General features: G+C 36.3%; 7 protein-coding genes across 12 annotated transcripts in view; 3 read left to right on the top strand and 4 right to left on the bottom strand.

Annotated features, from left to right (window-relative positions):
* The first annotated feature begins 1,766 nt into the window (after positions 1 to 1,766).
* Positions 1,767 to 5,076, top strand: LOC109149298 (homeobox protein knotted-1-like 2). The gene is made up of 5 exons (XM_019297007.1): positions 1,767 to 2,012; positions 2,205 to 2,306; positions 2,687 to 2,820; positions 4,337 to 4,547; positions 4,805 to 5,076. Exons 1-5 carry the CDS (start codon positions 1,884 to 1,886, stop codon positions 4,931 to 4,933), a joined length of 705 nt encoding a protein of 234 aa, XP_019152552.1. The 5' UTR covers positions 1,767 to 1,883; the 3' UTR covers positions 4,934 to 5,076.
* Positions 5,077 to 11,567: 6,491 nt separating this feature from the next.
* On the bottom strand, positions 11,568 to 24,161 carry LOC109149290 (protein MODIFIER OF SNC1 1). Of its 4 annotated transcripts, XM_019296985.1 has the most exons (12): positions 23,883 to 24,161; positions 23,669 to 23,798; positions 21,940 to 22,016; positions 17,911 to 17,991; positions 17,786 to 17,830; positions 17,235 to 17,610; positions 16,291 to 16,393; positions 16,068 to 16,148; positions 14,689 to 15,955; positions 14,347 to 14,614; positions 13,277 to 14,258; positions 11,568 to 13,186 (listed from the first exon to the last, which is right to left on the bottom strand). In XM_019296985.1, exons 3-12 carry the CDS (start codon positions 21,969 to 21,971, stop codon positions 11,850 to 11,852), a joined length of 4,572 nt encoding a protein of 1,523 aa, XP_019152530.1. In that variant the 5' UTR covers positions 21,972 to 22,016; positions 23,669 to 23,798; positions 23,883 to 24,161; the 3' UTR covers positions 11,568 to 11,849. The 4 variants fall into 4 exon arrangements, with proteins under 4 accessions (XP_019152530.1, XP_019152528.1, XP_019152526.1 ...); XM_019296983.1 differs by having other exon boundaries at positions 11,568 to 14,258; positions 23,666 to 23,798; XM_019296981.1 differs by having other exon boundaries at positions 11,568 to 14,258.
* Positions 24,162 to 24,808: 647 nt separating this feature from the next.
* LOC109149134 (heme-binding protein 2-like) lies at positions 24,809 to 27,281 on the bottom strand. Its single transcript, XM_019296784.1, has 2 exons — positions 27,006 to 27,281; positions 24,809 to 25,416 (listed from the first exon to the last, which is right to left on the bottom strand). Exons 1-2 carry the CDS (start codon positions 27,224 to 27,226, stop codon positions 24,966 to 24,968), a joined length of 672 nt encoding a protein of 223 aa, XP_019152329.1. The 5' UTR covers positions 27,227 to 27,281; the 3' UTR covers positions 24,809 to 24,965.
* Positions 27,282 to 30,459: 3,178 nt separating this feature from the next.
* On the bottom strand, positions 30,460 to 39,534 carry LOC109149325 (E3 ubiquitin-protein ligase RGLG2). The gene is made up of 11 exons (XM_019297042.1): positions 39,174 to 39,534; positions 38,906 to 38,990; positions 38,611 to 38,751; positions 38,355 to 38,468; positions 38,054 to 38,151; positions 37,830 to 37,909; positions 31,817 to 31,922; positions 31,554 to 31,681; positions 31,070 to 31,178; positions 30,816 to 30,872; positions 30,460 to 30,686 (listed from the first exon to the last, which is right to left on the bottom strand). Exons 1-11 carry the CDS (start codon positions 39,444 to 39,446, stop codon positions 30,603 to 30,605), a joined length of 1,275 nt encoding a protein of 424 aa, XP_019152587.1. The 5' UTR covers positions 39,447 to 39,534; the 3' UTR covers positions 30,460 to 30,602.
* Positions 39,535 to 42,673: 3,139 nt separating this feature from the next.
* LOC109149170 lies at positions 42,674 to 43,648 on the top strand. The gene has a single exon (XM_019296830.1). The coding sequence runs from the start codon at positions 42,674 to 42,676 to the stop codon at positions 43,646 to 43,648; it is 975 nt and encodes a 324-aa protein (XP_019152375.1).
* Positions 43,649 to 52,925: 9,277 nt separating this feature from the next.
* LOC109149638 lies at positions 52,926 to 56,477 on the top strand. The gene is made up of 7 exons (XM_019297523.1): positions 52,926 to 53,528; positions 53,669 to 53,755; positions 53,938 to 54,165; positions 54,358 to 54,522; positions 54,694 to 54,747; positions 55,317 to 55,463; positions 55,888 to 56,477. The coding sequence occupies exons 1-7, from the start codon at positions 53,220 to 53,222 to the stop codon at positions 56,263 to 56,265; spliced, it is 1,368 nt and encodes a 455-aa protein (XP_019153068.1). The 5' UTR covers positions 52,926 to 53,219; the 3' UTR covers positions 56,266 to 56,477.
* Positions 56,478 to 57,979: 1,502 nt separating this feature from the next.
* LOC109149637 (jmjC domain-containing protein 4) overlaps positions 57,980 to 61,910 on the bottom strand; it is a 7,474-nt gene continuing 3,543 nt past the window's right edge. For all 3 annotated transcript variants that reach the window (XM_019297520.1, XM_019297522.1, XM_019297521.1), the window contains exon 9: positions 57,980 to 58,603. In XM_019297520.1, coding sequence (XP_019153065.1) covers positions 58,158 to 58,603 — 446 coding nt within the window. In that variant the 3' untranslated portion in view covers positions 57,980 to 58,157. The remainder of the gene's footprint in view (positions 58,604 to 61,910) is intronic.

Genomic DNA, 61,910 nt, shown 5'->3' with positions numbered 1-61,910 from the left:
GCAGGTACTGTATCCTAGGTTGAGTGGATGCAATTTTTAATATCCACTATGCATTAATAATGATCAGCTAGGTTGATTAAGAATAATAAAAGGTATTCTTAAATTCTGGGGAAGTATAAATTATAGATCGTACTAATGCATTCTTCCATTTGGAGAATTAATTAATTAAAATCGAATGGGAGAATGTTTGGCTCACTGGGAAAATTATTTATTTAATTTAGCTCCACTCATGTACATCATCCCATGCATGTTGTGACAAATATATATAATGGACAATATTGTGGACCAGACCAAGAAGATATATGATTTTAAGAGTTTTGTAACTTAGTTTTTTTTTTTAAATAATAATAATAATAAAATTACCTCTTGATTTGTATTTTCGTTTTATATTTAATTATTATATACATTTTGTATGCATTATATTATTTGGTTTAATTCATATATACAGTGAATTGAAGTTAACCAATCTATTAGTATACCAAGTGGTTTGTGGTCCACTAGTATCTAGTTGTTCCCTTGTGTAGGTCTAGAGTTTAAGCCTTGGTATAGGCGTAGATTGTATATATGGATCTCCCCCTTCCTTTGTAATAAAAAAAAAAAACAATTTATGACTATGAATAGTTTAATTTAGGAAACTTTAGAATGAAGTTAATACACAAAATGGTTCTGGTTTTTCTCAATTTTGTCCTAAACGATTTGTGTAGGTCTAGAGTTCAAGCCTTGGTATAGGCGTAAATTGTATATATGGATCTCCCCCTTCCTTTGTAATAATAATAATAAAAAAAACAATTTATGACTATGAATAGTTTAATTTAGGAAACTTTAGAATGAAGTTAATACACAAAATGGTTCTGATTTTTCTCAATTTTGTCCTAAACGACTTTTGTGACCCAATGTAGTCTTTAAATTTTGTGTTTTTACTCAATATAGTCCTCCGTTTGTTATTCCGTTAAATTAGTGTTAAATAAATCGAGCGACAATTTGATAATAACAATTACAACCATTTGATATACTTAATTAACTTAGTTAATAGATATATAATAGGGAACGTCAAATTAATTTATAACTACACTTCATATAGAGGCCCAAAGTTTGAATGACACTACTCCAAGGGTCTATTTGACCCTTTTCCCTATTAGTGTCGGGGCCTCATATACATCAGGATTACACACGCACTGCACATTTACGTACTCATTTAATTTTCAACTGTTGTAAAAACTTCAATTTTTATTAACTTTGAATAAAAGTAACAAATTCTATCCATCTCAAATAAAGTAAAACGTAGACTACTATACCTGGGCTGGCGCAAATCTAAAACATGATTATTACCGTCCATGCATCATTATTCGTAGAATTAAAATATGATTCCGGCCTGTATGTTTTAAGCTAAGGGTAAATTATTGTCACTCAGCTCCTAACCTAGCTAATTAATTAAGCCACCCAGCCAACATACAGTAGGTAGGCTAGGAACTGAGATGAAGACCTAATCAACTATATATATATAAATTGAGGGAGGAGTGATAGCCCTATAATAATACAAATATATATGTTGATGATAGAATATAATGGAGGAAATGTACGGAGTGAGGTCGTCTTTTAGCAGTGACGACGATTATTATTATTATGGTGCAGTAAGTAGTAGTTGTTGTGCAGAGATGGCGGGATTCCTCTCCTCCGGATCATCGGAGTATGGTGCAAAAGGAGTAGTTGAATTGGGGGCCGGGGGTTCATCGCCGCCGTGCACACAGCTGTCATCTTCACCGCCGCCTGAGGTGGGAGGCCGCAGGTGGTGCAGCAGTAATAGTAGGAATTGGGGAGTAGTAGTAGTCCATCAAGAGGAAGAGGAAGAAGAAGTTCATCATCATCAACAACCAGAACCACTGATGACGACGACGGTGACATCAGCTGCGGCTACTACTACTAATAGCAGCAGCAAGTACTGTTTAAAACACAAAATCTCTTCTCACCCTCTTTACCCTAAGCTCCTCCAAGCTTACATCGATTTCTACAAGGTAATTAAACGTACCCTACCTAATTAAGTTTGCTTTGATCTTAATTGAATTGATTCCTTGCTAGCTAGTAGTATTAATTAAATTGGACTTTAATTTAATCGGAATATATCATACTGTACGTATAGTACTTATAGTACACTAAACCCTAATTAACGCCGTGATTGATCTTTAATTAATCCGTTTGGTTTGTAGGTTGGAGCCCCAGCTGAAGAGATGGATGGTATTCTCAATGAAAAAGATGTTAGTAGGGGAACAACAAGTTTCTCCTCCGATCCCGAGCTGGATGAGTTCATGGTTGGCTATACTATCTTGCTAGCTTCTTAATTAATTAATCATAACATTTCTAGCTGTTTCATCTACATCGATCAGTCACGCACCTTAATTAATTAACATTTGTGTGTGTGAGCTAGCTGGATGGATCGATCGATGAGAGAGTGAAATCTCATAAATTGATCGCGCGCTGAGAATGACTAAATTAAAGCTAAGCAATGCAAGCAGGGCAGGCAGTTTTAGAGCATGCGTGATCAAAAATAATCTGACGAATTGAAGACACTACATTTTGAAATTAAATTAATTTATATATACTGCAGGCGGGGAGGCTGCAGGATGGATAGATCTACTACTCTACTCAGCTCAGCTCATATCTAATTTCGTTGGTTTTTAATTTGGTGTAGGAAACTTATTGTGATGTATTAGTGAAATACAAGTGTTGTGTTGAAAGGCCATTCGTTGAAGCAAATGAGTTCATCAGCAATATGCAAACCCAACTCCACAACCTTTGCAGCGCTACAACCCACAACATCATCTCATCAGGTACGTACGTACTCAGATCAGATGGATGTGATGTTTTAATTCCGATCCGCGCTGCCAAATGTATATATATATATATGTTAGTTTCAATTAAGATCAGAATTCTATATACACAATCATTACTCCGATCCATAGTGTGCATTTATTAGGTAATGTTCCGTACATATTATAGTTTGTTAGGACTAACTAGAGTGTTTATTTACCATTATATTGCATTAATTAGATACCAATTAAATTAAAGGACATCCATATAATATTATATGATGCATTTTAGCTAGCTCAGCTCATCATTATATATATTATATTCAGGAACTAACCAATTCAAAACCTAGCTAGCTAAGTAATTAAGTACGTACTCCGTATAAGCTAAGCCTAAGCGCCCGCAGCGTTAGTACATTACAGTTAAGGTTCCAGTTAATTAATTAGCTAACTGTACACATACGCATTATTATATTATAAATAAATTAAGAATCTGATCGAAAATTGAAAAGTTGATGAATCAACTCAACGACCAATAAATTGTAAGTACAAAGTTGTCAGTTGAATAGTGCAATCTTTTATATAATTTGTCAGAAAAACAACAGTAAGTACAGTTTAATTTATTAATTAATATAGTGCGCGCACATATATATATATAGATATATATAGCAGTTGCACACAGATCTCTTATGTATAGTATGGTGTGTATATATATTAAAGTACCAAAGTAGCACCTGAACTCAAAGTTAATCCCATTCTCTAAAGTCCCATCTTGCTGATTAATTGGATAACAAGAGGAATCTTGTATGAGCACATGTGATATGATGCCAGAATGAAAGATGATTAAAGCAGGTAGCTGCGCTAGCTGCTCTGATCTGCTGGATAGATAAGTTTTATTTATAATATATATGCATGTATATATTTTTTAACATTTTCATTTCAAGTTAGCCGGTCTGTCATGTTAATTACTTCAATATTTAGGATCTGATTTGCTTGTCTTCCTTAACCATATATATATATATATATATATATATATATATATATATATATATATATATATTGTGTGACTTAATTCGATCAAGAATAATAAATTAATCGATTTATGAATCCAATTCATTCACTTAGACGAGATTACTCAAAATATTTTATCACTAAATATTAATATAATTATCCCATTCATTTAATTAATGTTAATCAAAGTTGGCCTTTCCTGAGGAATATATATATATATATATATATATATATATATATATATATATATATATATATATATGCATGGAAGGATTCAGGTGCGGGAATGATATGATTTCCCGTGGGGTGGTTGGACGCACCATTAAAATAGCGCACTTTAAATACACAATCACCACGCACCTTAAGCACACAAACAAAGCACCTTAAAACACAAATTACTCACCTTAAGTACATAAACTACGCACGTTAAACACATAACAAAGCACATTAAGCACGGGGGAAGCTAGGTAGCAAGCTTTAAGACATGATACGATGATGATGCATGCATATATGTTGTTGGTTGTAGGCGGGGCTGATAAGACGATGCCAATATCATCATCAAGTAGTATTGGGGATCACGAAATTAAGGAGAGACTAATGCGGGAGTATGGAGAATATATGAGTTCCCTAAAGCAAGAATTTTCGCAGTGGAAGAAGAATGGAAAACTCTCTCAGCATGCAAGAGAGGCATTGCTGAATTGGTGGTCTGCTCATTACAATTGGCCTTACCCAACGGTACTTACAAACATATATATGATATCAATAATACATACTAAGCTGCGCTATTAAAAAAATAACTAAGAGTACAGTAATAATGCTTCTTTTGTGAATTATTAATAGCGCGCCTAGCATAGCTAGCTGCAGTGTGATCAATGCTGTTACGTTAGTTGCAGATATGACATTAGTTGAAATATCTGATCTGCAAATGTCTATATATATATATATATATATATATATATATATATATATATATATATATATATATGATGCAGGAAGCAGAGAAGGTTGTTTTGGCAGCATCAACAGGATTGGATAGAAAACAAATTAACAACTGGTTCATCAACCAAAGGAAACGCCACTGGAAGCCTTCAAAAAATATGCACTTTAACTTGCTTTTCTAGCTGCGCTACACCGGACCTTCTATATGAAAACGTATTTTTATCACATGATGATATGATGTTGCTATCCAAAAATAAGAAAGAAGCTAAGAGCTGAGGATTGTAATAAACTTCAATTCGTATGAAATGATTTAATTTGTTAGGAATACGATGCTAATAAACTCAATATGAAGTGTTACATATACACTAATATTATGATATATATATATATATATATATATATATATATATATATACATACGATTAGAGCCTTCAACAGTTCAATTCTTTTCCTAAATAATACATACATCTCAATGAATTATATACACACACAGTATAAATCATACTTTACCTGCTTTAGTCTTTATGTTATGTGTTTCAATATTAAATGAATTTTGATGAGAGTGACTCCCTCCTTATGGTCTTTTACTATCTTGATAACCTTCTCTTACATAATATTGTCTTTAAAAAAAACTCGGTGGTAATTTTGTAATTTTTGCATGTTGGTCAAAATTAAGGTGAGCGGATCTGTGATTAATGTGCGTGGGGTTTGTGCTTAATGTGCGTGAGGTTGTGCTTAATGTGTGTGGGGTTTGTACTTAATGTGCGTGAGGTTGTGCTTAATGTTGAAACTTAAAATCTGTGAGTTAATATATTAAAGTGCGTGGGGTTTGTGCTTAATGTGCGTGAGGTTGTGCTTAATGTGTGTGGGGTTTGTACTTAATGTGCGTGAGGGTCAATAGTTGTTGAAACTTAAAATCTGAGTTAATATATTAAAGTGCGTGGGGTTTGTGCTTAATGTGCGTGAGGTTGTGCTTAATGTTTGTGGGGTTTGTACTTAATGTGCGTGAGGGTCAATAGTTGTTCAAACGTAAAATCTGTGAGTTAATATTTAAAGTGTGTGGGGTTTGTGCTTAATGTGCGTGAGGCTGTGCTTAATGTGTGTGGGGTTTGTACTTAATGTGCGTGAGGTTGTGCAGACGCTATCATTTGTGTAGACGCTGACGCTATGTGTAGACGCTAACATTCGTGTAGACGCTGTGTAGGTGCTATCTTCTTGCCGACACGTATTTTTTTTTAAAAAATTTTTATTGATTTGAGCCGTTGATCTAAATTTGATTAACAGCTCAGATCTAACCGCACAACCGCACGAGAAGCTATACCCGCACTTGAACCCTTCCCTATATATATATATATATATATATATATATATATATATATATATATATATATATATATATATATATATATTCAAAATTGATCTAATTTGGTGATCACCTCATTATTATGTGAGATTATGGGCATATGGCCGGTAAATTATGCCGTGCATGGTGCACACGGATGCAAAAATGGTGTCGTTTTACTTAAATAAAATAAAAAAAATATTTTCGATTGTCGTTAGTTACGTAAACATATATTCATAATTTTATAATTTCACATTCTGGATTTATAGTTATGAAATTATAGATGTGTAGTTATGCAATTCCGGATTTATAGTTATGAAGTTATGGGTGTGTAATTATGCATGCAATTCTGAATGTATAGTTATGAAGTTATGGATGTGTAGTTATGCAATTCTGAATGTATAGTTATGAAGTTTTGCATGCAATTCTGAATGTATAGTTATGAAGTTATGCATGCAATTCTGAATGTATAGTTATAAAGTTATGGATGTGTAGTTATGCAATTCTGGATTTATAGTTATGAAGTTATGGATGTGTAGTTATGCAATTATGAATGTATAGTTATGAAGTTATGGATGTGTAGTTATGCAATTCTGGATTTATAGTTATGAAGTTATGGATGTGTAGTTATGCAATTCTAGATGGGAATAAGGGTCAAATAGGCCACTCAACAGCACACCAAAGTGCAATTAGGCCATTGAACTAAAAAAGAATGCAATTAAGTCATTGAATAACATAAAAACATGCAATTTAGCCCAAAATGACTTGTTTACCTAGAGTAGCAAGTTACCAATTTTAAAAATAATTTTTAATAAATAAATAATTAAAATATTTATATAATAAAAAAACAGAACTGGAGACGAATCGTCTCCAGCCGGCTTTGTCTCCATGGCCAGAGACGAACCTCCGTCTCCAGCCATGGAGACAAAGACCTTCGTCTCCATGGCTATGGAGACGAATTCATCACCGGCAGGTAGTTTCTGTTTTTTTTTTTTTTTAATATTTTAATTATTTATTTATTAAAAATTATTTTAAAAAATTAATTTTAAAATCGGTAACTTGCTACATCAGGTAAACAAGTCATTTTGGGCTAAATTGCATTTTTTTTTTGTGTTGTTCAATGGCTCAATTGCATTCTTTTTTAGTTCAATGACCTAATTGTATTTTGGTGTGCATTTGGATGGCCTATTTGACTCTTATTTCATTCTGGATGTATAGTTATGAAGTTATGGATGTGTGGTTATGCAATATTTTTTTTTTTAAATCATACATCAAAACGACGTTGTTTTTACAACCGTGTACACCATATGAGTTACACAGCATAACACTCCCATATGGCCATGGCCCATGGGTAACATTAATTGGGCTGCTTACGAACAATATTATGGATCAAATTTGGGCTTCAAACAAGTTCATCGGGCCTTGAAATGAATATGGTCATTGGTCAGCAATTTTCTTTTCTTTGGTACATAAAACTTTTTCCCGTAAGTCAACTGCCGGTTGGAATCATTAGCAGTCACTATATCGTAGACCGCTGCGGTTAAAAACGGCACCCTTTTTTTTTAAATAAAGAAACGGTTTGCTGTTACTATTAACGGAGTTTGAATGTTTGGTGTATTAAACACCTGACACTACAGTATATCTAAACGGACACTGCCTCACGTATTATTTTTATATTATCAAATGAAACTGCAGTTATATCAAAATGATACTGTAGTGGTGGTGAAATGAATTTATAGTGTATATAAAATAAAACTGAATAACATTTCCCATTTTTGAGTGTATATTGTAAAATGAAGCTGTAATTATATTGAAATGATCGTGTAGTTGTGTTTTAATGAAACTATAGTGTATATAAAATAAAATTAAATAACATTTTTACATATTTGAGTCTCTAAATATTGAATGAAACTGTAGTTGTGTTGAACTGAAACTGCAGTGTATTATACAAAATAAAACTTAATAACAGAGTTACTTTTTGCGGAAGGGTGCAGAACGACGAAAAAACTAATACGTTTCTTTTCATTTAACAAAACGACGTCGTTTTGTACGCGGGGCATAATCGATTATGCATTGCGATGCACGATATAATTTGTCAATAATTAGCAGCCCCTCATCGTGCGTGCACCATTAGAAAAAATACATTATTATACAAAATATATTTTTAATATATAAAAATATATTATTCAATAATATATAAAATAATATTTTTTAGTATTTAAATAAAAAAAATTTAAATTTTAAATTATTATACACTTTATATACATAAATAATACTCACTCAAATTGTGCTTAAAGCCTTAAACCACCATAAAAACAGATGGCGCTAAACTGCATGGAGGCAGCGCATTTACTGATTTACTTGAGCTCGCAACTTGGAACCGCTGGAAAATTTTCTTCTTCCGCCGGTTCTAGGTCTATTCAAGCCTAATAGTACCGCTCTCAAATTCAAACTTTCCAGCTGCCTCTCCATCCGCTCCTCTGCTACTGGCTAGAGGATTCCTGTAATTCTCATCCACGCGGTGTGTATATAATCCATTGATATGTTTGTAGTTTCATGTGAAGAAATGGAGAGACGTCTTCTATAATGATGTTAGTTAATGATAAATATTGAGCTATTTACTTCTTTTTTTCCTTCAATTTTACTATTTAATTTTCATGCTTTTATAGTGGTAACTTTGCTCGATCATGGCACTGGAAATGTCCGGAGTCTCAAATGCAATTTGGTTTTTCGGCCTTGACGTTAAAGATGTAATCTATTTTTAAATATGTTTCTCGAATCATTTCTACTTTAGAATTTCACTAGAAATTATGAATTTCAATTTTCTTCACAACACAATATAAACTCACACTTCACAGTACTTGATTTGTTTCTTTGAGATTTTATTGTCATTTCAAGTAACTAGATAGGGAAGCTGGACCGTACTTGCACATTTCCTTTTTCTCCTATTTTTATTTTCTTCGCATCTATTTAGGTACAAGCACCACAGGTTACTTTGATATTGCCATGGATGTGCTCAACAAGAAGGGGTAGGATTCTAGTACAAGGTACTCCTATTGATTGATAGGGACTAGTGAGGCATTCATTGGTCAATTACATATTTGTTTTGTTTGTTTGTTTTTGTTTTTATAATTTTTTGGAGGTGGTTGGGGATGGTGAATTTTCTGCACTTACTTTTCTTGAACACTATACTTTGCTGGTCCAAGTGCCAAAGGCACTCAAGTTTTTATGAGAATTTATGCAGAATGACTAAAGCTCTTTATACTTATATCAAGCAATACCGTCCAATCCTGGCATGCAGCTTCTTTTTGAGTCAAGTAAGGAGAATGGACAAGGTAACTGGTCTAAACGAAACTCTCTCTAACAAAACATTCCATTTTTACTTTATCATAATGTTTTCCAGTAAAAGGTCTTGGTCTAATTCCTGGAGTAGTTGGGTGTTTTGATTCATCTAAAGGAATCAGAGTACCTCATATTGGGCGGAGTGCACTTGAAATAACAAAAGCTTCAGGGATCTTTGATGAAATTGGGAAGCATCACGTTTAGTTTGTTCATTCTTATCGCGCAACACTGGTGCAATTTTCTCTCTTTCATTGTTGAAACTTTAATTTTTGCTTTTGCATGTAAGAAACTTAGCTTAAACCTTCATCACTTCTTTTAGTCAGATGATAATGGAGATTGTGTATCATCAACTAGTAATTATGGCGATAATTTTATAGCATCTGTCAGAAGGGGAAATGTCCATGGTGTCCAGTTTCACCCCGAGAAGAGTGGATGTATGTTGTACATGAACCTTGTATGCCAAGAAAAAATAGAGCTATTTCAAAAATTTTCAAATTTTCTATATCTTTCTAGAGAAAGCGGCCTTCATTAATGGGTAAGCTTTCACAGGAAGTGACAATAGTGTGTACTTCCTATCATTGGCTGTCAAATCATCTTGATCTACATACCTTTCAATATGAATACTTTGAATATCTGGTAATTAGTGTTCCTTTTATCTCAATTTTGGTGGAATCAGAAACACATATTCTAAAATTACATTTATCTAATTTGATCTTTCAGCTGTTGGTCTTTCTACCCAAGTCCAAGAAAACAAAGGTGAATCATACATATGATTTGGAACTCTATTTTTTTTTTTTAACTTTACATTTGATCTAACAAGTTTCATTTGGACGAGCTATTCCTAAGGAAGTCAATTCTATCATTCTTGATGATGGCACAACTTTTAATTTTTCACCAGCAGTTTATGCTAATAAAATTTCCAACTGAGCAAGTTATTGCGTGTCTTGATGTCAAGAGTAATGACAAAGGTGATCTTCTTGTAACTAAAGGTGACCAGTATGATGTGAGGGAAAACACAAAAGAAAAGGCAATAAGACAAAACATATATCTTAATTTACGACAGTTGTTGCAGTTGTTGTTTCTTGTAGTTCCATTCTATTTTCTATCTCTTTATATATTAAATTTGTTTTTATTGTTGGTGGTGGGTTGACTGAGGAGAGACAATGCCAAAGAGGCACTTTTTTTGTGGTCACTTCAGCAGCAATGTTCAGTCTAAGTTATTGAATATTGTTGTTCACATGGGACTTTTAATGCTTATTATTCCTAGCATACTGCTATTAAGTCCTATTTGGATAAAACTGTATCTCTTAATTTTGTTTGATCTCGTGGAGGTGAGAAACCTTGGTAAGCCAGTAGATCTTGCTAGACAATATTACAATGATTGGGCTGATGAGGTATGCCACAGCAATAGCTATTACTGACAGATTGTATTTGACTTTGTTAAGAATCCCAAGGCCACATTGATAAAAATAAGAGAGTTTATAAGGCTATGGGTTAAATTAGCTAATTGGTTGAATTCAATCTTTTAGTGTAATTTAGTCCATGTGCATTATAACCAATTGAGTGACATGAGCTGTCGTTGTCTTATTCCAGGTTAGCTTTTTAAATATCTCTTGGTGATTTACCAAATGTTGCGAGTGTGTCGTATCAGTCTTGTTTCCTATATATGGTGCTTCTGAAACATTTTATAGTGTTGTTTATTTTACCAGTTCAGAAAAGCACATTTTTTGGATCTAAGTTTTGCTGATAAACGGCTGTTGCTTTTATTCCTGTATCCAGAAATTCTACCATTGAACTATGAGGATCTGAAGTATAACCCATCTTTATTCATCTTCCTTAGGATTATGATGGAACTTTGTGTCCAGTTTGGAAGTTGCTTCAAGGTCTGGTGCTGACAAAGTTAAAAATTGGAGTGATGCTGTTTATGCTGCAGAAGAATACTTGAAATCTTTTTTAACCATCTCTACACAAGTGCACTTGCACCATATCATAACAATTAATGCACTATATATTTTGTCAAATGCACTGCAATAATTACAAAAATCCAATCACATTTTTTTCTCGTATTTTTCAACCCTTGATTACTTTATATATAAATATTGTTTTGCACGCCCTTTTTGAAAAATAAGGTGACAGGAAAACACAGTTTATATACACCTTGCATTTTCTAGGGAAAAAAAAAAAAGAAAAGAAAATGGGTCCGAAAACATCTCTAGAAAATGGATCTCATTAGAGTATTTCACTTTTTGTCCAGGATTGAAAAACACTCACATTTTAGTCCAACTATGCAAAAATATTCCTACGAAGGTAAATGACTCCCCTAAGCAAATGCAGCAGATACTGTGGCTCAATCAAGAAACACCAAGTGTCTAGGGATTTCCGTCACATAAATAAATCTATTAACCACATTACCATCAATCATAACTGGAGTCTCCCCTAAGATTCCCTCCTTTCCGCTCATGAAAATTTCCACCTCCCCGTCTAGACTGTCCCCTCTCTCTGTATCTTGGAACATTTTGAGAGCTATATGCTGGCCCACCAAAGTTGCTGGACTTATTGTTGTGTTGTCCTACTGGCTGGTATTCATAATGCAGCATATTATTTCGTCGCCTTTCCCGGTTAACATGGACATTATGCTGCTGATTATCATACCCAGAAGACCAATCTCCACCTGATTCTTGGCCCCTACCTATACGGTTGTTTTGCCCACCCCTTCTGAATCCTGAGGTAAAGCGCTGCTCATTCTGAGTTTCTGCACTCACAGGAACAGATTCATCCAAGCCAACAGGAGGTTGGTTTGGGGAGAAAGGTCTCCCACCTAATGAATGTTGTTTTCCATCTCTTTTGGAACCCTGATTAAAATCTAGCACTGTTTTATTTTCAGATGCAGAAAGATCAAGCTCAGCCTCACCTACTTCACCTTTCTCACATTGTTGTCGAACATGCACCTGACTGTTAACTGGATGCACATGAGACTTGGGTTTCCAATGAGATAAAGCCCGACTTCCAGTGACACGATTTTCTTTAGCAGTTACCATTCTGTCAATCTCCTTAATGTCAGGCACCACTGACTGATTGTAAACTTTTCCAGTCTCAACGATTTTACTATTTTTGTGATCTGGCCCAGCATTGACTGTGCTTTTGTAGTCCCTAGTAGAATTCCATTTCGCTTTGCCTGTTGTTGCACCTTCATCTTTGGCTCCCAAACACATGGGTTGAGCTGCTGAATCAATAGGCATCCCCCAACCATCCAAATTATTTAAGTCACTGGTACACATGGATACAGACTTGGTTGAATCTGACTCTGGTTCTTTAGATTGATTTTGGCCAGATTTCTCATCACTTGTGCCATGGACTGATGGCACTGATGATACATGGTGCACATCCTTCACATGCTGTGGTTCTGTTGAATTGCGTTGGCGCCATGCTCTTCCTTGTCTACTATTATTGGTCTTACCTTCCCCTTCCCTGGAATCTATGACGGATACCACATTCTCAGCAGTTGAAGCCACAGGTTGAAGAGATCTGGTGCCTTCAAATCGCGATTCTGCCTTTCCAATTGTAGCATCTACTGGTGCATGAATGTTGGAAGTGAGGGCTTGGAGTTGACCACTTCCCTGCTGAGCCAACTCTTTTGCAACTGGCTTTGGAACATACCTCTCCATTTCAGCCCTCTTGCTTTTAGAATTACTCTGCACCACACTGTCACCCGTCACAGGAGTTGCAGAATCAGGTAACATTTTCTGACTACCTTCAACATCAGTATCATGTTTAGTCTGTGATCGAACAGGAGCCCACACAACGGCATCACTTACATGCGATTTATCCACAAATCTATTACCGTGTTGATTTCTTGACATCCTGCGAGAGTGCTGAGGTTTCCACTGATTACTTACTCTGCCATGGCCTTCTTTGCTAGAAAAAGGAGAGTGGTGCTCTGAAGATTGCAGCCCATTGTCACTATTCATTGCTGCCTGTACAGAACTGACATCTAAAACTTGCAGGGAAGTTTTGGAGACTTCATTTTCTGTGTTTTTTGCAGTAGTATTGTTAGAATGCATTGTAGGAAGTGAAGCAGGGCTAGATGGCATATTATCAATCTTCTGCTTATTCTTGCTACTCCTACTTCCTTTCCTTCTCTGCTGTAAACAGGCCTCGACCATAGTACTAGAGTTATTGGGTGTGTTTGATTCACCACCTGGACCAACTCTGTGAATATCAATCTCAGTTGATACATCATCATTCACAGGGTAATCAATATGATTCTTTGGAGCCTCATTAACAGCAACTGGAGCTGATGATTCATTCAAATTCTTATGGACTGCAACATTCTGTCTTTGCTTGTAGCCAGTACGTTTATGTCTGTCATTAGATTGGTGGGTTAGCCTGTCATCAGTGGCAGTGCTGTTGAGATCTTGCTGAAGTGTCAAAGTCTGTTCATATGCAATGGTAGGTTCTAAATCAGCTGGTTTAGCAGTCTTCCTTTGTAACTCAATACTACTACCTTCACCGCCCTGGCTAGGAGTGCTCTCATTTACTTCAGCAACGCCAACAAGCTTTGTGGGCAAAGGTGCACTTCGTGCTTCAGAATAGGAACCAGTGGCAACTGATTCAGTAAGTGGACTCTGTCCTTGCTCTTCCTTTATGGAACTGGTGATTGGAGCTTTTTCAGCCTTCTGGGCTGAAGAATCACCTCCTTGCATACGCCGATTCAATTCCTCCAATTTAGCAAGAGCCTTGGCCTTCTGCTCCCTAGTTCGTTCCTCCTCTTCTTTTTGTAGCTGTAAGGCACGTTGCTTTGCCAACTCTTTCATTTTAGCACGCTAGTTGACCACAAGAAAAATTAAATAATAAATTTGCACACTAAAAAAGGGAAAAAGCTAAAGGCCTACAGTGAATGTAATCTAATACCTGTGTCTGGCCACCAACTGAATCAAATAATTCAGGCACAGATTCTTTCTCGTCCTTCCCAGGTACACTAGTCACAATATTTTCAATAGCCTCAACTTGAGGATTAGACCCATGAGTTTGAACATTAGAAGCAGGTATAGTACTAGGATATGAAAAAGCAGGGGGGCATTCGGCAGAAAGGGGCTGCTTCCGCCAACCATCATCACGACAACCGAACTTGGCTTTAGCAAGATGATCACTTCTACCTTGCAAACCATGATAGCTTCTCCTGCAAAAGTTGAAGACTCATTAAGGGAATGAATAAACAAGCTATACAGAAACAAACAAAGATAGACCAACTACCTCGACACGTCAGTAGTTGAAACATGTGGCTGTGAAACAGGGTTTCCAGAGCTATGTGTCCTTTCAAAGCACATGGCCGAGCTTCCAGTTTCATCCACAGAATTTTTAACATTAACATTAATAAATGGCCTATTTTTCTCCTCTCCAATTGGTTGATCAAAATGCCCATCATGGGCTCGAACTTTTGCATTCAAACCTTCAATCTTTTTCATCAAAGTTGATTCCTTTCCAGTAACGGGCAAAACTGAACTTCTTTGCATAGCTGGCAATGCTTGAGCCATTCCAGGAGAGGATTCTGTAGTTGCCGACCTTTGAATCCAACATTCAGGAGCAGTCCTTACATTGTCCATACTTTCAACTGATTTGAATTTGACATTGTCTGAAGAATTGCCTCTTTGATTATCAACACTGTGTGAAGTAGAACTCTCATTCATTGCTGATCTCTTTGGAAGCATCTCTTCTTCACTACTGTGGACTTCCCATTCATTCTTTTGTGATGATATCCCAGACCGACAGATCCTATCTCCATGTGGAGTATTAGCTGGTACAGTTTGTCTCGAATTCTCTCCATCCTCTCCTCTACTACATTCATCATGCTGCTTTAGAAGAACTTTATATGGTCGTCGAGCATCATCAGGATGAGCAGGTTCCACTTGTTCTGGCAATGTTTTGTTATTGATACCACGGCTAGCAGCTCTGGCATGAGAATTGCTTGGATCAGGAGCATTTGGTGCTGGATATCTATTATAAACAGGGGGGCCAGGAGGCATGCCCATAAGCGGAATATCACGCTCACTGGAATTGCAGTACCCCATAGGCGGACCATAATAGCCATCAAAAGCCACTGGACTAGGGTAGAACCCAGGTCGAAAAGGCATACCTGGGCGAACATAAGTATCTGGTATTTGGGGCCTATACAAATCACTACTTCTCGGGTGGTGTCCCCTAGGACCATGCCCTGGAGGAGGTACTGGCTGTGAATTTGCTAAATGGGGGATCTGAGGCCTATAGTATGGGAATGGTTCAATTGGAAACCCACCAGGACCAACAGGAGGTCCATAGGCAGGTCCCCCAGGAGGTCCTCTATACCAAACACCAGTTGGAGCATGCATAGGAGGACCACGCCATGCATCAAAATGCTGAGTGGGGACATCAGCATTAACATACTGGTGGGGCTCCCCTTGCCACATGTCCACGCCAGCCTGAATACTATCATGGGGACCATCTCTTCTCCACATGCCAACTGCTCCATTTTTGACATCTTGCTCTATCACAAGGATGATAGACATTTTCAAACACTTTTTATATTTTTAATTACAATAGAAAACAGGGCATAAGACAATAATTTGTAAACAATGTAAATAATATACAGTACAGACCAGGGTTTGTTCCATCAGTCTTGCCTTTGTCCTGTGAGAGTTTACCAGAAGCTGAGCTAGGCCGACTGTGAGAGCTATGACCTATAAACAAATGACCACATTTAAACACAGAGCAAATACATTTTGAAGAGCAGCAATGTCTTAAACAATTAAAGCAAGACATAACCATCAATAGAAAAATTTAAGAATAAATAAATGAAAGAAAGACATCAACACCAATTACCTCTTTGCTCGCTAGTCTTCACAGAATTATCTTTCTCAGAGCCAAGAGTAGGAAAATCCCCAGAACTTAGAGAAAATCCCTCGTTTTTAGAGTTGAAAATCCCCTGAAATTTACAAGCATAATTCAGACTAAACAATACTTTATGCTTAGAAGCAACTATAATAAACAAGAACCTTAACAGAATAGAAAAGTTAAGTGAAACATCTTAGGCAAGAAAGAAAAAGACCTGTTTTATATATCACTAGATAGAAATTGTGCCATGTGCACAAAAAATTGATAGTAATCCTTGATCTAAAAATCTAAAGTGCAGTGATTAATTATGTTTAAAGGGATAGCAAAAAGAGCAATAAAGCAAAGATCATACTTTACAATTTTCTGTCAACTAAACACACCATTACAAGACATTATCAAGGAATTCATTAACTGCAGTTCAATCAGCAGTTTTTCGTTATCAGACTCACAAATTGATGAAAAGAAAAGACTAAAAAGATTCAATAATGGAGTTACACAATACTCCTCTTGCTCCCCCCTAATATTACTGTGCCAGAAAAATAACTAATGGAAATTGTAGAGAGAATAATATTACAAGCATGGTTGAAAAAATTGCTAGGCGCCCGTGTATTTTATTATTATTTTATTATTTTTTAAAAATTTGTTTATTTTTTAAGACTTGATAATTATAAACTATAATAGTTAATACTAAAATATTAAATATTAACCTAAAAAAATCTAAAGTTTGAAAGATTTAGAGCTATTTCGCTCAAAACGATGTCGTTTTGAGTAAAATAAACCATTTAAAAAAAAAAACAAAAAAGGGAACAATAGCTAATCAGCCAACTAGGCGGCCTAGGCAATTGGCACCTAGGCGGCCAGCCGCCTACACCACCGATTAGGGTGATACGCTAGGCGGCCGGCCGGCACCTAAGCGCGATTTAAACGCATACCAATTGCTCTGCAGTAGTACCAGCTCCCCATGCTGTTGGATGATTTGTAACAGTTTCAGCAAAACGTGAAAGTTGTGAGCTGCCAGGCCTTGTCTCTGCACTTCGTGGGCGCAAGGACGTTGATGATGTTTGACTAGAAGACAATGCACCAGAAGCTGATGATGGCCTAGAATTGGAACCCCATGCACTCACACTGGGTTCATGTGTTCTATCACTACCAGCAGTAGATGGTCGACTACCGTTCCCACCAGAAGAAGGGCAGGCACTGAGATGACTCGGAGAGCTATTGCCACCATCAGCATTTGGGGACAATGTAGAAGAAGCCCATGCATTTGGGGTAGTTGAAGATGTTTTGCTTCCCCAGCTGAGAGTTCCCCTGTATCACAGAGTCCCAATGAAGACAGCAATTGAACAACATCAACCCTTTTTTAGAGGTCCAGCACCGTAGCATTTGCAAAACTAGTGCTATCCTCATATAGAGAGACCAACACAAACTAGGGAAAAAAAATTAAAAATTGCATGTATAGAAAACTGAAGTACAGAGCACTTACTTGGGAACAATTTCAACATCTGGATCCAATCCGTGGTTCTCTAATCTATAGAAATATTAGCACATAGAATTTCAAAAAGCAACATAAAATTATAGCAGAATACTATCTAGACAGTAACCATATACCTCTGACTTGGTAAATTCAAGGGTTTTGGAACAGCAACTTTGCCAAGGACAGTCATGCCACCTCTCCTTGCAGACGCCCACCTTAAATGATATAATGACAAACTACTATTAGGAAATTATAAATCATTATACATCATGGGCATGTCAAGTATATGCCAACCAAAATCCTTATCCTTTAAGTAATCAAAAGTAGCACACTGCAACTTCAAAATACCCATATCATGTTACAACAATGGTGTTTAAAGTTAAATAGGTAAATCCTCAAGTTCTTACATAATTTATGAGTGTAAAGAATTTAAGGATAAAATAAACTGAATAAACAGTTTATTCAGTAATCCAATTGCACCAAAACCCCACCCCAACAACCATTTAAAAAATAAAGTTCAAATAAAAGAGAGGAAAACCAAAATGATTTTGGCATTTAACAATGCCCCTCACGAATATCACATGCTCTCGCATGAAAAGTATTCATTGTATTAGAGCTTAAATCAGTTTTCATCATAAGATGAGCTCACTGTGTGCATATCAATGTTATAGAAGGCGCTAGGCGCTCATTGGGCGGCCAATAGGCACCTAGCACCTAGGTACATAAATAAATTTTTTTAATTGTTTTTGCCTTTCAGTCACTTTAGGCTTCAATACCAATTACCAGAGCATTGGAAGACCCTTCACTTACTTCAAGCTTCCTAAAGCATAAAAAGCAGAGACTACTGCCAAGGCAGTAGGCAATAAATATATATATATATATATATATATATATATATAGTTTTTGCCTTTCATTTACTTCAAGGCTAATACAAAGCCCAAAAAAACAATATATATATATATATATATATATATATATATATATATATATATATATATATATATAAAGCAGAGACTACTAAATATATATATATATATATATATATATAACCCTAATGGCCATGGTCTCAATTGCTAATCTTCTCTACCGAATGGAGAAGGAAAAACCATACTCGTCTCTGCCGGCGAGGTCAGTCTAGCAATGGGAGCAACGAGCAGCAAAGGCAACGGTGAGTCCAGCCCTTGAGACAGTGCAAGTCAGCAAGTGTTGACAAAAGATGGCGGACAGCAGTAGTTAGAGGAACTAGCATCTCCAATTTACTCCATTTTGCTTTTGTGTTGTGTACTTGTGTCTATTGATTGCTATTCAAGTCTTCATATTTTGCTTCTTTGTCTTCATTTATTCTTCTTCTTCCCTTCAAGTCTTCACTTTTCACTTTCTTTTAGGGTTGTTTCGCTCAAAACGATGTCGTTTTGAGCATACAAACCCTATTTAATAAATAAATAAATAAAATAAGCAGCTGAATTGGTCGTCTGTCCAACTAGTCGTTCAGCCAAATAAAATGGCAATTAAAGCTAAAATCAACTCAGCTTAGGGGCGCCTAGCACCTAGGTGGCTGCCCAGGCTGAGCTTTACAACAATGGTGCATATTGGTTCTCCAATATGCCAATAACTTATTCAAGTCACATACTGCTATGATTCAGAAAATCAGGAGATTGATTAATTGATTCTAAAATATCTTTTCTATTTGAATTGATTTATTTCCTTTATAGATATCGAATAATTGTGGTGAAGAGCCTTAATGATCTCCATTCCTTTTTAGGTTTGATTTAATCTTTGTAACCCTCCTATATAAAGGGGATTTCATTCTAATAAAAGGACAAGCAAGCAAGAAGTTAAGATAAAATCTCAAAACATTCCTAGTATCTTGTTCGCTAATTGAAGTCAGGTTTTGCTTTTCCGCCCTTGTTCCTTTAATTCATCTCTCAACATAGGCAACACGCAAACAACCTACGTTAACCCTAATCACCAACTCGCCGTGTGACGTGTGCGTTCGCCCGAGTACATAACACATACTAGATCTCATTAGTTCATTCATCCTAAATCCTAAATAATTATAAAGAAAATCATTAAGGCCTAAGAGTAGACCCATGAGCCAAACAAACACTTATCTTAATACTTCTAGTAGGAGAAAAGAAATATTTCCTTGAAATATTCAGTTTGCTTAGTATCAAAGAGATAATTCAAGGTATAGACACAAATAGATACAATTATACAAATATACACTATGTAACTCTATAAACTCAAATCATAGGATGCTTTAGGCAGTGGTTTTAAAACAAACCTACAAGTAACAAGGTCCTTGTTAGAATAAAAAAGCAGGAAATGGGAAAAGAAAGCGGAAATGCTTTTATGGAATGTGAACGAACAGGGTTGTCACTAAACCACACTAGCTCTTACCTAGCTGCAATAGCTAATATTTTCTAACCAATACGTCATGCCCTCACTCTAAGGGAGGCTCCTTATTTATAGGGGGTGTTTGGAAAATGGATTATCAACCGAAGTCTAGCTTGTCAGACCAACTTTAGCGTGTTTGACTGGTCAACCAGCTAATATGAATGTTTGGTAAACAGCTTTTTTGGTTATTGATGCCAATAAGCTGAAAATGAAAAAGCCACTTTGAGAGTTTGAGTAACTTATTGATATCAACTTATTACATTTTCGTTTTAAAAATCAAATTTACCCTTAATAGTTGTTGGCTATTGTGGTGTTTATATTTATTCAATTTTTATTCAAATTTACATTTTTAATATCATCATAACGGCCTAGAGCCCGACATCTAAATTGACTCTTTGCCTAAGACACACACACAGACATGCGTGTTTGTGTGTGTGTGTGTGTGTTAACCGATATGTTGAATTATTATTAACTACGAAGCATTTCTTTATAATTATAACAGCATTAATAATAAAACAAAAAATAATAGTTAAAAATAATTAATAATAACACAACGATAACAATAAAGTATAATTAAGAGTTAAGTAAATAACACAATATACTTATGCCCTTATATGTCATTTTACATGTAATCAGCTAAGAGTAAACAACTAATTTACCAAACACCATTCTATAATCAGCTAATACTATCAGCTGGCCAAACCAACTAACACAATAAGCTATCAGCCAATTGTCAAACGCCCCCATAAACTAATACAATGAATAAATAAGTAAATAGCATAATTTATCTGATTTGTCTTCCCCTAATTTTCTGCTCCAATCCCATGAATTATGCACCATTTGTGACATGCAAATCTGATGATTGATTGATTGGTTACTTTCCATCTTCATTTTCATCTTGAATTAGTGCCTTATTAGTCTTGCTCAAACGTTTATCATTTTCTCATATTGTTCTCCATCAAAAAGTAATGTCATTGGCAATAACACTAGAGCTCATGATGAATGAAAGTAAAGTAATTTAATATTTAGGCCTTGTTTGGCAATTGGCGTTAGCGGATAGTGAATTGTGTTAGCGGTTTTGACCAACGAATTGTATCAGTAATTTGTAAAGAGATGTTTGGTAAAATTAGTTGTTTAGATTAGCAGTTAACATTTAAAATGACCTATAAGGGTATACATATATTTCATTAAAAACATAATAATAATAATAATTAGGGGAGCCCTTTGTTTTCCCGCTTTTCCCACATTGGTGGGAAAAGTCGGATTGGAGGATTTGGAGCCTCAAGGCTCCTTAAATTTGCATGCCCATCCATTGATAGGCAAACATTATTGAGGGGCAGCAGCGTTTTAGTTTTCAGCGGTTTGGAGCAAACCGCTGAATAACCAAAAATCTTCTTTTGACCTTGGTCAAAATGCCAAAGTGGCGGACCGCCATTTACCAAACAAGCCCTCAGCCTATATGCCCATTTACTGGAATAGCTCCAAGGAAATTCTAAAATCTCATTCCAAACTCGGAATATATGACCTTCTCACCTTCACGATTTTCCATATTTCAGATTTGTCTCATTTTCCACAGCTAGAAAATCAATTACATCTCCTTGTCAACATAAATTTTGAGGTATTAAAGCCTAGAACTACATTGGCATGAATCCACATCATGTTACAGCAGGAAAGGTTCAGAAAACAGTAAAATGAACAGGAAGAATTCTCATTTCATTTGAAAAGAAAAATGAATGACAGAGATTCAGAATAAGAATTATTATTACCTTCGCTCCCCAGTTAACATACTTGAAGTCATTGCTAATATATAGATCTAATGTCATCCAAACTACAACCTTAAATCCTGCAAATTTGAAACAGGATTAAAATACAATCACATGAAAGAGACTATAAAAGCAGCAACTCATCTAGAGAAAAATGAAGAAATTCTGCCAAAGAAATTGCAAGCAAACATTTTTCAAATACACATGAGAACAATCCTCAACAAACTAGTAAGGCCTCTCAATAATGATCCTATGTGAAGTAAAAGGAAAATATTCTCTCCAATGGCAAAGAAAAATATGTGGAAAGATCTAGTCCTGCTACCTAGTATCTGATATGTGGAGATTAGAACAAGATAATGTTTGATCTCACTTGAGCTCATTTTGAACACAGCTTATGCCAAGCCTAACCTGGTCAACTAGCTCACCTCTCACTTCATGTACAAACTTCTGATTTCTCACTTTTTAAAGTGTGAAAACATATCTGATAAGCAAAAAGTACAACCAATAGCTCCATAGAATCATATGAACACACTTTACATACTAAGTTAATATCACAAAAAATACTAGTAAAAAATCACAACATACTACAATTTATCTTATTAAAAAAAAAAAACAAACGATACTACAGTCTACTACTACCTTATCAATGTGTCCAAATAGTTTCCTTTTTTAATGCTTAATTGTAATTTAGTTGTAACAGTATAAACTCTGTCTCACACTTCAATTAACAAGCATTAAAAAGTCTGACTCTATTTCACCAGTTTCCAAATATATACGTTATTAAAACCTATAGCTCAATAAGAAAAAACAGTTAAAATCGCTTGTCACAGTGGTAGTGAGCAATAAAAGTAATCAGAGTCAGTAGAGCAAGAAGAAATTAAGCAAAGCAGTTCACAGCGTTGTCAAGCTAAGCGCAAGAATGACTAAATAGCTCATATAAGTGTCTAATGAAACTGGCTCAAGTACCAAAGATCATCAATATATCAACAAAACCACTATTTGCTTTCCATTTTACAAGTAAAGACATGTCAGCATTTCACTCTCCTTGTTTAAGAGAAACAAATATGAAACTTATCATTGGTTTACCATGTTTCTAAGTTCTAACACTACAAGTATGCTGCAAATGCAGAAATACCATATGCATATAAATTCTTGAGTGTTTGTGTGTTGATGAGTACTACCTGTTCCACAAATGCACATGATCATACTTCATAGTGTTCAAATTATGACCATACATTCAAATAATGCTCAGCCCGAGCATTCAGACAAAAGCCTCTGAGCATATAATTCACAACAGACACTCGATTTGTTAAACCCGCTATGATTTATTATGAATGATTGCATAAGTTACTCTATTTCTAGTAAGCTAGCTAAGTTCACCTTCAAACTCTTAAAATAGTGCATTCCTCCAACAAACTTCACTTCAAACACCACACAACAAATCATCTTATAACAAACCTCATTAACAACCCACATGGCATGATGTGATGGATGTAAAAACATAGCAAACCTTAAAATTGAAGTATGCATAAAGATTCACACAAGTCATATAAATTTCAAATACACTCCCAAGTCTACATTGATGACTACATAACAAGGTGAAAGCTCCAATTGCATATAACAATGCATAATGGATATAATTCTCAAATTTACTAGCCCTCTCCTAACCGCAGCTCGAAAATAAGTGTACTAATACCACTGGATAATAAAGGAAGAAGGCAGTACTGACTACCTGTTACCAAATGCCTAAACACACGAAGACTACTTTTACGGATGCGACAATATCAAACTTCTTTGAGCACAAAAAACACCTAAAGTCTCCAGACACAATTCGAATACGATCACCTGACGTTGTCCAAACCCTAAAATTCAAAGTTTCAAATGCCAGAAAAAAAAAAATACAACCACGGATAATACATAAACACGAGACTACAAGGATATCTTACCACGGAGAGAAGAGGGAAATTAACCGGATCTGCGAAAGCTCCGATCTGTGAGTTGTTCGAAAAGGACAACAAAGTAACAAACACGTATGCATATAAATTATATCTATATATATAAATATATACGTATATATGGGAGGGAGAGAGAAAGAGAGAGGGAAGGAGAGGATATGGTGCGTATATATGTATCGGTTTGTATAGAGGAATGGCGCAGGAGGACGGAGTGAGGAAGAGAGAGGGGGAGAGAAGGGAAATGGATGATCGAACCCAAATCCCTTTTATTAAACCAGGGTTAAGTTCCGAATTGGAATCCCCTGAAGTCAGATCAACATCGTTCCCTAATCTCCCAGGTATCGTCGTGGCGTACACGCCTTAATTAATTTTTCAATTACTTTTTTTTTTTTTTTTTTTTAGTGTTATTGACTCTATTACAATATATCTGTTCATAACAAATGATAGTAAGAAAAAAAAATATTTAGAGTTAATATTTATGGAGTGTTTATTTATCCGCAATAACAACCAAAATATTCACAATATATTTAGTTCATGAAATGAATTTTAAGAGAATATGAATATTATTACATAATCAATGAAATAGGCAAGAAATTAAATACGAATTGTATTCCATTGTTTGGTTTGCTGAAATAATAGACTTTAAAAATATTATTCCAATATTTGGTTGGTTTAAAGAATATAAATAAAATATGTTCTAAAAAACATAAATACCCCTAATACATATTTTTTTGAATGTTACTGGCTCTATTACAATATAGTATCTGTTCATATACTTTCTCAACCTTCCAAATGAAAGTCCAACCCGAGTACCATTAGACCACATAGTCTTGGTCCCTAATACATATTAGGAGTTTAAAGAATATAAATGAAACATTTTCCTTGTTTCCAAACATACCCTTAGAAAGTATTAGGAGTTTCAATAAAAATTCCAACACTATGCACATTAATGACCTGATGTGTTATAAGTTCATCTTACACAATGGTTCAACAATATTACACAATTATTTACAGTAAAGCCACAACAGACAAAGCATTCACACTCGCCTGCAGCCCGCTGGCTTGCCACCCTCCTTAGTATGCAGCCACCAGCCCGGGCTTGCAACCATTGGCTTCAGACCCGCCAACATCCACCCAAACTTCATTGACCCGACCAATGATTTTAAAAGGAGAATTGTACTGTGCAATTGAGTAAGCATATTCACTTGCAGAAGTGGAATTTGCCCATGGAGACCTGCTCAAGCTGAGAGCCAGTTTCTCAGCTTCTTTCACAATGTTGCGATCCCTTGCAAATCCAGAGAACTTCCTAACTGCAATGCAATGACTGGTCCAAGAATCAGGTCGCAGGTTCAGTTCAGGAAGCGGAGATGGTGGCTCAACTTGGAACTCCTCTGGCAAGTATAATTTGACAAAGTATGCTGATGAGTGAAGAGGTCCAGCTCCAGGGACAATGCTTGTCAAGACTGGTACCGTCATTGAGATACGAGAATAATTCAGATTTGCACCTTCAATGTACTGGAACAATCTGTGAGAACAATAAAAATCTTTTAGAACTACAACACTAAGCTTTCTAGCTGCGGAGTATTTAAAATATAATTCACTGTTTACACAATAAATATATTTTGCTGTTTTGCATGATTAGAGCCAGCACTGCTGCAACTACTAGAACAAGCATGTCAAGAGGAGTACAGTGGGCTTCAACCATTATTATAGATTCAGGGAAAGGGATAGCATGAGCATCCATGATATAGTTTGACAAAATGTGGCTACTCACAATTAAGAAGAGGGAGGAAAGTGAGGAGTTGGTAATCAAGTCATGGGTAAGTTCACTGGAAAGTCATGACAACTTTAAAGAGAAAACAAAAAGAATACATAAACGAAAGACCAATGAAAAGAAAAAGCAAAATTTGTATATCCAGTTACCCACTGCCCAGGCAATTGAAAGAACTAAGCGCACACCATCAAGCACAGTGGAATATACTTGCCTACTGAAACTGACTGTATTCCCACATCTTTTGTGAATCCAAAAACTGAACTCTATACTAATTTAAACAAACAAAACCAACCAAATAATGTGTTTTCATTAGTTTTATAATTTTAACAAAAAAGTGTCTGCCACTAATATAAAGGAAGCAACTGAAGTAAAAAGTGTTACCTACATTCAAGATACCTCCAGTATAGGATATTTGACTTATTCAACTGAGGAAATCAAATAGCAAAAATGATACGGAGTATTTGTCCAACAACTCCATAGAAAGTGGGGGTGAAAAAGAAGAAGGGGAAAACAAAGCATGTGGCTGCTCCACTAAAAGGATGCATTTCGAAGAGAGGAAAAAACATATGCACTACATTGATGAAGAACATTGAAATTGACATGATAGATTAACTTTTAATAACCACATTACCGAAGAAAGTAATGGACCTAACTAGAGCTTTTGATGCCCAATAAACTATGAAAGTCTGCAAATCCTGCACTTGCTACCTTAGTTTAGTGAGCATCATTTTTCCAATAGATTTACTCTCTGAATTCCCATTTGCCAGCTTCACATATTGTATCTCCTTTCTGGTTTCTCACTTTGCAAATCAAAAAAACCATGTCTACAGAGTCACTAGTTTCATTTCCTTTCAACACATTAAGGCATTCACATTGGTGATGGCCCTTTCTTCAATGTGTCATTAGTAAGTGCAGTACTTCTATTGTGATATTCAAGAACTTCTACCTAACAGAAAAATAATAATGAATGATAACTAGCTTGAGTTCCCCCCGACCCAGAAGCAAATACACGCCCATGTAGGAGATCATGAACAAAACTGTAAGTTACAGTCTGTAACCTTTCAAGTATTACTCTTCCACTTGGCTTCTGAAGGTGGCACTAGTTGAAATTCCAATGAAACTATAAATATATACTCCGTAAATGAAATCACAACCAATTATCTATCACGCTGAAAAGTGGCAAGAAACCACGAAGACAGATTCAAAATACAAGAAGATTGAATATAGTATATGAATATAGTATACCCCAGAAATTCGACTGTTTATACTTCAGCAGAGGGCTTTAATTAAAAAATTTAAAAATAATAATAATAAGTATATCAAAAAAAAAAAAAAAGGACCTGTGAAAGCCATCTCGGGTGGCTTTATCGAAAGAAATTTCATCAGTGTGTGCAGTCATCCAAACCGACTCCCTGTAAAATCGAACCTCGAAGTCCGACTCGGAGTGCAGCACCGTGAACTGCGGAGACTCTATCTCCTTGCACACAACCACTTCAGAATAGAAAGTCGTTGACATCATCACTACCGCGACGAGAGCTTCCTTCCATCTTGGCTGAACCATTTTTCTCAGTGCTTGCGAGGAATGAGGAATCCCAAAATGTCACGCAAGAAGAAATATTGACTTCATTGACAATTTTATTTTTTGGAAGACAGAGAAAAATGAAACTCTCTAAATTTTACCAAAAAAAAGTACTTAGGTGGTGTATTCAATCATGACTTTTGTGGAGTTTTAAAGACTTTTAAAATGATAGATATTAATAAACTTTGATTGACTTTTATAGAGTCGTTCAAAACTTTTTAAAACTTTATAAGACTCTATAAAAGTCTATATAAAAAACATTCATATACTTTTATCAACTTTTTATTTTAAAAAGTCTACAAAAGTCATTGAAATTCTAAATTGAATATATCATTACAAACTTTCAATGATTTTGATTCTTATCATTTACAATTTTCTTACAAAACATTTATAATATATCATAAAATTATTCTTATTATATAGTTCTTCACCCACATCAACATTTTCAACGTTATTATTTTTATCCATAGTATGCTGAGACTTATATGTTAATTACTTAGCTTATATATATTATTAATAAACATCAACAAAAAAAAAAAAAAAAAAAAACTATTTCATTAGAAATTCATAACAATATTGAATAATAAAATTTATAATAAAAGACTTGATCAAATAAAATATTTAAAAATATAATTACAAGTGGCATAAAATAAAAAAATAAAAATCCAATATTAATAATATATAGAAAATTATCCTTGATATATTGTTAGGCATCATGCAAAGAACTATTATTTGCAATAGCAATTTGAGACTGCAAACAACAACAAGGTGCTACTGTTTGCAACTCCAAATTGTTGTTACGAACAGTAATTCGCTATTCGTAGTAACCTATATATATATATATATATATATATATATATATATATATATATATATTACGAATATAAACATAAAAATAATCAAAATCAAAATATATAAGTATTTATATGAATATTATGAAACATATACTAAAATTTGACGATGAAAAATTTGCTTTGTTCATGTATTTAGGGAGAATTAGAGAAAGTTAGTGATAAAAAATTCATAGAAAAAAAATAAAAACCAATATAAACAAGCATTAATGAAGTAAAAATAATATTATTTCGAATTTTTAGATGAAGATTCTAAAGTTTATGAGAGAGAGAAAAATTGGTAGAGTTTAGGTATGAGAAAAATATAGGATAATGAAGAAAAAAATAATTTTATTGAATTTAGATAGATTTATAGAGTTTAAATAGGGAGAAAAAATAGAGTTTAAATAGAGAGAAAACATTCAAAGTTGTTAGAAAGAAAATTTGAAATCTTGGGGTTGATGGTCGGATTTCTAACTATTTATATTTGAGAAGGAAAAATCTACAAAAGTCTTAAAATTAAAAAGTTTACAAAAGTTCATAACTTTTTGAATACCACATGACTTTTAAAGACTCTTTAAAAGTCTTAATCGAATACCACACGACTTTTAAAGACACTTTAAAAATCTTGATTGAATACCGCCTGACTTTTAAAGTCTCTCTAAAAGTTTGAATTGAATACCTCCAAACTTTTAAAGTTCATAAGAGTCTTTAAAACTCTATGAAAGTCATGATTGAATACACCCCCCTTAGTCTCTAAATTTTTGAAAAGTGTAATTATATTATTTACACATGTTATATTGAGTTAATAAAATTTAAAAATTGATAAATAATATGCAACAGCAATTACATATTATTTTAATTTCGATATTATTTTTATACGAAAATTCGGTGGTTGGCGACGGTGTCGTCGGTCGCTATCTACCAGCGAAGGCGATCAGTTGATTGCCTCCTATGAAGAAGGCAACCAATTGATCGCCTTCGTCGGAGATGGAGATCGACTACAATTCAGCTATCACCAGTCACCGGAGATAATGTTGGAATCAAAATGGCATGTAATAGTATATTATTTATTGATTCTTTGACTTCATTGTCTCAATATAGTATGTTAACGTGTGTAGTTACATTTTTTAAAATTTAAAAATCTAATTGATTTTTCACTTTATGAGTTTATTTTACACTTTTTCTGATAAGATTGTATATTAGTCATTAAAATGTAAAGACTTCAAACACTTTCAAATATTGGTTGATAATTAAACTTTATTTCGATCTCAATTTGTTCATATTTTGAGATAAATATTAAGCACCCCTATAAAGTAGGAGTACAAAACATTGTTATTTCCAAATTTTACTTCCATGTGGCGAGTTTTGATAAGTAGGTCTCAAAATGTCTACATCAAAATTTTATATATAGAGTAAAAGTTATGAGTATAAGTAGATACACGTATTTTATAAATATACCATCATAATTGTTATTCTTGTTCCCAGAAAAATAAAACTTATAAATAAACAATCGTAATTTTTATTATTGTACCCAAAAAAATTTGCATATCATGGTAACTCCAATTGAACACAGAAGCAAGACCCCCTCACTTTGAGATGTTGACTTAATCTCGGGTCATAATTTTTATTCTTGATAGATGCAACCACCATGAGCCATGATTATTTTGTTATTGTGTCTAACAAAATTAGTCTAGCCAATTAAGAACAAATCTCTCTCTAAGTTTATTTTCTCAAATCCCACAAATTGATTTTCTTCCGTAATTAAAAGTCGTATGTAACATGTATAACTATTTAGCCAGCATTACAAAAATTCAAAATTGTATTGACATTTTGATAATTTATTTTTCTTATAAAACATATAATTCATACATGCAAAAGTCTCTTATATTCGATATGGAAATAGATGCCGGTGATTAAATTTAATCAATGAAAATGAAATATGAATATTTTTCACTTTAATTGCCTAACTTGTCTTGCTTAGCTATTTCATTTTTATTTTTCATGCACAATTAGTTGATGATACTATAAGCAAGACTAGCAAGTATGGAATTACATTTAATTAAATTTAGAATGAGAAATAATTCGTAAATTTAATCAATTAAATAAATGATTTGAACACATTTTCCTCATTCACTGTGGTACAGTTTGATGGAGCCGATGATAGGTATAATAGGAAGAGTTAAGAAAAGTAAATTGACATCTTTTTAATTACTTGTTCATTAGTTAGTACGCATTCGTAAGTATAACGTGACAACCATTTTTACAATATAGTACTCCGTATAATATATGTGATATAATATTTTAAAATTTCAAAAAAGTGATAAATCAATAATTCAACCAATCAAATACTATATATTAATCACTTTACTATGATTTCGTTGTTCAAACCGTTATAAATAAGCTAATTCTTCTATCAAAATATTTATTATGAATTAGAGGTGGATTTACCTCTAATAGTCTCCGCAAAGAAGGGACAAAAAAATATAAACTAGCTCGATCTATACATGCATACATGATCCCTTGAGTCACATATATAGCCGAATACGACTGGTTATTCGCTGGCGACAAATTGGACAGTCAGACACTATTGCACCACATTCCCTGCAAGTCTGTGATAATATACATTGACTCTTGGGTTATATATATAGTCTCAGTCCACAAGAAGCAGAAAACAAGTTTAACAAATCAAACTAAATATAGAATTTTAAGTATTGATTCGATCGCACATCAGAGCTTACCGTGTGTCCACAACCAAAGGCCATGTCCTTCATACTCGTCAAACACACTGGGCATGCCTTCATTAATTATTTACGGAAAACAAATTTAACAAAGTTAGCGCTAGGCCGGCGGCCAACTTATTAAAAAAAATTTCTAAGTCACATAAGAAAATTACATTTGAAAAATCTGGAGGATTGCATTACATTGCACATACTATATATATACATATATGTGAAATTGGAAATCAATTCAAAGTGCATAATCTATATGCTACCTGAGTTTCTTCATCATGTGTAGATGTTGAAAGACTATTTGGTTGACGATGCGTATATGGAATAGGTGGGGGTCGTGGAATTACTTTCTTTGCTTTACCTGTCACATGCCTTTTGCACAGATGATATACAAATAACGTGTGAGATATATAATTAAAATGGTTTTATATCATATTGGAGCATTATATATATATATATGGAGTTGCATAGCATAAGAATAAAAGGCCTTAGCTTGCCTTAATTAGCTTGATGTACGTAGTAGTCAATTCACAAGCACTCCACTCTCACCCATGCATTGACTTTAATTTTAGGTTAATCATGGACGATAAAAATGAGAAACTTAGCTAGCTAGCTTGTCTCAAAATATGTACAATAGAGCCAAACTAGTTAGGCAATTTGAGAATATAATACATGATGCTGTCACTAAATAGTACCTAGCTAGGCAACCACAATATGAATTGAAAATTGCATGATTGTACTACGTACCCTAGTAGACCAAATTCTTTCGCTGCTTGATACTGGATAGGGATTTCCATAAGTGCAGCAAGGGCAAACCTAGTTTCTTTTTCAGAATCAGTTCTATATGTTGACATGATGGCAGTAAAATTGACAAACTGCACCAACATCACAGGAAATTAAAAAAAAAAAAAACTATCAACTTGAGTGTGTTTGACAAGTCATTAGAAACTTAACCAATGAACAAGCGAGCTGAAGACTATATATTACAAATTCAAATACAAGAGTTCTACCTGAAAATTGTCAAATTGACGAGTAGGAATTCTATCATCAAAATTTTTCATGTCTTCCCAAGGTCCGTCACCAACACCAACCAGAACAATAGATAGAGGATACATACTGATAACAAAGACAAAAGGAGTATGTATTGTTTAATATGCACTATTAAAAAAGGTACAGGTTGCAATTATTATGAATATGCAGTTTTAATTTGCTTTGTTTGAGAATAGTTTAAGTGTAAAAGTGTAAAACTCAGCTCGATTTCAAATGTTGTTACTACTTGTGTCGCGATCTCAGTGCTGAGCGAATGAGAGAAAGAAGAGAAGAGAGAAACGGAAGAAAGTTGATTTTCATTATTGAACCAAGCAGCAGCTCATTACAACCAATTTATCCTTCAGGCAAAGTCATACCAAGAAATGGTTATAACTGCCTTCATAAGGTCAATTACAAGAATGCCCTCACTTTACCAAATTAACTAGGGGCGTTTTAGTCTTCTCTAATATCCCCCGTAAGCTTGGCGTATATAGATCATGTACACCAAGCTTAGCCTTGAAGGTCTGAAACAGAGAAGATGGCAGAGGCTTAGTAAACCCATCTGCCGTTTGATTAATGGAGGAAACAGAAAGAAGTTTGATCAAGCCTTGGTCTATCTTCTCACGAACCACATGACAGTCAATCTCAATATGCTTGGTACGTTCGTGGAAGACGGAATTCTCGGCAATTGCGATCGCAGACTTGCTATCACAAAACAAGGTGGCAGGCTTGGTTGGTGTGAGCTGTAAATCATGGAGTAAATACTCAAGCCACTGAACCTCACATACGGTAGTCGCAAGTGCTCTATATTCTGCTTCCGAGCTAGAGCGAGACACAGTTACTTGTTTCTTCGAACGCCATGATATGATGGAAGTGCTAAGGAAAACACAGTAACTGGTGATGGACTTACGTGTCTCTGTGCATGCTGCCCAGTTCGAGTCTGAAAAAGCCTTGAGATGCATGCTGGTTTGTGTAGGGTAAAACAGCCCCTGACCTGGTGCACCCTTGATGTATCTCAAGACGCGATGGGCTGCTGCTAGGTGAGCGTCCGTGGGGATGTCAACAAACTGGCTTAATTGTTGTACCGCATAGGTGATATCCGGCCTAGTAGCCGTGAGGTACAAAAGTCTGCCAACCAATCTCCTATACTGTCCGGGATCGCTGATAGGAACTCTTTCATTATGGCAAAGCTTTAAGCCTGAAGCCATTGGAGTGTTAACAGGCTTACACTCCAAGAAACCAGCCTCTTCCAAGATCTCTAGAGCGTATTTACGCTGACATATAGTTAGACCTGCATTAGTCATGTGTGCCTCGATCCCTAGGAAGTAATTCAAAGTTCCTAGATCCTTGATCTTGAATGTGGAGTCCAAAAAGCTTTTAAGGCTTCGGATGGGATCCAGTTCTGCGCAGGTGACTAGTATGTCATCGACATATACCAAGAGGGCAATAAACTGTCGTCCTTCACCCTTTGTAAACAAGGACGGATCGGCCTTGGATTGTTTAAATCCAATGTGAATAAGAGCTGTGCTTAGTTTGGCGTTCCATTGACGGCTAGCCTGCTTTAAACCATATAGTGACCTCATCAGTTTGCATACCAGATTCTGCTTCCCATTCTCAAATCCCGGAGGCAATGTCATGTATACTTCTTCATTTAGATCGCCATGAAGAAATGCGTTATTTACATCTAGCTGGTGGATGTGCCAAGATCTAGCAGCAGCAATGCATAAAAAGGTTCTGATCGTTGTTAGCCTGGCAACTGGTGAGAAAGTCTCCAAGTAATCAACGCCAAGTTGCTGTGTATATCCCTTAGCTACAAGCCTAGCTTTGTGCCTCTCGATTGTGCCATCGGCCTTCAACTTTACTTTGTAGACCCACTTACAACCAATGGGGATTTTTCCCGGAGGTAGCTTAGTGAGTTGCCAAGTCTTGTTCTCTTGCAGAGCAGTAATTTCAGCGAGCATAGCATCTCTCCAACAGGCATGCTTGACTGCTTGTATATAAGTCTTTGGCTCAATAGTTGAAAGGACCGATAAGGCAAAACTCCTGTGGGAAGGCTCAAGATGATCATGAGTCATCACCTTTGATAAATGATGTGGTGATGTTTTGGTATGCATAACACTATCACAGTAGTAATCCTGCAATCGACTGGATGGTTACCTTTGTCTATTTGAGCGACGAATTTGGGCAGGCTGAATTGGATTAGAACCACTTGTGCTATCATCAATAGCAGGTGCATGATACTGGATAGAGGTACTGCCTTCAGGATCAGTACTGACTACATTAGGCTCACTGTGTCCAGAGTTTAAAATCTGCTCATTGGCTTCATTCCTGTGATGGGATACTGGTACAAGTGATGAAGCAGGTTCCTCTTGTGGCTGATGGTGTGTATGAGGCCTAAGTTCCACATTCTCAGTTGTGGGAAGAATAGGCAGAGATGGAGCCATGGGGTCCATGGTGTGGGTGGACCGAGAAATAAGAGGAAAGTTATCCTCATAAAAGACCACATCCCGGGATATGAATATGGATTTGTCAGCTATATCAAAAACAATATAGCCTTTTACTCCTGCAGGCACACCAACAAAAACACATTTCCGGCTCCTTGGAGCTAGCTTATGTCGAGAGTTAGAGAGAGTGGCAGCATAGCATAAGCAGCCCAAACTTTCAAAGTGCTAAGGTCAGGAGGCTTACCATACAATCTCAGATATGGATTCGACCAATTGAGAATGGCCGAAGGCAATCTATTGATGAGATACACTGCATGCATGACACATTGACCCCAAAGTTCAAGAGGGAGGCCTGCCTGGAACCTTAGAGCTCGAGCTACTGCAAGGATATGTTGATGTTTTCTTTCCACCACAGCATTCTGCTGTGGGGTATTGACGCATGATCTCTGGTGAACAGTCCCATTCTTGTTGAAAAAATCCTTCAAGTCGAACTCTAGACCATTGTCACTTCTCACAGTCTTGATGATTACTCCAAACTGAGTATGCACCATTTTAAAAAAATTCTTGATCTCATCCCGAGTGTCTGATTTTCGTCTCATGAGTTTCAACCATGTGTGTCTAGAGTAATCATCCACTATAGTTAAAAAATACCTCTCCCCCTTTACGGTTTCAACAGGGAAAGGACCCCATATGTCCATGTGGACCAAATCAAAGCAAGCCATAGAGCTACTGGTACTCATGGGAAAGGAAGATCTCCTGTGTTTGGCTAGGTGGCAAGTATCACACACCAAGTTCTTTGTGTTAGAGACAGGAATATCAAGAAGGTGCAATTTATTAATAGGGAAATGTCCTAGCCGTTGATGCCATAGCTCAACATTATTACATTGCATAAGAGAATTATCAAAAACAATAGAATTGACATTAGAAACTGGTGGCTCATTCAAGAAGTATAATCCTTTCTCTTCTTTAGCAAATCCACTGATCTTCCCATGGTCCACTAGAAGGCACTGAGCATAAGCAAATATCAACAGATGAGAGGAATTTTTCAGCAACTTGTTCACAGATATAATGTTGAATTTAAATGATGGAATATGCAAAGCATCACACAGCCACAAATTGTTTTTCAGCCTTATGTTGCCCATATGTTTAACAGTGGCACTGTTCCCATTTGGCAAGTTAACCATGACTCCTTCTACTGCTTGATAGTCATTAAAGAACTCAAGGGAACAAATTATATGGTCAGTAGCACCTGAGTCCACAATCCATGTAGATGACATAGAAACTGAGTTAATCTGAGTAAGTTTAGAAAACTTGCCTTCATTCCCACTGTTGTCAGTATTGAATTTAGGGACCAAAGTTACCGCAGCGGTGCTAGAGTGTTGATTGTTCCCCAACTGGTTTTGGAGGAGAGAAATAAGGCTTTGGATCTGATTAGCTGGGATGTTCTCGGACTGAGGTGTGAACACTGCATTAGAAATCTGCTGCTTGCCTTTAGACTTATAGCCTGGTATCCATCCCGGAGGATAGCCATGCTTTTTGTAACACTTCTCGATTGTATGTCCACTCATGCCACAGAAGGTGCACCTAGCTGTGTTCTTAGATCCTCCTCCCATGTTCACTGGTTTCCTGTTATTGACAAAATTAACAGTAGCATTAAAGTCATTAGACTGGTTCTGTCCAGTCTCTACTGCGTTAGCGTGGGCGATTTCTAATCCAATGGTGTTCAAATTGGTGATGTTAAGCTGCCTTTCAAACTTCTCGGCCATCACAAATACTTTGTGTAACTCGGGAAGGGGATCAAGCACAAGGACTCCGGATTTCAGAGAGTTGTATTCCTCATTTAAACCTTGCAAAAATCTAATGATCTGGTCGATTTCTCTGTCTTTCCTGATTTCGTCTACTAAATCACACGAGCAGCGTGGAACACACTTACAGATGGGAAGGGGACGAAGAGCATTCATCTCCTCTCAGAGAGTCCGGCAGCTAGTGTAGTAATCATTAACCGTCATACTTCCCTGTCTCAAGCCATAAATTTCGTTTTGCAGAGACGAGATGCGATGTGCATCTCGTTGTGAGAATCGTCTTCTTAAATCGTTCCAGATTTCCTTGGCCTCTTCCATATACATCACGCTTTGCGCTATGGATGTGTTGACGGACTTCAGGATCCACGCCTTGACAATGAGATTGCATCTTCTCCAAGCGCCGTACTGAGCATGGCTGTATTCCGGCGCCTGGAAGCTTCCGTCGACTAGGCCCCATTTGTTCTTCACTTCAAGGGCGACGCGCATGGAGATGCTCCATGAGCCGTAGTTTCCGCTGCCGGCAAGAGGTGGACTGACGAGAATCGCGTTGGCATTCTCATTAACGTTCAGATACAGGGGATTGTCTATGTCTTCATTCGAGTTGTTCCTCTGCGGAACTCTCTGTGTGTTGATCGTCTGAGGTGCGCGAACGGGAGATCCGATGATCGGAGATCCTGCACGAACTGCTTGACTTGACTCGCCGGAGCCACTAACTGTGGCGGCGTAACTTGCTCGCCGTGGCTCTGATACCATGTCGCGATCTCAGTGCTGAGCGAATGAGAGAAAGAAGAGAAGAGAGAAACGGAAGAAAGTTGATTTTCATTATTGAACCAAGCAGCAGCTCATTACAACCAATTTATCCTTCAGGCAAAGTCATACCAAGAAATGGTTATAACTGCCTTCATAAGGTCAATTACAAGAATGCCCTCACTTTACCAAATTAACTAGGGGCGTTTTAGTCTTCTCCAATAACTTGTTTGTATAGTAACAATACCTAGTATAATGAATAATGTGTACTCATGTAGCTAGTTGCTAGCTTTTCAATCAACTATCAACAAAGAAGAAATAAAGAAAACAAAGTAAGTTCTATATATACCGGTTCAAAAAGTAGCTAAGAAAGTCCAAAAAGAATATACAGTACTGAATAATTTATGAGTTTAATAAGGATTGTGTTTAGTATTCATAATATAATAAAGATTTGACTCATTATTCCTATTATATATATATATATATATATATATATATATATATATATATATATATATATCTAAAAACATAATAAGTTTTAATCCAGGTTATGTCCTTGATTTTATGTCCGTTTTTTCTGTTAATTTTTTTTGTACCTTATGCTATAAATGTTGTACTACATAATTATTTGGACAAAAATACCCCTGCCGTTATAACTTCTGTTATCTTTCACATTATAATTATTATGCACATGCATACACAATATCTTTTTCTTACCTTCTTCAATTGGTAAGTTTGATTTTATTTAGATTTTAATTAAATATTACCATAATTATATTTAGTAATATATCATTTTTATAATTCTTACTTCATTAATATTAATATGAATTTTATATATATATATATATATATATATAGGAAAATAGCTGCAACTGTTGAAGCATTAATTATATATGTGTGTGTTGTGTGTTCAATCCACAGATACAAATATATTCTGATCAAACAGCACATATATACACAATATAATGTTTCTCCGCGCCTTGAGTGGATGGTGTACATACCTTGCATCGACAATAGAAGAAATAGTTCTCTCTTCCTGAGGGCTGAGTTCTGTATCCCTTGTATTAACACTTCTTGTAACCTTCACGAATCATGACAAAAAGTAAGGTGCTTGGATACAGATGAAACTCGTATATATGCTGAGAGATGGCCGGCCGGCCTGGAGATCGATAATGTATATATGTAGCCTGGCCTGTAGGCTAGCTAGCTGGGTGTTAGATCTAACCTGCCCATCTGCTATAATAACCAGGACATGGAATTGCCCGCCACTTTTCTCCACCACGTCTATTGCAGCATCTATGACTGGCCCATAAGATGTTGGCCCTTCAACACACATATATAATTATATATATATTTATACTACGAACTACTTTAGAATATATTTATATATAAATAATGGTTACGTTCTAGCTAATATACAATACAAAGATACTAACATATTAATTTAAAGAAATAAAAGGCCGGGCATAGTTCCTGACATAGTTACAAAAACATACTGACATAGTTATAAATATATTGTATAATACCAGATAATTTCAAATTTGAGACGTTGTTCCTGTAGCAAGCTAAGACTTCTTCAAAGCCATGACAAGGGGAATGATGAGAGTGAAAGCTGAACACTTGTTGGTCATGTGTACCCACTGCCACAAGAAGCAATGGATGCAAATTAAACTAAATTTGGTAAAGGCCTGCAGCCTGCCGGTAAGAACAAATTAAAACAGACGACAATATAATCCAATCCAAGATTGTAAATTGGGAAGCTTAGCTTAATTAATTAATTACCATCACCAAACCCAAAACAGGGAATCAAATTGTCTTCATCAAGTGGAGCCAGTGTTTTCCCAATAATAGATATGGCTTTCTCATATGGATTAGGCTGCTCACCAATTGTATGGAGGCTCCTATTGTTGAATGACACTTTGCCTTCAGCAAGAGATCAGATCGAAATAATCCATATATGCATATGGTGAAAAGATGAATTAACATATAAGTCGCATGCGGCATGCATATATGCATGCCCACAATACACTGGAATATAATGAATGAAATCGATCGATCAATTGACATTTCGACCAACCTGTCCATTCATTACTCTTTGTGAAGTCAATACCAATAATTAGATTTGATGATTCTAGACCTGATTCCCTCAAGGCTGCTGTAATCTGCATGTAGATCAGAGCCATGCATGCAATGATATGATATATTTTTGGCAAATTAATCCGTATATATTTTTAATTATTATGGACTACGGAGTATATAATTTTAGATTATGAACGGCTTCAAGTGCCATGGGTAGTAAGTAGTAACATTTTCTTCTGGAAAAGAAAAAAGATTTGTGAAGCAACCTGATCAAGGGAAGTGAAGTTATCAGGGATGTACTGGTACTTGTTCTTCGCCCTCGTCTTCTTCTCAGCTTCCTCGGTTTTTCCGACGCTACTGCTTGCCATCTTGGAAGAAAGGGTTCGCCGGAGGGAAGTAAAACTATTATTACGAGAACCAGGGGGTTGGGTTTGTCCACGGTACGATGATGCACGGGTTGTTGACGTTGTTCCGGGGCTTCTGCTTGAAGCAGTATTGCTCTGTTTACGAGATTTTGCCAAGGAAAAAATACTACCCATCGCTCTCCAGTCTCCCGCGCTTGAAATTAAAGTTCCTTCATTCGTGCATCTATCGCTTAAATTAGCTTGTAGATCAGAGTACTAGCTAGGGAACATCAACATAGAAGAAGATCAGAGGACCCACGCAGACTATGATATATTCTTTAAGTAAATTAAGTGGCATCCAATTCCAATGGCTTTACTTGCTAATGTGAATGGAATATGATTCCATTTTCCATAGAATATGTATAATATATGGATAAAATTACACTTTTGTCGTTATTAATTTTAATCAACAACTTTAAAAACTAACAATTTAGTACTGTAATTATGCAAATTTTAACAATTTGGTCTATCCGGCCAATTGTTACCGTTAATCTATTTTAATTTGTTTAATTCAGGGATAAATCCGACATTTTAGATTCTTTCTTCTTCTTTCCTGCACCTGCTGGCCGGAACCTCACTTTCCTTGCACCGGCGTTATGAATTTCTCCTTCTCTGTTGCCTTCGTCGTCGTAAATTGGTGGACACAACAAATAGGGCACCATTAGCTGTCTGGCACCACTGAATCCTGTCAATCTTCTCCTCAATCTCCAAACTCTTGAGATAATCAAACTAAATAACAATTAGCAGGGACATAATTACAACTTTACTTGAGACAAATAAGAAACAGAAAAATATCTCATAAATGATTCAATCAGTGCCAACAGAGTGCTGAGTCTTGGACTGCAGCGGTGCAAGCATTATTTTTTGCCCAAATGGACCACCTAATCTCCCTTTACAATCCATAATGCCATAATAGATTACACAGATTTGGCTCTTGATTTTTAGGAAGTTAATATTTCATAAGCTTTTGAATTTGAAAAAAAAAAGGATAAAAGCTAAAGCAAATATGTTAGGTGGCTTTTCAAGCCTGAGATTTACGACGACGGCAGCGATAGATAAGGAGAAGGTCATAACCCGGGCGTAACGAAAGTGAGACTCCCGTAAGCAAGTCCAAGGAAGAAAAAAGAAAACTCTAGAATGATCGATTTGCCCCTGAAATAAATAAATTAAAATGGATTAAAATGATTTCAAATAATTAGCTGCCAATTTGGCCAGATGAACTAAATTAAATCTTATAAAAATTGCATAATTATTAGTTTTTAAAATCGTGAATTGAAATTAACAAGACCTTAATAGTCATAAGATCAAAAGTGTAATTTTCTCATAATATATTTGTATGTGTCAATTTTATACCGAGCAGTCAAGCACATATATATTACTTGTGAAGCATGAGGTTTTACAGACGTGTCAACTCCAAGCTCTTAGCCGTTAGAGGTAGTGCTTAAGTTAAGTTATAAATAAGTCATGAAATATAGTTAGCATTATACTAATATTAAGAGATCTCTACTTAAGGCATGCTTTTAAGGATCTTAGAGATCATACGGTGTACTGTTTTGTACAATTTGGATAATTTTCTCTCTTCAGTTGCTCATATATATTTTATTTTGAGAAACATCCATTAAGATACCAAGAATAAACATTGGGTTTGTTCATAAAGGATTCAAGTTGGGAAATCAAAATCAATGTGATCATAGGAGATATTACTCACTTATTCAGTAGAGGACATATTACTATGGTTCGTGTGTTTTGTTCTTTGATGAGAGTTTGCTAGTACTTGCATCAAGTGGGAGACTGTAAGACTTTCCCGTATAATATATATTATATATTATGGGTCTTACTTATGTGGTGCAAGTGGACTAGGCCTATTAGTAATTGGTTGGGTTGGACCTTTAGGTTTAAGTCTGTATTCCACCAATGTGCCTATATAAAGCCTTTATTGATGTGATACAAGATACATGATACATTATATGGTACTCATACTGCTTAGAAAATATCAATACACCATCTAAGATTATGAGTCAAGTATGAGATAATTGCAAATTTACTTGATACTGATAATTGCCACGTACGCAGTAATTAAGTAAATACGAGACCAATTAAAGCAAATAAATGTCTTTTATTGATCACGGTGAAGACCCTAAGTACAATCTACTTGGTTGCTCTGAGTGCCGACTGACTGCGGTCGGGATTCTCTAACAACAACCTTCGATCGTCCAAAAGTCCCTCCCACTTAGCTATCGCGGGTATTTATAGCCGCGGAGCAGGAGACACAAATCCGACCGTTCGGCATGTCCTCCACGTAGCCACCACGTGTCATCCTCCCGGGTGCCCTGCCTGTCGCTGCATGGAGCCGCCACGTATCCTTCGTGGCTCTCTCGCCTAAGAGCTACCGCTCAGTGGTCGACACTCCCGCTCGGGTAACTCCCGGTCGTGTCCCGACCGGGTCTTTCACAAGAAACCCGACCTGTTACCTGCAAAGACAAGAAGAAAAGGACGAAGGCACACGGATCGGGGTAAAACTATGTCGGTCGGGATATTCCCTACCATTACTGTTCAAGAGGCAATACAACATGATATTAACCATGGCTGAAGATCTACAGTGCTTCCACTTTTACTACTACGAGTTAAGTTTCTCGTAATTATTTTCTATATAGTTAAATTATATTTAGATCTCACATATGTATGTGCCAATTTTATAGCGAGCAGTCAAGCACACATATATTGGCGCCGACATATATATTACTTGTGAAGCATGAGGTTTTACGTACAGGAATACCAATTGCAATTGGTGGTCAACTCTAATAAGTGTGCTGTGTCAATAGGGCAATGGACTTGGAATACAAATATAAAATAAATACTTATCACAAAACTCCAACCTCTTGCAGCTTTGATCTATAGATTGACATTGACATTTGACAACACCGTTCACAAATCACAACATTGTTAAGATAATATATATATATATATATATATATATATATATATATATATATATATATATATATATATATTGTTTTTGAAAACTGATTATAATGTTGTTAGTCCTTAAAGTAATAAAATTATTAATTTTGTTATTTTAAATTGGGTCAAATTCAACTTTTTTTTTTCAGAGAATAAAATGGTATAAAAGAATATAAATTTTAAAGTAATAGAATTGTATAAAATATTGGGAGAACGCAATGATGCTGCTGCATGTGCCAAAGGGTTTTTGTGTAATCTCACAATACCAAGTTAGTTAGGAGCGGTTACGTCATAGCAGTGTATATAAACGAGCTCCTTTGTAATCTGTATAATCTTTTCCCAGTTACTTACTGAATAAACACTTTCTCTCCTTCCATCTTCTAAATGTTAGCTTAGTCGACATGGTATCAGAGCAGTGGCGTACCACCTGCGCCGCCGCCGTCACCAGCGCCGGTGAAACCAGCCAGGGAACGAACGCATCTTCACCGATTGCGCAAACACCAGGCCAAATTGCTCTAGGAGCGATTCCGCAGGGGAGTCCCTTTCGATCCGAGAGAAATTACATCTACGAGTTGGAAAATCCTCTGTTCCTCAGTTCCAGTGATAGTACGTATGCGGTTCTCGTCAGTCCGGCGTTGTCTGGAAGCGCGAACTACGGCAGTTGGAGTATATCGATGAAGATCGCCTTAGAAGTGAAGAACAAGTGGACGATCGTCGATGGAAGCACTCCACCACTGAACAGAGAGCACAACCTCTACGTTACTTGGAGACGATGCAACTTGATGATCTGTTCTTGGATCTTCAAGTCTGTGCATCCCTCCATAGCACAAAGCGTAATGCATCTTGACAATGCAAAAAGCATTTGGGAGGATCTGAGACGTAGGTTCTCACAACAGGACGCACATAAGATTTCGAGCTTGCAGTCTGAGATCTATGGCTTGAAACAAGGATCTCTTTCCGTCAGTGATTATTACACTAGATGCAGAACGTTGTGGGAGGAGATGAACACATTGCGGCCGTTTCCTCTTTGTAAATGTGATCCCAGGTGCAGCTGTGACCTCGCTGACATCATCAGAAAAGAAAGAGACACGGATCAAGTGATTCGATTCCTACAGGGGCTTAATGATGATTACAATAGCCTAAAATCTAATGTGCTTGTTTTAGATCCTTTACCAGAGGTTTATAAGATCTTTGTTATGGTAGAAAAACTGGAAAGGCAAATCACATTAACCAATCTAAGTTTAGCAGGTCCAGAGGTTGTTCAAGCCAATGCTGTGCAAGGCTCCATGAATGATGAGATAATAGCAGTTGTTCATGGCTCTTTTAATGGTGAAGGCAAAATGCACTTATTGCGGAATGACTGGACACACCATTGATAAGTGCTATAAGAAGCACGGTTACCCTCCCGGTTGGGTGCAGGGTTATAAATCCAAAGCTAAGCAGCAACAAGCTACAACTGCGATGAACACTGCTGGTGATCTAGGATTCTCCTCTGAACAACTGCAGAAGATGCTCTCTTATTTGCATAATCAAATGAGCCAAACAGCTGGATCATCTGGCTCAAGCTTGTCTGCTGCAATCACATTGTCTCCAAGATTTGATGAACCACACACATCTGAAGGCAAGTATTTGGTTAACTCCCTCTCTTTAAATAACTCTACTTGGATTCTTGACTCAGGAGCTACAAATCATATTGTCTCTTCTCTTGACCTTCTTGATAATTGCCGTGAGGCCAATGGAGTTGAAGTTAATCTTCCTACTGGGCAGTGTGTTTCAGTCAAACACATAGGAGATGTGAGGTTCAGTGACACCCTACGGTTGAAAGAAGCCTTATACATCCCCCTATTCAAGTTCAACATCATTTCCGTGAGCAAGTTGATTAATGATGCTGCTTATAAACTAACTTTCGTGTCCAAACAGTGCTTGATTCAGGGGAGGCTTGGGCAGATAGTTGGATTAGCTAAAGAGGAAAGAGGTCTATATTTGATGCAACCATCCAGGTGAACCAAAAACTATGTCATGCAATGCATCGGTCTAGAAATTTGGCACAAAAGATTGGGGCATTTCCCAATGAACAAACTCCATCTCTTATGTGATATAGATATTCCTAGAAATAAAGATATGGCTTGTGATATATGTCATTTAGCTAAGCACAAACGTTCTCCATTTCCAATAAGTGTCTCTAATTCAAAAGCATGTTTTGATTTGATTCATATTGACATTTGGGGACCCTTTCCTGTTTGTTCTTTGAAAGGAGACTATTACTTCTTGACAATAGTTGATGACTACTCTAGATTTACTTGGATACATATGATGAAGAATAAGTCTGAGACAAGGCAGTTTATCAAGAACTTTCATGCCTATGCTTTCACTTAATTTGGCACCTTGATCAAAACAATCCGAAGTGATAATGGGGCAGAATTTAAAATGGAAAGTTTTTTCTTAGAAAAAGGGATCATTCATCAACGATCTTGTGTTCATACACCGCAACAAAACGCCATTGTAGAGCGTAAACACCAACACATCCTTAATGTTGCTAGATCTTTACGTTTTCAAGCTAATCTCCCCTTAGAATTTTGGGGACATTGTATTATGCATGCAGTTTTCATTATAAACAGGATTCCCTCACATGTCATTGAGCTCTCAAACCCCTATAAGAGGCTGTATGGAAATGATCCTGATATCAGCAACATTAGGGTGTTTGGTTGCCTATGCTATGCTGCCACTCTCAACACTAATAGGCATAAAATGGCAGCAAGAGGACAGAAGTGTATCTTTGTGGGTATCCCAGCTGGTATCAAAGGTTACTTATTGTATAATCTGGCTAATGGCTCTATTTTTGTGTCAAGGGATGTGGTCTTCTATGAATCTTCTTTTCCCATGACAGACAAAGGTGATCCGGATCAGCAACCTTCACATGAACCATCACTTCCCAACGTGCCTACCTCTTTGAATCTTGATTTGGAGCTATATGATCAGACTCAGTACATTCATAGTCCAGCAGGTTCTAATGTACCGCATGAACCAGCAGGTACTGGAATCTCACACGCCTTAACAGACTATGATACGCCTCAGGAACCATCTGCCTTTAATGCTCCTCTTGAACTGCTAGACCCTAGCATGTCACATGAACCAGTGGATAATAGTGTGCCACAACCTTGCAGCACTCATGACTCTGCCAGTCACACTAACCAAGAGGTTGTCATACAACCAAGAAGATCAGATCGTTGTCGCCATGCCCCAACCAAGCTTCTAGACTATTACTGTGACTCTACTATGATCCAAGGTTCATCACCTCACATTCTCTCTAAGGTCATATCATACAATCATCTCTCTTTGCCACACCGGAGATTTGCTTTGGCAGTTACCTCTATTGATGAGCCACGTACCTATAAGCAAGCCATACAACATAAGTGTTGGAGAGAGGCAATGGATGCAGAAATCAAAGCCTTGCAGCAGAACAACACTTGGACAATTGTCGATCTACCTTCCGGGAAGCATCCTATAGGATGCAAGTGGGTCAATAAGGTGAAGCTTAGAGCCGATGGATCAGTCGAACGCCATAAGGCTAGACTCGTAGCCAAGAGATACACTCAGCAACTAGGGGTAGACTATATTGAAACGTTCTCCCCGGTTGCTAGAATCACCACAATTCGAACATTCCTAGCTATGGCAACTTCTCAGGATTGGCATATCCACCAATTAGACATCAACAATGCATTCCTCCACGGAGATTTAGATGAGGAGGTCTACATGGTCTTACCACCCGGGTTCCAAGGCGAAAAACCGGGGCAGGTGTGCAAGTTACTACGGCCCCTATATGGCTTAAAGCAAGCTAGCCGGCAATGGAATGCCAAACTAAGCAATGCTTTAATTCAAATAGGTTTCACACAGTCTACCTCTGACCCATCTTTGTTTACAAGGGGGGGAAGATACTGATTTCATGGTTGTTCTCATATATGTCGATGACATACTTGTCACGAGTTCCACTTTGCAATTGATATGAGAACTCAAGGCATTCCTGCATACAACCTTCAAGATTAAGGACCTTGGACCCTTGGGATATTTCTTGGGGATTGAGGCTCGAATGGAGGAATCAGGATTGAACTTATGCCAAAGAAGATATGCTCTTGAGATTCTTGATGAAGCAGGATTCATTAACTGTAAGCCCGTCAACACTCCCATGGTCCTCGGTGCTAGGCTCACCAAAGACGGAGGCACCATTCTTAGTGATGCTTCCAGTTTCAGGCGACTTGTTGGCCGGTTGCTCTACCTCACCGCAACTAGACCGGACATAGCTTTTGCCGTTCAGCAGCTCAGCCAGTACGTAGATGCCCCGACGACTGAGCACTTGGCAGCTGCACATAGAGTTCTCCGATACATTAAGAAGGCTCCTGGCCAGGGCCTGTTCTATCCTAAGATAAATGACATGCATCTCAATGTATTTTCAGATTCTGACTGGGGCACTTGTTCAGACACTCGCCGGTCGATAACTGGCTTTTGTGTCTTCCTTGGGTCTGCGTTAATATCATGGAGGTTGAAGAAACAAGCGACCGTCTCTTGTTCATCATTCGAGGCGGAGTATCGTGCACCGGCAGCCACCGTTTGTGAAATTCAATGGATTACGACGCTGCTGCATGATCTACGGATACGACTAGACAAACTGACCGCTCTGTTTTGCGACAACAAGTCGGCGATTGTCATCGGAGAGAACCACGTGTTCCAAGAACGCACTAAACACTTTGACATAGATTGCCATATTGTGCTTGAGAAGCTCAATCAAGGGGTCATCAAGCTTTTATCTGTATCCTCCTCAGCTCAAGTTGCAGACGGATTCACTAAAGCTCTCCCCATCTCATCTTTTCAAACCTTCACGTCTAAACTAGGTGTTCAAGACCTTCACACTCTAGTTTACCGGGGGGGAGATATTGGGAGAACGCAAAATGTGGTTTAGCTACGTGCTTAGAAATACAACTAGGGAGTTTATTGCGGCAAAAAGTCTACCATGGCGTGGAATTTTCAATCCCAACGAAGCAGAAACTATGGCTATCCGTACGTGAAGCTTTAATAAGATTAAAGGATAAAAACTATGACTTTATTATCGAGGTGAAAACAGACTGTTTGCAAATTATTAACTCTTTCAACAACAATTATGGGGACTCTTACTTTAATTTGCTTATTCATGATATCAATGGAATGTTGATGAACTTTAATCACATTTATCATCAGGGTTTATTAGTCCGAATCAGACTGCTCATAGCATAGACTGAGAGTCTGTTTTTTTGTTAGGCGGTATGGAGTGGTGTGCCCACCCTCTTGACTTTATCTGTTATACCTGGATTACCCTCTCTTTGAATTTAGTTTTTGGTTACAGAGATGAGGGGTTAAACCCGGGTGGAGAGACTCCAAAAGAAAGCTAGTCCGATCATTGTGGTGGCACCCTTTGGGTTTAGTTGAATGATATGTTTTGTCTTTGTGTTTGAAAAAAAAAAAAAAAAAAAAAAAAAACTAGTTATAGTTATGTGTGTTTGTGTGTGAAATGTTGGTGTAATGGTATGACTTGGGCCGGCCGGCCTATAGAGTTGCATGAGATGGAAGGCTTATGCCAAAATAGTCCATCCAAGTCCAAATCAATATAATGCTTGCATTGCTTTAACAATCATTATACCTTACACCACGGGGCGCGTAGCACTGTGCGCCTCCCAAAATGACGTAGTTTTGTGATCAATTTTGGGAGGCATGGTAAGAAGTTGCTGTGATTATGTGTATTTGTTCACATAATTATGTGTACTTGTTCATGCAATTATGTGTATTTGTTCATTATGTACATTTTTTATACAATTATGTACATTCTTTTTATACAATTATGTAGATCCGAATCAGAAAATTTGTGTTTATTATATTAAGAGTTGATGTGTATTATGTTAAAAGTTTATCTTTATTATGTATTATGTTAGATTATGTGTATTATCTTTTAAAAAGAGTATGTATATTTTGTTTATAATTATGTACATTCATGTATACAATTATGTGTATTCTAGTATAATATTATGTATATTTTTGAACAACGGGTTTTTTTTTAAGAAAAAATTACTGCCATTCACTGGGGCGGGAAATTTCAAAAAAAAAATAAATAAAATTAAAACAACGTCGTTTTGCATCTGGGCGCACAGTGCAACGCGCACCATGGTGTAGGATATTAATTGCCCTGCTTTAATTTGCTTTGAGTCTGTGGTGACCGACAGGCCATCATAAGGCAAATTATTATGTGAATCCGGGTCCACATTGTAAGGTGGATTTAGATTTAAAAATACAAAATTTACATATTAAATGTTTATAATTTTTACATATTAAATATTTACAATTCAAATTTTAAATATTCAGTATGTAAATTGTGTATTAGATCAGGTTCATGATATAACTGCTGCCATCAGAATAATATCATACCGATCTTTTTGCGTCCATCAGCTTAATTGCTAATTCAAGTGATTTTTTTTTTTTTTTTTGTTTGAAGAAAATTCAAGTGATTTAAATATCGATCATGTGGACCAAATACATCAACCTGCATTTATATATTTAAGGAGGCCGTTTTCATCATAAATATGATCCTTTTATTTATTATATTTTATTATATATGGATAGAAATTAGGAAATCAAGTCAAAAGATCGGAGTTATTTTTATAAATATTTTAAAAAATAAAATTTATAATATTTTATAAAAATGATTTAATTTGTTTTTTTTATGTATTTTAAACCGTTAGATCTACTTTGAATTTGGATTTGTCCACAAATTCTTACCTGTGACATGGTTCTTATGGGAGTTGGAATCATTCTTGGATTTGTCTACAGATTCTTACTTTTACTTCACGATGTGACAAACAAGGATATGATATTTTTATCATGCGAGCCTCATAAAAGTATTTGTATCAATAATTTGTGAGAATGAGTAAAAGTTGATAGTAAGAAGTAAAGTTTTTTTTTTTTAAAAAATAAAATAGAAAAGTAATGTTAGTGGTGAGTGAGAGGGAATCTAATAGCAGGCCAGCAGGGCAGGGCAACTTCAAATTAAAGGAAGCGTGCATGATGTAAACAGAACAACAGAGGTTATTGAAACACTGCGTAATATAATAATCTTTGAAATGAGACTGACTGACATTATATTTATATATGTGTGTGTGCCTGTGCCTGTGCCAGTTCCAGTGGTACTGTCCCTAAAATATATCATATATACACTAACTAGGATATGATTCCCCTGCTAGCTTTATTATTTGCATCTGGAATGTTACTTTGAGTGAGACGACTTAGCTTTCTGATAATAAGAAGACTGATATTTTATTTATACTTCTCATCATATATATATATATATATATATATATATATATATATATATATATATATATATATATATATATATATATATATATATAAGTAGATAGATGGAGTGGTAGTGGTTCACAGCTTGATGAGTTAAAGTGAAGTGGGAAGCAATAAAGGCAGCACATCAGTGCCCCACTCTCCAGCGCCTATAAAGGGCTGAAGCAGGTACACCACCTTTTCCTAGGGGCCATACTGTACATATATACCTTTGTGCCATCCGACCGCATGCTTGCGTTACCACATGCTACCCATTTTCTTCGTATATTAATCCTACCCCATTATATTTGAATCCAATAAAGTAAGCAAGCTTGTATTTAAAAAAAAAAGAAATCATCTACTCCTTTCGTCCTATTTTATGTGTATGATTTCATGATATTTGACTGGAGTTATTTTTAATTTAATTTTTTATAATATTAAATTTAGTATTAGTGTACAAAATTTATATATTTAAAAATTACACTAAAAGTACTATTAAACACAAAAATCAAATTTAAAAATAAATAAAAATACTTAAAAAGAAAGAATAAAAAACTAATTTGACATAGTAAGTAGGACATATAAAATGAGACAAAGAGAGTATCATGTAATGAGAACATAAGACTGGATATACGTATGATTTACAGACGGAGTATATAATAATTGATGGAGACGTTCTGCATACTCAACTAACATTGATATTTTCTAATAACCGTGTGGTCTAGTAGTATTAAGTTGCTCAAAAAGTATATTCGAGCCTGTCTATATGGGAAGGTTGTGTGTTTGAACTTTAGTGGAAGCGGTATTGACTATTTGTGCTTCAGTAGGTTTAGAAAGTAATTATGAACAGATACAACATTGTAACATAGTGAATAGTACTATAACAAAATTTAAAAAAAAAAAAAAAAAAAAAAAAAAAAAAAAAAAAACTAACATTGGTATTTCGGATTGAAGATTAGGGCATTTAGTTAAGTTGGATGAGAAATCATCATATCGCTGTTCTAGTCACCTTCTCAGCAAAATAGTCAGTCACACTTGTCTCCAATTTCATTTTCATTCTTTATATTCTGTATATCTTCAAACAAATAAATAGTCATTGTCCTTACACTAATAAACATCAACTACCACTCTGCTAATATATCAGACATGTTTTGTGGTGTCACTGGTGTGTGTATATGTAATTGATTGAATTGAAAATTTCATCCTGCACTCTTATACTTTGATTTACTGAAAAGTCCATAACCAATACCTGAATGTGCATTTTAGGAGTTTGGGTCGCCTTGTGACTTTAACTAACAAAAAATTATAAGAAAATAAAATAATTTAGGTTGTCCATAGGTGACCGATTTAAATGGAAAATACCGATAAATCCTCACACCGCGAGTCAAATTTGAAACATTGTAATTATCAAACCAATAACTCTACCAATTCAGTTGGATTCCCCACCTTACACTCTTAGGCCTCGTTTGGTTTGCGAAAAATATTTGAGGAGAAATGAAATTGAAATTCTATGAAAAAGAAATTATCGGAAAGATTAATTACATTATTTGGTTGGTGAAAAATAAATTACTGGAAATATCGATTTCGGTTGAGTTTAGAATTGTAAGAAATAATGAGTATAAAGACAATAATATCCCTATATAATAATAACAACAACAATAATAATAATGGTAATTAAGAAAAGTTATTGAGGTCATAATTGTCCTACTAGTTTTTTATGAAAAACAAAATACCAAAGGAGGCCATGGAAAATGTTTTTCTATTTTTAAAGAAAATATTTTTCTTGAACCAAAAAAAAAAAAAAAAAAAAAAATCCTCAAATTTAGAGAAAACATTTTCCATGAACCAAATATGCGCTTATAAATTGCATGAGCATTTAAAGCCTCCTAATCTATCTAAATGAATAAAAGTAGTGTATTATATAATTATGGAATAAGGTTCAAATTGGCCACTGAACGTAACCTGAAAATGCAATTAGGCCATTGAACGAAAAAAAAAAGTGCAATTAGGCCACTAAACACTCCCAAAATGTGCAATTTCACCTGATAGCAGGTTAATCTCAATTTTAGCAGGTTATCTGCTTACGTGGCAGCTGAGTTGGCATTTTTAATAAATTTTAATTAATTTTTAATAAATTTTAATATTAATTTTTTATTAATTTTTTTTAAAAAAATAAAAATAACTTTATTTTATTTTTTATTTAATTTTTTCCAATTTTTTTATAAAATTTATTATTAAATTAATTATTAAAAATTATTTAAAAATTATTAAAAATGCCAACTAAGCTGCCACGTAAGCATACCTGCTAAAATTGATGGTAACCTGCTATCCGGTAAAATTGCATACGTTTGGAGAGTTCAGTGGCCTAATTGCACATTTTTTGAGTGTTCAATGGCCTAATTGCACTTTTTTTTTTCGTTCAGTGGCCTAATTGCATTTTCAGGTTACGTTCAGTGGCCAATTTCAACCTTATTCCTATAATTATTGCCACTAACTGATAAAAGAAAAGACAAATACTTGCACATTGGGAGCAAGCATACTTTAATTTACTTTATGCCCGCAACATAACACCATCCACTATATATCCTGCAGGTCCATTGCATGCATTATATATATAGTATTTTACTTTAAACTTTTTATGAATTTTCTTTCAAAATAGCATAAAAATTGTTGACTTGGATCGTAATAAAATTATTATATGTATGTTTTCAATTAAATTTTGATTACTATGGTCCACCAAAACCAAATGTCCCTACTATGGACCATCCTCTTCTACTCCACCACCTACCATGTTGATGTTGTTATTATTATTTGAATGTTGAAAATGCATGGCATTGATAATCATATGATCATTTTTCAAGCTGCGTAGATAACTGCATCCTAAACCAAAATTACACGTACACACACATATATGCATTTTCTAAATTAAATATCCTAACTTTAATGGCTTGAGCTAATGTTAATTAATTAGCATGCATTCACTATAGCTAAAAAAAGCTGGGTTAAAAAAAAAAGTATTTGTATCTTTGAAAATTCTACAGCATTCATATTGTAAAAATTATATACTCAATGTCTGACTGTATAGGTATACAACTATACATAATATATTATATACGGAGCAATTAATAAAATGTTGAATAGGTAATTAGTAGCCCCGGCCTATATTAATTAATTATTGACTAATCTGTTTTTATTGGGTTAACCCCACATATGACTTACCTCACTCTAATCTTTCCTCAACTTTAATATATGCTCAGCCTAAGTCTGGTGGTGTCAGAACACAACACCAAGACACATATACTTTAAAAAAATAAATATAAAAACACAGTTGTTCGTTCTTATCGATCTGTCAAATTGAGTCCATCCTGGCCTGGCCTCTTTTGAATATTTTCTTTTTTCAAAGTGTTGAAAATGGTGAGGCAGTGACTCTGTCTGAACTCTCTCTCTTTTGAATCTTTCCTACTATCTACTACCTCTGTTAGTTGTTTTGTTTTGTATGGATTTGTTGATAGAAACAGAAACAGTATCATTGCTTCCATGGACAAAATTTTGGAATAAACCCTGCTGTTGTGGTTACAGTAGAAGACAACCTCAATGCATCCAAACACAAAATCCGTCGTCGTCTTAGCACAACAAACATCCACAGAAGAAGAATACAAAAACATGGGCGCGGTTAATACTGAGAAAACATTTCCTGTAGTCATTTCTACATTATTATTTGTTGCTTTCTTGCTTCTTTCTTCATTTTGCCCTGTCGTCATCTCTGACACTAGTTCCGGCCGCGATGATCATCGTCATATATTGGCAAACCAAACTTTCCGACCAAGGCAAGAAACAATGAAGCTGAGGAGAATAAGAGCTTACCTTAAGAAGATCAACAAGCCCGCAGTGAAGACAATTCAGGCATTATTATATATATTCGATTATTATATTGTTGCTTTAATTTGTTTTAATTAATTCATTCCATTCCAAGATGAAGTGATCCAGTAGGTTTTTGTTGATGAGATGAGTGGGGTCTGGTCTTTAATTTAATTTTGTTGCAGAGTCCAGATGGGGATCTAATAGATTGCGTTCAATCTCATCTTCAACCGGCTTTCGACCATCCTGAGCTAAGAGGAAAGAAACCACTGGTACGTACGTACCACTTACTTAACCCAATAATTCAATGGCATTATATATATATATATATATGTGTGTGTGTTGTTTTGACCGGCGGCCGCATGGCTTTTTCTTCCGGCGTGTCCAACATTGCATATATATTTTCAAGCAATATTCTTTTTTATGTTAGTTGTTCTTAATTACATCAAATTAGGAACCTCCCGAGAGGCCCAAAGGTCACACCTCCAATAATAACATTAATAATGATGCAATGGAAGAGAGTTTTCAGCGGTGGTCAGATTTCGGGGAATCATGTCCGGAAGGGACTGTTCCTATAAGAAGAACTAGAGAGAAGGATGTGTTAAGAGCCAGCTCAGTCCGGAGATTTGGAAGGAAAATAATTAGAAGAGTGCGCCGAGACACTATGAGCAGTGATCATGAGGTAATAATTAATTAATATATATAATTAAGAAGCAAGCTAGCTACCTTCATGTTTAATTGGCAAATATATACTGGTACCTACGGTTTTAATTGGCAAATTAAAGATTAACAAAAAAAAAAAAAGAAGCTATATATATAAAGGTTTTTTCATATATACATACATAAGGTTTTTGAATTCATGACATATATCCAGCATGCGGTAGCTTTTGTAAATGGAGATGAGTACTATGGAGCCAAAGCCAACATAAATGTATGGACACCTAGGGTGACGGACCAATATGAATTCAGTCTGTCACAAATATGGGTCATCTCTGGCACATTTGGCAATGATCTTAACACCATTGAAGCTGGTTGGCAGGTACGTACCTACCTACTTTTATATATATGCATATACATGACGCCCGCAGTAACCTGGCTACTTAATTGTAGCATTAGATATATCACTACAGTTACTTGATAATGGAGATGGATCTAGCTAGCTTAATTAGCTAATTAATTAATATGGTGTATATATTACGTTGGTATTCAGGTGAGCCCCGGATTATATGGAGATAACTACCCCAGGTTCTTCACATATTGGACGGTAAGTATTATAAGTATATCGGTATGTATATATATGGTTCTAAAAAACTAAGGGTGTGTTTGGTTCATGAGTTTACACAGGAATGTGAATCAAAATTATAGTTAGTGTTTGGTTGATAATTTTTAAAATACAACTATAGAATTTAATTACACATTCAATTAAAAATCTCATTCCCTAATTAAAAGCGTGTATCATTTCATTTTGATTTTTAAGTTTGGATTAATGCTTTTAGATTTTTTTTTTTTTTTTGTTGGATGCTTTGGATGTCATTATATTAGGGATCAATTTCCTTAATTTTTTATTTTTATATTTTAAAAACCTTTATTCTCTACCTAACCAAACATCATTATTGGTAATCATTCCAATTTTACCATACTACCAAAATACTTTAACCAAAACACATTGTCATTACTAAGTATTTGATTCTATTCGGATTTCAATTCCCTTGTGCGAACCAAACCAAACACACCCTAATAGGTAATAGTGGCTGATATTATTCCATGGATGGATCTGAATTAAATTAATAAATATAATAATAATGCATGGGTGGTGAATGATATGATGTACAGACTGATGCATACCAAACCACAGGATGCTACAACTTGCTATGCTCCGGCTTTGTACAAACAAACAATAGGATTGCTATAGGGGCAGCAATATCACCCAGATCATCTTACAATGCCAGACAATTTGATATTGGCATAACCATCTGGAAGGTAAACTAAACTAAACTAAACTCGGATCCGAATCATTTATATTGCAAGATTCTCTACTTAGCTAGAGGGGCTAGAGCTAGCTGTACCTAACCAAACTAACCTTAATTAGTCAACTCCATCCATCTCCATTATATTTCTACTCGGATACGATCGATCTCAGATCAGCTCATTGAATAGTGAATACGGAATATATATTATTTATCAACTACATTACATACATGTCCACAGATAATGCCTTTTAGATCGAATTGAAGGCTTGAAGCTGGCTAAGCTAAGCCCTTGTCGATAGATAATGCATTATTTTATACATATATATATATATATATATATTTCTATTCAATTCAATTAATTCTACATACCCATTTTTATTGAACAAGCGTGCTAAGCTAAGATTATATACATATATCAATGCAATGCAATGCAGGATCCTAAGCATGGACACTGGTGGCTGGAGTTTGGGTCAGGACTTCTTATTGGGTACTGGCCATCATTCCTGTTCAGCCATCTGAGAGGGCATGCAAGCATGATACAATTTGGAGGAGAAATAGTTAACTCAAGATCAACGGGGTCCCACACTGCAACACAAATGGGTAGTGGTCATTTTGCAGATGAAGGGTTTGGCAAGGCATCATATTTTAGGAACTTGCAAACAGTGGACTGGGATAATAGCTTGGTTCCTTTGTCAAATCTTCACCTATTAGCCGACCATCCAAACTGTTATGATATCAAAGCGGGAAGAAATAATGTTTGGGGAAATTATTTTTACTATGGGGGTCCCGGAAGGAACTCTAAGTGTCCATAATCAAATCAAACTCACATACATCATGCATGCAATGGTAGTAGGCAGCTAGCTAGCTAATTAAGGTATGTTATATGTATCAGTTTTGATCTATCCTAAGCTAGTACTAGTACAGGCTGGGTTTGGGTTTGGGTTATTTATTTTCAGATTCATTCCATTTTTAATTAATTTCCTACTATATATGTATATATGCCTTCCGGATTGGATTTCTTATTTGTACTGTGTACGTATACAACGTATTTTACTAACCTACTTGCACGTATTGATCGATCTGATCGAGCATATATGCATTCATACATACTTGGCTATAATATAGTTACACTATCCGTCAATTTTGACTTATTTGATCACTACGTTAAAAAATCAATATAAGTGTTTGGTTAATTCATTTTTTGTAACTTCAAAATGCTAAAATTAGCTTTTTGAAAAAAAAAAAAAAAATTATACCAAACAACTATCAGTTAATAACAAATTTATCAAACATCATTCTACAATTAGCTAATATTATCAACTAGTTATATATACCATCTAATTAACTCAATCAGTTAAAAACTAATAACTATTAACTAAAGAACCATTTACCAAACAGGGCCAACCAGAGTAACAACCGGAGTTTCTACCTGGCCTACAGCTTATCCAGCCTAAGAAAATAATGTACTACTATACATATATAGATATAGATTTCTCTCTTGCACTTCCAATATGACAACTATAGATGAGATGTAAATTAAAATAAATTTCATTCAATTCGTAAAAATTGACCGTAGCTAGAGCTAAGACATATGCTAGCTACTGCTATATATATTATCATATCTTTGACCATTTACATAGATCAGAGAGGGGTAACTTAACTAGCCTGTTAAACGTCTAAATTATGAACCTTCCCAACAATAATATAATATAATAAAGACAACTTTTCGAAACCAACTACCAGACAGAAAACTAGCAATTTTATACTGAATATCTCAGGACAGTTAGGCAGGTCACCAAGACAGATGCATGTTTGTCGTAAATATATAGGCACGGTCAATCCAAGAAATTGAACAATCCAAGTCTCACCCCTCAGTTTTCAAGAAATTGTTATATAATAAATACATTCATTCCAAGACAGGACAATTTATTATTACTAATATTTGCATTCGTGCAATCCACGACCATTTTGTTAGAGTATAATTTAAAAATATTAAATGTGTAAAATATATAAAATAAAAAATAATATTATTTCACGAGAAATACAATTACATACAAATTATTAAAAATTTCTGTGTAAACCACATTTTAAGTAGTACTCACAAAACTTCTAAGTTCCTCACAAATTAAAACCTTATTAAGACCAAAAGACTAGCTGGATTACTCCTTTGAAACTGCTACGTACAATTGATCATTGTTAAAAATTGACCTTTTTAATAACAAACTAACATAAGCTAAAGTTTGTCCTTTGACTTTTACTTATTGTCATAGTATATGACAACATAACAAGAAATTGTTTCCTTTAAAATTTAAATGAAAGTCTGGGGTCCAACAGAGTCAATGCCATCCGTGGAATCAACACATTGCACCTTGCATTGTTTCCATTCAAAATCTGCGCTTCAAGGATATGACTTTCTAGTTTTGAGATAATCAATCTTGTTCCATTACAAAGACCCAAATGAGTGGTCTATTATTATTACGGAGTATTATTTGAACTGAAGCAAGCGTGCACATTCAACCATTCAAGAAGAAAGCGTGTAATATAAGTATACAACATAGTTTTTGGCTCTGTCCGACTGCAAACAAATAAGTGCATGCATGTTTTGATAATTTCATTTCCCAACAGATGCCTCGATCTCATCTTTATTATTATAGACTATGTTTACATATACACAAAGTTACTAAACCACAGACACTTTGCTTAGCTAATCAATGAAACACCCACCTAATTTCATCAAACCATTGTCTATGAGGGTAGCTAAATCTTCAGAATCAGACACAGGACAACCAGAAAGATGAAAATTTGACTCTAAGTATTTCAACAACACTTGGTCTATGTTATGATCCACTTGAGACTGCTCATGATGTATCAAGCCGTATGTTTTTCCAAGACAAGTACAGAATTCACCAAATAACTCATCCTCCAATTCTTTTCTTCTGTCAGTTAGAATGCCATGTTTTACATCCATAGCCGTGGATTTCATTTTCAAAGCAATGCTTCGTATACATTTGAGGTTCAAAACCAAATGCCTTCCCATCTGAAATGACCTTGAACTACAATCTTTGTCTTCAGTAGTGAGATTGTAAAGCTGCACCATGTTGGAAAGGGCAAACCGCACCATGAAGACAAAGAAATCATAGATATTCATGCCTATAGGAGGAGAGAGGCAAATTGTATTAGGATAAGAAGGAAGATGATGATGACTAAAATTTAATAAATCACACACAATACAACGCAAGTGTGACTATGAGAAACCAAAATACCTATATGTGTGATGCATTCATAGGAAAAACTTACAGCAAACGCAAACATCGCAAGCAACAATAAGGAAGCAGTAAAGAAAGAATAAGAAGCCAATCTATTTATAGTAATCTCTTTCCTGTTTATTGTTATTCAGATTTCCAAGTTGTTTTTTTTTTTTTTGGTGATGCCTTTTGGTCTCTGCAATGCGCCATCAACGTTCCAGGCTCTCATGAATGAGGTTTTTCATTCCGCCCTTCGTAAATTTGTTTTAGTTTTCTTTGACGATATTTTAATTTATAGCAGATCCTGGGCGGAACATATTGCACATGTACGGACAGTGATGGACCTCCTCCGTCGTCATCAATTGTTGGTGAAGAAATCTAAATGTTCATTTGGGGTCGACAAGGTCTGTTACTTGGGCCACATTATTAACGCCGACGGCGTTTCCATGGTTTCAAGCAAGGTCCAGACGGTCTTAGATTGGCCACAACCGCAATCCGTTAAGGGCCTGCGCGGTTTCCTTGGTCTGGCGGGTTTTTACCGCAAATTTATTAAAGACTTTGGCATAATCGCTGCCCCCTTGACATCACTCCTCCGTAAGCAAAGTTTCGTCTGGACGCCGGAGGCGACAGCGGCATTTCAAGCGCTGAAAATCGCGCTTACCACAGCACCGGTGTTACAACTTCCAGACTTCTCGAAGCCATTTGTAGTGGAGTGAGACGCTTCGGGAGCCGGCGTAGGAGCGGTTTTACACCAGGATCTTCATCCGGTGGCTTTCTTCAGCCGGAAATTGGCTACTCGACACCACAAACTTGCCTCGTACGAACAGGAGTTGATTGCGTTATCCCAGGCCATTCGCCATTGGCGACACTACTTATGGGGCCGTCCGTTCACGGTCCGTACCGACCACTATAGCTTGAAATTCCTTCTTCAACAACGTCTCACAACTTCGCCACAGCATCACTGGATCAGTAAGCTGCTGGGTTATGACTTTGAAGTGGAATTCCGTGCGGGCCGCCTCAATACCGTCGCTGATGCCTTGTCACGACGTGATGAGGGCGAACCTTCTCTCATGGCTCTTTCAGCGCCGATTTCCCCTATTCTCGATTCCATTCGCCAGGAACTCGCCGCTTCACAGGCCGCTCAATCGTTACGCGGGAAAATCGCGGACGACGTCGCGGGGCCTCACTGGTCACTTGATGCGGACCTCATTCGCTACAAAGGTAAGATCTATATTCTTCCGAATTCTCCACTAATTCCAATCATTCTTGCAGGATTTCACGACGTCTCACACGAAGGCGCGCAGAAGACGATTTTTCGCATCTCTCGGGAGTTCTTTTGGACGGGGATGCGAGGCGCCGTCCGCGACTTTGTCAGAAAATGCCCTACATGCCAACGTTGCAAATGGGCGAACCTTCTACTGGCAGGTCTCCTGCAGCCCCTGCCAATCCCATCACTTATCTGAAGCGACATTTCTCTGGACTTCATCGAGGGACTGCCCAAAGTCCACGGCAAATCGGTGATCCTTTCCGTCGTCGATCGGTTGTCCAAGTACGCCCATTTCATCCCCTTGGGCCATCCTTATACGGCATCATCCGTTGCAGGTGTGTTTTTCTCACACATTGTCAAACTCCATGGCATTCCGGAGTCCATTGTTAGTGATCGGGACGTCACCTTCACAAGTGCTTTTTGGAAAGACCTGTTTCGATTCTGTGGCACGACTCTCTCCTTTTCCTCGTCTTATCACCCGCAAACGGATGGTCAGACCGAGGTCACAAATCGCACCATTGCTATGTATCTCTGATGCCTGGTCGGTGATTGCCCAAAGAAGTGGATCGATTGCCAACCTTGGGCTGAATTCCGTTACAACTCCTCGTTCCACTCCGCATTGCAGACTTCCCCTTTCCGGGTGGTTTACGGTCGCGATCCTCCGCGCCTCTTGTCCTACGAGCCCAAGGTGTCGAATCTCGACGCGGTTGATGTTGCGCTTCGAGATCGCGACGCTTTTCTCGCCTTGATTCGGGACCACCTCTAGGCTGCTCAGGTCCGTATGGAAAAGTTCTACAACCGTGCTCACCGCGATGTCACGTATGATGTGGGGCAATGGGTGTGGCTACGCTTGCATCCCTATCGTCAACTTTCGGTCAATCGCCGGGTGTTCCACAAGCTCTCTCCGAAGTTTTTTGGTCCTTTTCGAATCCTCCAGCGCGTGGGCCCGGTCGCGTACCAGCTCGCCCTTCCTTCTTCCAGTCGTATCCACGACGTGTTCCATGTTTCCTTGCTGAAGCCCTTCCACGGTGATCCGCCGAGTGTTGAACCCGCCCTACCTCCATTGCACGATGGCCAGGTTTTGCTTCAACCCCACATCGTGTCTCAGTCCCGGTTGAACCGTGGCGTTCAGGAAGTTCTGGTGCACTGGCTTGGCGCCGCAGCAGAAGATGCTTCTTGGGAACCTTTGAATCACTTTCGGTCCTTGTTCCCGGACTTCAAGCTTGAGGACAAGCTTGTTGATTTGGAGGGGTGTGATGATGCATTCATAGGAAAAACTTACAGCAAACGCAAACATCGCAAGCAACAATAAGGAAGCAGTAAAGAAAGAATAAGAAGCCAATCTATTTATAGTAATCTCTTTCCTGTTTATTGTTATTCAGATTTCCAAGTTGTTTTTTTTTTTTTTGTTCCTATTTTTTAGGATATGAACGTTAAGTAACGTTAGGCCTTCAGTATATATAGCTTTCGAAAGACTGAAGGTAGGCATCGAATTTTAATTTGAATTTGAAAGAATTGTCTTATGACATTTGGGAGAGGAAGATCTCTAAAACTCTTCATTTTATTTCTGTCGTTTCTTGTTTCCTCTGCTGTTTCTACAACCATAGGGAAATCAAGAGCATCCGTTCCCTCGGCTCGCCCAGTGACGCGTTCACAGATCCCCGAGCGCATAACAATGTGAAATCAATTTCACCAGGATAACCACACTTGACATCTTCTATCAAAACCCTGTGGCCACTTCTATCTTATTCAGATTTTGATTAATCACCCACTCACCCATATTAAGCTGTTCTATACCAGCTTTTACCATATTTTATATTTTACCCAACCATTTAATGTTTAGATAAACACATCACAGTGTATTACCATACTTCAAATAAACTTATTGAACCCCCATATCTTGGGAGAACAATGTCTAACATAACCATTACTGGATAATTTACAC

Source organism: Ipomoea nil, unplaced genomic scaffold (genome assembly GCF_001879475.1).
Source record: "Ipomoea nil cultivar Tokyo-kokei standard unplaced genomic scaffold, Asagao_1.1 scaffold2159, whole genome shotgun sequence".
Lineage (NCBI taxonomy): Eukaryota > Viridiplantae > Streptophyta > Magnoliopsida > Solanales > Convolvulaceae > Ipomoea > Ipomoea nil.
This window is presented reverse-complemented; position numbering and strand designations above follow the sequence as displayed.

Excerpts from the sequence above, each read along its gene's own strand:
- LOC109149298 (XM_019297007.1), top strand. The coding sequence starts at position 1,884 with ATGACGACGACGGTGACATCAGCTGCGGCTACTACTACTAATAGCAGC. Across the intron at positions 2,013-2,204 it reads CTTACATCGATTTCTACAAG|GTTGGAGCCCCAGCTGAAGA; the intron begins GTAATTAAACGT and ends TTTGGTTTGTAG. Across the intron at positions 2,821-4,336 it reads ACAACCCACAACATCATCTC|AGGCGGGGCTGATAAGACGA; the intron begins ATCAGGTACGTA and ends GTTGTTGGTTGT.
- LOC109149290 (XM_019296983.1), bottom strand. The coding sequence starts at position 21,971 with ATGACTTCAAGTATGTTAACTGGGGAGCGAAG. Across the intron at positions 14,615-14,688 it reads TCAACTACTGACGTGTCGAG|GAGAAGCTATCATGGTTTGC; the intron begins GTAGTTGGTCTA and ends CAACTTTTGCAG. Across the intron at positions 14,259-14,346 it reads CAGTTGGTGGCCAGACACAG|CGTGCTAAAATGAAAGAGTT; the intron begins GTATTAGATTAC and ends GTGGTCAACTAG.
- LOC109149134 (XM_019296784.1), bottom strand. The coding sequence starts at position 27,226 with ATGGTTCAGCCAAGATGGAAGGAAGCTCTCGTCGCGGTAGTGATGATG. Across the intron at positions 25,417-27,005 it reads ACCCGAGATGGCTTTCACAG|ATTGTTCCAGTACATTGAAG; the intron begins GTCCTTTTTTTT and ends TTGTTCTCACAG.
- LOC109149325 (XM_019297042.1), bottom strand. The coding sequence starts at position 39,446 with ATGGGTAGTATTTTTTCCTTGGCAAAATCTCGTAAACAGAGCAATACT. Across the intron at positions 38,469-38,610 it reads CTGTTTTGGGTTTGGTGATG|TGGGTACACATGACCAACAA; the intron begins GTAATTAATTAA and ends TTCTTGTGGCAG. Across the intron at positions 31,179-31,553 it reads AAAGAATTTGGTCTACTAGG|GCATGTGACAGGTAAAGCAA; the intron begins GTACGTAGTACA and ends TCTGTGCAAAAG.
- LOC109149170 (XM_019296830.1), top strand. The coding sequence starts at position 42,674 with ATGGTATCAGAGCAGTGGCGTACCACCTGCGCCGCCGCCGTCACCAGC.
- LOC109149638 (XM_019297523.1), top strand. The coding sequence starts at position 53,220 with ATGCATCCAAACACAAAATCCGTCGTCGTCTTAGCACAACAAACATCC. Across the intron at positions 54,166-54,357 it reads CTATGAGCAGTGATCATGAG|CATGCGGTAGCTTTTGTAAA; the intron begins GTAATAATTAAT and ends ACATATATCCAG. Across the intron at positions 55,464-55,887 it reads TTGGCATAACCATCTGGAAG|GATCCTAAGCATGGACACTG; the intron begins GTAAACTAAACT and ends AATGCAATGCAG.